Genomic DNA, 72,089 nt, shown 5'->3' on the forward strand with positions numbered 1-72,089 from the left:
TAAGCAGGTTACTTTGTCATAGAAGGAGATCAGGTTGGTCAAGCAGGACCTGCCTTTCATGAATCCATGTTGGCTGGCCCCGATGCCCCGATTGTCCTGCATGTGTCATGTAATGGCACTCAGGATGATCTGTTCCATCACCTTGCCTGGCACCGAGGTCAGGCTGACAGGCCTATAGTTCCCTGGATCATCCTTCCGACCCTTCTTGTAGATGGGCGTTACATTTGCTAATTTCCAGTCAGCTGGAACTTCTCCAGTTAACCAGGACTGACGGTAGATAATAAAGAGTGGTTTGGCAAGTTCATCTGCCAGTTCCTTCATTACTCTGGGGTGAATCCCATCCAGGCCCATAGCCTTTTGGGTGTCCAATTGGCACAGCAGGTCACTAACCCTCTCCTCCTGGATTCTGGGAGGTTCATACAGCCCCCCATTCCTAACTTCAAGCTCAGGGGGCTGAGTCTCCTGAGGACAGCTGGTCCTGACGTTAAAGACCGAGGCAAAGAAGGCATTGAGCACCTCTGCCTTTTCCTCATCCCCTGACACTACACTACCCTCCTCATTCAGCAGGTGGTGGAGGCTCTCCTTGACCCTCCTTTTGCTGTCAATGTATTTGTAGAAACTTTTTTTGTTATCTTTGACCGTAGCAGCCAAATCAAGTTCTAACTGAGTTTTGGTCCTTCTAATCTTCTCCCTACATGACCTGGAAACATTCCTATAGACCTCCCAAATTACCCGACCCTTCTTTCAGAGCAAGTAGACTCTCTTTTTTTCCTTAAGTTCTAGCCTAAATTCTCTGTTTAACCAGGCTGGTCTTTTTCCCCGATGGCTTGTCTTGCTACACACCGGGACAGCCTGCTCCTGAATATTTAGCAATTCCCTTTTGAAGCATGTCTAGCCTTCCTGCACTCCTTTGCCCTTCAGGACCAAATCCCAAGGGACTCTGTCCACCAACCTCTTAAACAGGCTAAAGTCTGCCCGCCATAAATCTAAAGCAGAAGTTCTGCTCTTGCCCCTTCTTGCTTCCCCCACTATCAAGAACTCTAACATTTCGTGGTCACTGTTCCCAAGATGGCCACCAACCCTCACATCTCCCACTAGTCCTTCTCTGTTCACAAACAACAGGTCAAGCAGGGCCCCTCCTCTAGTGGACTCACTAGGGGAGGAATACATTTCCTGTATTTCAGTTGTGCCCATTGGCTCTTGTTCTGTCACTGGGCATCTCTGAGAGGAGTCTGTCTTCTTTACTCCCTCCCAACAGGTATTTATACACATTGATAAGATACCCACTGAGATTTCTCTCCTTGAAGCTGAACAAGGACATGTTCACCTTGGTGTCTACCAGGACCTCTGAAGCCTTCTCTGTAGTGTTCCTTTCCAGCTGGTCAGTCCACAGCATGTACAGGTGCAAGGAGTTGTTCCTCTCCAGAGGCAGGACTTGTCACTTCTCATTATTGAACTTCATAAGATTCCTGTTTGCCCATTTCTCCAGCCTGTTGAGGTCCCTCTGAATGGCAGCACAACCCCCTGGTGTATCAGCTATTACTCCTCTCAGTTTTATATGATCAGCAAATTTGCAATAGGTGTGCTTGGGCCCATCATGCAGATAACTAATGAAGATGTTAAACAGTATTGACCCGAGTACCAACCTCTACTGGCCTCCAGCTAGACTTCATCCTGCTACAATCCTTTATGCCCAGCAGTTCAGTCAGTTTCCTGTCCATCTCACTGTCCGGCTTACCTACCCTGTGCTTCGTCATTTTGTCTTTGAGCATGTTATGTCAGACAGCATTACAAGCCTTGCTAAAGTCAAATGAGCAACACCCACTGCTCTCCCCTCATACTTCATCCTTGTTGAAGCCTATCAGGTTGGTCAGGTGTGTTTTGCCCTTTAAAAATCACAGTCATCTTACTGCCCTTCAAATGTTTGTAAACAAACAAGATTATTTTTTTGTTCACCTTCCCAGGTGAAGCGACCATAACACGCCTGTAGCTTCCCAGATCCTCCTTCTTCCACTTCCGGAAGATAAGAGCAAAATTTGCTTTCTTCCAATTATCAGGAACCTCCTTTGGTCATAGTGACCTTTCCAAGATAATCGAGAGTAGCCTCGCAAAGACATAGGTCAGCTTCCTCAGTCCCCTTTGAGGCATATCATCAGATACCATGGAGTTGTTTGTCTAGTCTGTTTATGTGTTCCTTAATATGGTCTCCACTGAAAGTGAGCTTTTCTTGCTCCAGACTTTATGATAAACTCAGGGACCTGTGACTCCCGAGGGCCATTGTTACCAGGAAAGACTGAGGCAAACAAGGGTTTGAGTACCTTGATATTTTCTATTTCTTTTTAAATCTTGAATGTTAGGTTTTTCTCTCATTTAAGACAATCACATGTTGAGGCTACAGTGCCATCTGCAAACTACCACCCAGGGAACACTTGTTTAAATGTGCCTTCTGTGCATGACACAGTTGTTACAACAGACCAAAGCAGGGAAGCTATTGTTTCTTGCAGTTTTTGTGTGAATGATTTCTGATTTTTAATTATTACTTTTCAGACTGAATATTTTTTCTTAAATTACACTTTGGACATTTGACGGTAATTATGTTTTATATGTTCTAAAGTATTAAATATCCATGAGTCATCTTTAATTAATTTATTAATTGATATTCAGTGGTTAACTGCAAATTTGCCTCTTGATCTATACAGATCTCTTACAATGGGTAGAATTAATGGGGCCAGATGTAAAGACAGTGGCTCTTGCCTAATGTCATTGGTGAGGCAGAGTAAATGGCAAAGTGTATTGGATCTGGAGAGTGTTGTTTATTTAAGAATAAAAATTTGACTTTCACACACTCTCTCATTCTCCTCACACCTGGCCACCCACCCACCTGCAGTGTTATATTTTCTAGATCTTGAATTGCCTTTTCAGCAGGGAGATTGCTGCCAGTCCAGGGAGACTGGAGAGAAAGTTATTAGTGGTGTGCAGCTACTCATAGCTGCCAGTCTTGGGCATTACTGGACAAGGTCTCTGGGCACCTCCTGGCAGGTTTTTCCATGCTCCTCCCTGATCTCCACGATCTTTCTCCACTTCTGTCATCTTTCCTCCAGCCAGGATCTCCACCTTCTTCTTTCTGGGTCTCTGCATTATTGAGATCACTTCTTTTCAGGAATCCAGCACCAGCTCTTCTTTCTGTATCCCCAAGTCCCTGGTTTTCCTATAATCCATGTACAGAAGCAAAATATATGATCAACTTTCTGTGGTTCTGTCTCATGTCTCCTTTCTAAGTGGAGGATTCAGAACATGCCCCTTTTGTTTTGTCCAGGTGTTATCAAAATATTCAACTTAGCCAATACCAGTTGCAGCTAGCAAGTACCAAGTTTCTGCTCAGGACTTCAAGTTCAGTCTGGAGCATTCATCCACACCTACACATACTGCCCAATGTCTGCTGCTTGTTGTCACCTATGACACATAGTCCTTTTCATCTGTGACACCCTATGATCCAGGGTAATTAATTTAGATGTAAGTATCCACATTTCATCATCCCACCTATTCATATGTATGGTGATATTCAGAATAGAGTAAGAGCCTTCAATTTCTTCTGTAAAACAATAAAGAAAATAACAATTAGCTTCGAGTAGGGAAAGTAAAATATATCCTACATGGAAGATTTAGAATCCAAAGTACATTGCGATTTCAGAAACAGTCTGGGCAGAAGAACAATGTCAATAGGCAAAAGAAAGAAATACACAGACAAACAAAAAGGAGGCTTGAAATTGAAATAAAAGTACAATAAACATTAAACTCATGGTCTCAAAAAAATAAAACCAAAATAAGTTATTTATTTAGTCTTACAGAACAATTTCTGAAGTATCTTTTGGAATAAAGAGTTACACTTGGTAGTGAATTGTGGACACTATATACTCTCCAAAACAACCTAACAGGCAGTATGTAAGCACAGTCAGGTAAATTCTGTTAAAAAAAGAGATGAAAGGGTATAACCGGATTTTATTTGATTCCTAGAAATAGTCTATGTAGACTCTTTTTTTTAAAAAGGGTGTTATGCCAGAAAAAACATCTGAGAATTTTGTACCTTGGTCTGTAATGAATTCAATAGTCAGTGACCATTTTTATTAGCGTGTTTTATTAATGGTGGGTTAATGATAATGGTGTGGATATTCAGTGTCTACTTCACTGAGGCATCAGCTCAAGAAATCTCTCAAGAGATAAATGTATTACACAGATATAGAGTTAGCAGATTTTATAATTGTGCTGATTGTTAGTTAAGACCACACATGTACAGCATAAGTGCATGAGTAAATATTTTTATAACTGATAACAGAACCATTTGTAAGACTGTGAAACAGCTGTGAAAGATAAAACAAATGGCTTGAAAATTTAGATCCATTGTATGGAGATGAGAATGAAATTTAGGGCATTTGTTCTGTTCTTTGATTAAATACAGCAAAGAGATTTTATGTTGTGTGGCAGTCCAAAAGATACGCCTACATACCTACTGGATACAAATAATACAGTAGTTCTGCACTATGAATCAAGCACTCTCACAACTTAGCTCAAATGCAGTTCGTTGTTAAGAGATTGATCTGGTCCCTAATGCTCATCCTTTTTAGATGTCTTAGAAAAGATGCAAAGCTGCAGATGCTGGCTCTACAACAAGCCAGCTGTTCAGATAAGAGGTCTGTCTACAGCAAAAGGGAAATCAGCTCAGTGAAATGTGCCTGCCATTTAAGAAAGATTGATAAACCTGTGTGGAAGCAACCTAAGGAGAAGAGGGGCTGTGCAGTTCTCAGATCTGCTTCTCATTCTTTAAATCAGCTTTCTCCAGGAACAGGTAGCCAGGACGAAATACAAATGGGGCAAATATATCAAGAAGAGAAGTCACCCAAACTTCTACACTGCACAAAGCTGTATTTGAACTCAGATTAACTCTTTCTACAGTCAGAGGTTTATATCACATGCATCAGGAGTTATCTAGTATAAATTAATGAAAAGAATTCTCAAAAATATTTGTTATACTTCTCTGCATTTTTAAGGTTAATGCAAAGGTAACAAAGAAGAGTTTTATGAAACATTTCCATATTTTTAAATTTTATTTTTTAGGAAGACTTATAAGATGCTATATTTTTTGTACCTGTGAATTAGTGTATGAATCTTTACTCTCATTTATGAGCAGTTGCATGAGTTTTTCTACTACCTTTCTAGCTTATCTACTTCTGATACTGTATTTTTTGGGTCAGTGTAGTACTAGATCTTCTCTTAATATTTAATTATTTTTGTGAAGCATTGAGGAAAGTAATACTTACATGCTGCCTTTTTACGACTGGAAACAGACTAAGAAAAATGAAAAACTAGCTCCACAAAGATACTTCACTCCTGTAATGCCAAGAACTATGTCATTCTATAAAAAGGCCTAAAATTCCTGTATTCAGAAGAAAAAGCAGAGTCAATAGCTAAATGAATAGAAAGCTATCAGGACAGAAATATGGAAGAAGATAGAAGGTCTGGTGTGAGAACAGACAATCTGGCCAGTGCCATCATCCACAAAACTTCAGTCATGATCTGTCCTTGTGAGTCAGGTGCCTAACCCCTGGTATAGGAGAAAAAAAGTTCAGATGATAGGATATGAACTGTCCCATATCATTACTCAGTGCATTAGCATGGCTACTCCCATGTTCGTCTTGCCAAGAAGTAAGAAAGTGTTTTGAACAGATAAAATTTAGGCTCACAAGAGAAAGTGCAGTCAAGGCACAGGACAGAGACACCTCTAACTCTGTCATATATTTCCTGCATGATCTTGAAGAAGTTATTAAATAGCTTTTCATTATCTCCTCTTTCTTTGAAAAATAACCTTGTCTTGTGTTCACACTCAAGAGTCTGTCAATGCCTTTAATTTGCAAATTTCTTATCAAAATAGGCATTACTGTTGAAATGAAGATTTCAGAATTCGACCACTGAATGGTAAACGCTTCACGGAAGATTTTATTCTGTGTCTATCAGTCTGTGTCATGTGTAAGCACTAGTACAATAGGTCCATGATATGAGTAAGGTAATAATAGGTCTATTTTTCAAAGAAAAAATGCAACTATTTACAGAAAGGTAGATAAGCCTTGCTTTCTGAAATGCCACGCTACATGCAAGGAAAAGTATCCACCTACGTTTTTTCTTGTTCAGATATAAAGATCCTTTTTCTGTGTTTATTATGGATACAATAATTAAAGATTTACAGTTAAGTCCTTCAGTGTTACTCAGACAAAACCTCCTTTGAGTTAATATCTGTTCTCAGTTAACATGCACTTGTGGAAACAGAGCTGAAAATTTTACTGTTATGATGAATTGATGTCAGTACAAAAAAATTTCAGGTTTTATTCCACAATCACTTAATGTAAAGTAATATAACATATTACTAGAATTTCTATTTAGCATTATATTAAAATCTATGAACACATTCAATCAACATACACACTTTCTTTATTTAAACTATTACATAGTAAACTGATGAATTATACTGGATTTGTTAATTTATAACACTTATTTACAGAGACAGAGGTTACATCCAGAGAACTGTTAGTAAAATTACAGTTCATTACTGTGTTATATCAGCATATAAAATTCAATTCCTTTTTACTATATAGATAAAATGGAGAAAATAATGAATAATAAGGAATAAAATGTTGTTCCTTATCTCTCATTTTGGGGTCTGTTTTACCTAACTTTAGCTATCTTAGTCTGATCTTAAATATTTAATCTAGGCCTAGACTCCTCTGTAGTTAAAGGAAATAATATACCTTTGGAGCCTAATTTATCTCAGGTGTCTTAGGATGGGAGAAAGTTTCTTCTGGAAATGCCTTTGTCTTTCCGTCGGCAGCAGTAGGAAACTACAGGAATGGGATCACAGTGGAAGCTGTCTTTGATTAAATATGTGACGTTTTGATTGCTAAAATTAGAGTAGATAAATTATAACTTTACTACCTGAATTATCACAACAAAAATAACTATTTAAGCTGGTATAAAATTTTCTTTAGTGCCCATGTGGGCTTCCACTAGTGAGTAATACTGAAGGAGGACTATAATCAGAACTGTGATATTTCTGTGGAATATATATGGCAAGGGTGGCAAAGGTTTTCTAGGGTTTTGTTACTGTCAGGAGAAATTTTGTCTGTCATGTCACAATCTGAGCAGAAATAAAACCTTAAATAAAACAGTCCCTGAGCGCACAGAAACTGCTATCAATTAGGTGAGCTTGTTAAGCGCTGGTAGATTTCCCTGCATTTTTAAGTGTTTGCCTTTTTTTTGGTCGAAGCACAATAACTTTTGAACAAAGTATCTGAGAGGTCTCCTCTTCAGATATCCAGGTGCATGTTCCTCTCCCACATGGCAGGTGCTTAGGCAGCAGCTGTAGACTCCCCTGATATGAGGGAGGTGGCCACTGAATGGCTTCATTCTTGCCCAGTTACCAGAGTGGCACAGTGACTATGTTAAGCAGGGCAGTCTAAGCAGTAAATGGGTACCAGGCTTTTTGCATGGCAGCAGTCAGGAAGGAGCTGTGAAAAAAACATGAGTGCTATCTCCTTTGTGATACCAGCTAGAAATGACAGCAGTCAAGCATTCATGATGATATATGATAAGTAGGAAGTAATCCTTTCTGCTGCTAAAACAACTTTGAGGAGAAAGTAGAGTAATTGAGATAATGATGTATCCATGGAAGCCTGGTCTGGCCTGACAGCAGCATGGCGAGACACCTTTTTTTTGAGACAAACCCAGTGATCAGAGCCTGACTTCAGTAAGAGAAGACTCTTTTCTCTTTCCTCTTTCCTCTTTCCTCTCCCTTCTCATTCACAGCCACCATCACTCACACAGCCAACTCCCTGAAGACAACTACCCAGATCATCTCCAGCGTATATCAAGGTTACTTACTAGTCAAGAATGCACAGGGCAAATGAGAAGAAGCTCAATATGGGACGTTATGATATATGACACTTGTAAACCTTATGTTGTCTGAAAAGTCATTTATCCTGAGCTTTACTCACTCAATAGTAAACTGTGTTTCTTAAAAATATGCTCATGGATCTACATATATGCTGTCTTGGATCTCGACTATTAAGTAGTCTTATAATGCATAGATTTAATATTACTTATTTTGTACCAATGCCTCGAATCAAGTAATTTCTAGAAGGGAAATAACCATCAAAAAATTATTAAATCAGGAAGAACACTGGAAAACACCTTTGCAGCACTAAAGGGGGTGATGGAGCCAAATAAAAGCCCTTTACATGTGTAGGGAGAGGATGGAGAAAGATGGCTAAGAGGAAAATCAAGCAACAGCTACAGGAAGAATTGTATTCAAACTTGCATGTGACACCGGAAGTTATGAACCTGGAGTAGGGTAGAAACTGGAAATGCATGCAAGTTCCTCCATATAGACTACTTAGTGAATCTAATTAGGTTCAGGGCAAAATAAGGGATACTCGAAATGCCTGTTGAAAGAGAAATACAAGAATTGTGTTGAGCCAAGCAAAGATAAATATGAAATGTTCCTAACCAGATCTCTTGACATGGAGAACAAAATGAAAGGAGGGTGGAACTAAGTATCCAAATCTCCTTCTTTGTGGAAATGGACTGGAGTTTTCAGGGAACCTTTAAAACAGAAAGGGATGGACACACTCGTGAAAAGGACTGGGTTAAACATGTAAAATGTAAAAATGCAAGATTCATGGTTGCATGAAATGGCTCAGCTTTTTAAATAATAATATACCACAGCATACATTAATCTTAGGGTATTCTGCTTCTCTCTTTTTCATGACATGAAGCCAGACTGATGTTCAGCCTACTAGAAATGTTAGTCCTTAAAAAAAAAAGAACCGCCAACCAAAAACCTCACCAAAAAAAGAATAAGCAAAAAAAAAGAAGAAAATTAACTTATTTAAGAATGTATAAGATACATAAGCGTAAACTGAGGTAAAAATTAAATGCAACCCAATTGCAAATAAGTCATGTGTTTAGAAGGAAAATAAAAGGCAGCAAATGAAATGAATAAAATGAAAACTAAGAAAGCTAAGGGCACCAAAAAAGGGAACAGAGAAATAAGCTAATAAAATTATGTGATTTTTACTTACTTATCAAGAAATGGAAATCCAAAAGGTCTTTGCGAACAAATGTTTTAACAGCAGATAAGTAGCAAATCTCTGCTACTGTTGTCTCACTGATTTTTAAAATCTGAAAAGTATTGCCAGCAAAAATATTAAACTGTCAAATGGTTTTATTTACAACTGCTCCCTAGTTATACAGGGCTTAGGATGAATCTTCTTAAAGGAGATGTTTTTGCTGTTTTCCTTCTGATGATCTGATGGCAGAAGATGAACACAACCATATCATGCTCAGCCTCAGGAGGCAATTATAACTCAGATTCAAGGCCTTGTTGCTTTGCTGTCTTCTTGCTCTAGCAGCAGCAAATTAGCCCCAGCCTACAGTAGAATTCAACATCATTGCTGCTCACAACCAGCTCTGTAATTGCTGAGTTTCTGCCTCCCTTAGTTTACTAAGATAACATGAACAAAAGTAGATGCAACACTGACAGCTATGAAAACGGCTGGGCAGCTGTGGTTTTAGTGTAAATGGACTAATCTATTTACAGGTGGTCACGTCTGGAATGCTACACTTTTTTGCTACTCTACTATAACTGAAATTGGGGAGGGGGGTCTTTAGAGTTTTTTCAAAATACTAAGTAGAAGGTGAGAATCACGTATGTTCCTCTAGTTATTCAAATTGATGAAAATATAGAAAACTAGTTTTTAAAAAATGTTGTCTTCCCTGAATATTATTTTAAACACTAATGCTATTTATTTAATCGTACTACACTCCTCTGTTAAGTCTCTTTATGTATTTTCGCCACATAGCCATGGCTATCAAGGATAGGGGGATCATTAGGGGCACTCAGCATGGCTTCACCAACGGGAAGTCATGCTTAAGCAACTTGATAGCCTTTTATGAGGACGTAACCTGCTGGATAGATGATGGTAAAGCTGTGGATGTGGTCTATCTCGATTTCAGTAAAGTGTTGGACACGGTCTCCCACAGCATCCTCGCAGCTAAACTGAGGAAGTGTGGTCTGGATGATCGGGTAGTGAGGTGGATTGTGAACTGGCTGAAGGAAAGAAGCCAGAGAGTGGTGGTCAATGGGACTGAGTCCAGTTGGAGGTCTGTGTCTAGCGGAGTCCCTCAAGGGTCGGTACTGGGACCAGTTCTATTCAATATATTCATTAATGACTTGGCTGAGGGAATAGAGTGCACTGTCAGCAAGTTTGCTGATGACACAAAACTGGGAGGAGTGGCTGACACACCAGAAGGCTGTGCTGCCATTCAGAGAGACCTAGACAGGCTGGAGAGTTGGGTGGGGAGAAATTTAATGAAATATAACAAGGGCAAGTGTAGAGTCCTGCATCTGGGCAAGAACAACCCCATGTATGAGTACAAGTTGGGGACAGACCTGTTGGAGAGCAGCGTAGGGGAAAGGGACCTGGGGGTCCTAGTGGACAGCAGGATGACCATGAGCCAGCAGTGTGCCCTTGTGGCCAAGAAGGCCAATGGCATCCTGGGGTGTATTAGAAGGGGTGTGGTTAGCAGGTCAAGAGAGGTTCTCCACCCCCTCTACTCTGCCCTGGTGAGGCCGCATCTGGAGTATTGTGTCCAGTTCTGGGCCCCTCAGTTCAAGAAGGACAGGGAACTGCTAGAGAGAGTCCAGCGCAGAGCCACGAAGATGATTAAGGGAGTGGAACATCTCCCTTCTGAGGAGAGGCTGAGGGAGCTGGATCTCTTTAGCTTAGAGAAGAGGAGACTGAGGGGTGACCTCATTAATGTTTATAAATATGTAAAGGGCAAGTGTCATGAGGATGGAGCCAGGCTCTTCTCAGTGACATCCCTTGACAGGACAAGGGGCAATGGGTGCAAGCTGGAACACAGGAGGTTCCACTTAAATATGAGGAAAAACTTCTTTACGGTAAGGGTGACCGAACACTGGAACAGGCTGCCCAGAGAGGTTGTGGAGTCTCCTTCTCTGGAGACATTCAAAACCCGCCTGGATGCGTTCCTGTGTGATATGGTCTAGGCAATCCTGCCCCGGCAGGGGGATTGGACTAGATGATCTTTCGAGGTCCCTTCCAATCCCTAACATTCTGTGATTCTGTGATTCTGTGATGGCAGAACAATACATTTTTCTCTCTGTCTTTGTAATGTAGCTTTGTTACTTTAAGGCTTTCAGCGGTTAACGCCTAAATAATTAATTTCTGGAGATTTCTACCCTTCTGTAACTGACATCAGCAGCCTTTTTATTGTCTTCTCAGAAAACAAATCAAACCTTCAGCCGCTGCGCGTCAGTTCTGAAACAAGATGCATTCTCTCTCCATGTCTGCAGGTTGGAGCTGTGATTCAGGTTCAGTTTGACAAATGTGTCAGAAAACACCTTTTATTAGCACATAGAACATACTGTTAAGAACTAATGCAAATTGTTATTCAGCAAGTCAGGAATATCTTTGATCACAGGGTTTTGATTTGAGAAGTGAACATTCAACATTTAATCTAAGAAAATAACACTCTTTTTCCAGGAAAAAAAAAAAAACAAAACCAACAACCCCCCCCCCCCAACTAAAACAGATATTGTTTTGTTTGGGAGAAAAAAAGTATTAAAAGAACATATCTATCTTTTTATTTATAACAGGGATTATAACACAAATTAATGAAGGATCAGTACTTCGAAGAGATACATAAGGAATGTATCATAAGGGACCCAGCTCCCTCAGCCTCTCCTCATAAGGCAGATGTTCCACTCCCTTAATCATCTTCGTGGCTCTGCGCTGGACTCTCTCTAGCAGTTCCCTGTCCTTCTTGAACTGAGGGGCCCAGAACTGGACACAATACTCCAGATGCGGCCTCACCAGGGCAGAATAGAGGGGGAGGAGAACCTCTCTTGACCTGCTAACCACACCCCTTCTAATACACCCCAGGATGCCATTGGCCTTCTTGGCCACAAGGGCACATTGCTGGCTCATGGTCATCCTGCTGTCCACTAGGACCCCCAGGTCCCTTTCCCCTACGCTGCTCTCCAACAGGTCTGTCCCCAACTTGTACTCATACATGGGGTTGTTCTTGCCCAGATGCAGGACTCTACACTTGCCCTTGTTATATTTCATTAAATTTCTCCCCGCCCAACTCTCCAGCCTGTCTAGGTCTCTCTGAATGGCAGCACAGCCTTCTGGTGTGTTAGCCACTCCTCCCAGTTTTGTGTCATCAGCAAACTTGCTGACAGTGCACTCTATTCCCTCAGCCAAGACAGTGCATAAACCATCTGTGTGCTGTCAATAAATATAATAGCAAGCTGTTGGTCACATATAGTTTCCTTCACTCTTTTGTTTTCTTACTGTGCAGTTCCCATTGAGCTCTGATTCTTTCCCACAGGATATTAAGGTCTTTAAATGGCACAAGTACTGTATGAGAAGTTTCCAAATGCCTTGGAACTCAGAACTGTCTCCAGCTGAATAGTCAATTCACATGCAGTTTTCCATTTTCCTCTGTGATGAAAATACACAGATGACCATCCATGTGGGCTTTTGAGGATGACAAGATGACTAAGTAGGTCAGTACTAACTCTGAACTCTATGACACTACGAATAGAGATGCAAATATTGTTATATTCTCATTAACAGCCACATACACAGCAGCAATGGGTATTTATTTCTGTTGCATTTCCTATATTGTATTCAATAAAATCCAACACTTCTTTTCCAAGAAAACTAGAAAAAGCCCAATATTCACCAGAGCCCCAGATGTTACTATTAGACACCAACATTAAGTACTATGCCACAGGGGACAGTACAGAGTTCCTACCCCTCACTGCAAACGGTGTACTATGAAGCATAGAAAACAACACTGGAATGAGAGAAGAAATGGGAAAATTGTGATTTTAAAAATTATTTTTGCATATAAAGCAAACAGCAAATGCAAGGACAATATATGTTACCTACCTAAGATACATGGGTACAAACACATATACTTTCTCTATAAGAAATAGCCATAAGTCACTAATATTAAGGTTAAGGAAAAATTAAAAAGACAATTGCTTGAGGTGCTAGACCTCTTGAACGGTGAAGAGAAGAGACATTTCATTTGACAGCAACATAACAGTCTAAGTCATGAAAACGTAGCAGGGAAGAAAAAAAGGGTTTGTACTTTGGAGTTTACTGAGGACCTCTATAAGTCTAAGAACAGCCTGGAGTCATCCTAGAAACTTCTGCATAAAAAATTGACAGACTACTAATGAGCATATACATTAAGAAAGACAAACTCAGATTACTTCTAAGGATTTTCTGTCAATCTTTATACTATTCCATCATCTATTCTGTAATTACATATATAGTCCATAGAAATAATCAGGAGAGGTTTTATACATTAGCGCCTTTGCTCTTCAAGGTTCATAGAAGCAAAAATAAAAGGAAAGGATACACAACTTTTCTATAAATGCCCCAACTTCTGAATTTCATAAATTTTAGTAATGAAAATGAAAGCAGAGTACATCAGCAGCAGGGTAAGAATCCTTTCAGCACATGGTATAAACTTGTCATTTTCAGTCCAGAGGATCAGAACTAAAGTCATTGAGTAAGAAATCTATCTATAATACACATTCATGTGGGTAAAGAAAATGTATGAGATCTCAGAGTCAGATTTAAGAGATTTATTACAACACTTGCTCTCTGAATCCAGCAGGATCATTTGGAATCTACTGAGAGTTCATTGAATTAATTCTGGATAAGTTGTGGGTTCAGCTTATCCAGAACACATCAACGAAGTGTTCCTGTGTTGGTTGTCTATGCAATGGACGAGTACCTGCACTTCAGCAATGTATGCCCTTTACAGCAAATATGCACCTATCCACAAGATTTCCCAGACATAGGTATGGAAGGTCTAAAACAGTACTATGCTTGTCCTGCATCGCACGGTGTAATTGGGGATTCATAAATACCGTTTTTATCACCTGTTAATGCTACTATGATTAGAACCATCTGACTTTAGGTTTGGTGTTTTTTTTTATATTATATGTATATTTCTTTTTTTCTTCTTCCATTAAGTTTATATCATAAGTAAATACACCTTTATTCAAAAAGTGTTTAAAGTATGTAAATCGGTGTCTTTAGAACAGGGTGAGAAAATAGGCAAAATTTTGCCAAAATCCGCATTTCTTTTCCACAAAATCATGATAAATTTCATCAGTTACACTTTGACCTCAGTAACAGCATCCCACATACAATATAGAATGCCTCATAGTGTTATAATACTGCACAGAAGAAAGCTGAAATAAGAGAACTTTCAGAAAAGTAGAGACCATTTATTTTGTCTTCTGTGTATTACTGGCTGTTTCTTTCATACAAAAAAAATCAAAACAAAACCAAACCACTAAAAAACCCTAACACAAAATCATAATGATAATTAGTTAGAATTAAGCACACAATGGGTTTATAATGGATATAAAAACCAAAATGGTACATTTTATGATAAAATTGAATTTCAGCTTCCAAGGTGAAAGTTTAACAGAATCTTAAAAGGGGTACCTTTTTGTTTGATTGAAAGTTTGTATTTCAAACAGTCACAAAGGGCCCTAATGGTCACTCTTTTCACTTAAAACTCCATTTGTTATGTACATTTCAAGTTCCAGTCCAGTTTTGCCAGATATCTAGGGTGAATACTTAGTGGTGGAAATTAGGCTTCCAGGTTTGGAGATTATAATTGACTTTTTCTCATGTTAAACTTAAATGATATGAAGTTAGTAAAAATGTCAGGGGAGGGGAAGAAATTTGTATATGTTCATGAATAAAACATTTTGATTTTCTATGCTTCACTTGTTATGAACATTGACATGACATTAAGATATTCCAGAATATGTAAACATAAATGGATTATCTTGTACCTGAAATGCATTATATGTTAGTAGACCTTGTTCTGTGTGTACGTTATGAAATTAAGAGATTTTCTAAATGGTCAAATTTTGAGAAAGCCTTGTTCATGTTCCCAAGTCAGACAGAGTGTAGTTATATATAAATGAATCAGAGGAGCTTCCTGTTACAAGCAGATGTCACTTTTTTTCTCTTTCACTATATATGAAATTGGTTTCCATCCAATGGAAACTTTTCAGCACAAGGTAATTTATTGTGTAAATATTGGTTTGTAAGATTTTTGTTTATTCTAAATCATCATAAAAAGAAATATTAATACATTAAACATTTCATAAAGTGGAAGTAATTTTACAAGTCAAGATTCTGCTAAGGGAAAGCAGGAATCAGAAAAATAAATCTGGTGTATAAGTTTCTCCTAACTCTTCTATTTAAATTGACTCCTCAGGCTAAAATATATTGTTCACAGAGGTCACCAAGGGGATAATTCAGATTCCTATTTTTCTTTCTTCCACTCAGGATTTTTCTTCACGTGCAGTCTAATCTTACAGAATTCACTCTGAGTTTTGCCATTAGCTTCAACAAAACCTTTTGTGTCAATTCACCTTTAAGATGATGTTTGAACCTTTGTACTTAGTCTGACATAAAGAAGCCTGCTGAAAATAATGCTATTCTTTTATTTTGATAAACATTTTCCTAACTTCTATCGTATAATTATTTGTACTTTGATCAGGGAAACAAATAAAAATTACTGGTATTGTGCTGCTGGAACTTTTGGTAAACTGTTTTGGTGAGCTACGACAGTTCTGTTAAATCAGACTCAAAGAATCATCAGGACACAACAAAGTCTATTAGTATTCAAAGTCTATGTTAATGCAAATGTTACATGGAAATAAATGAAGACTATTACAGACCTACAGCTTCTGCCATGCAGGATTCAAATTTGGGTTAATGCTTAAAAAATATTCACAATTCTCTACCTAATGGCATGCCACCTTGCAGAAAAAAATATTTTAGAGTTTCTTCTTTCATAATAATTCTATTATAAGCAATGAAAGAAAGGTCAAATTACCTACTTAGTTGATTTTCCCAGTCTTCAAAAGAGTCTTATCATGGCATCTAGAGCCTGTACAAAAAAAAAAAAAAAAAAGAGGATAAAAGCCAGAAGAAATGCTGTCTTAGTTCACGTAGGAAATTATGTCAACTAACATTATCCTTAAACCTGAAAAGCATTGTTAGGACTGACTGAGGAAAAAATCTGTGAAATTGCATGTGAAGAAGATATTTTATAGACATTGTTATGTCTCAAGGTTTCCTCTACAATTATGCCAAGTACAAAAAGCCCTGTGTCAGCTAAAAAAGAAGTTCAGTGTTATCACATTTTTTATTATTTCTGTAATTATTTTTACTGAACTTTGACTTATTTATCTGAAGAAAAATTGTGTTAAAAACCCTATTGTCAGAAGATGGAATCCTACCATGAGGTAGTAATGTACTAGAATGGTTGTTTTATGAATCATTTGCTCAACTAAGAAGTATTATTTACAAATAAATATGTGAATTTTTTTGTTTATCAATTTAGAGCTGGTTTTGTAGCTATGTACTTTGCAAAAAGATTACACAACTAACTTCTACAAAAATTCTTCCTAAGTTTTTGAGGGGAGATACAGTTTTCATTCTGCACCATAAGCCTGCAAGAAAAGAATTCTGACTCTGACCAAATCAAAGCAGGTTCAGTCTTCAGGTTCAAGAAATTACAAAGACTTTGCTGAGAAGAAGCAACATTTAAAATGGAAGCTGGAAGAAAACCGATATGTCTTGAAGAACACTCAGAAGAACATCTGTTAAAAATATAAATATTAGAAATGATTAACAGAAACAGAAGGGGGAAAATGACTTAATGCTGATACATTTCAGAAAGAATTGAAAAAACTAGTCTAAGTTGGCTTTGTTTTGGACAGAAAGTTGGACCAGATGACCTCCAGGGGTCCCCTCCAACCCATACAAACCTGTGATTTTAAATAAGTCAGAAAAAAAAAGAATAAAATTAAAATGTAAAAACTCAAAGAAAAAAAATCTCACAAATAAATTCCAAACCACCCCCCAAGCCCCAAACACAGTAATTTTAGAAGATATTTAGGTGAACTACAATGTATAAACACTGTTATGTCAAACATTTCTGATGTGACAATTAGTTTATACAAAAATGACTTGACAAGAAAATACCTTTATCCTTCTCTAATCTCCAAATACTTTCTCAAAGTGCACAGACTTCTTTCTAATATATTTTTAAGTGTAGATGTGCACATTTAAAGGCTAACTTTAATTCAGTACACGCTTGACAAGTGCTTGATACCCCACTAAATGCTGTTGAAGAACACAACTTTAAAGACAGCAGATTTTAACATCATGACTTGAAAGGGTTTGAAGTACCTGGACTTACAGACAGTGTAGCAGAATTTTTCTGAAGAGAGTCAAAAGAGGAGGGAAGCTGATTTATAATTTCATGAAAGAAGACCATGTCTTCAATGGAACGTGTGGAAAATGTTGGATCTTTCTGGTGTGGCTGGGTATTTTATCTTGTATTCATCCGCTATACAAATTGCGACACCTGGGAGAGACTCAGCACTGATTAAAATATACAGTGTCCTCAGATTTCTAACAGTCTAAAATACAGAACTGGTTAAAAATGAGGGGAGGGAAGAGAAAAGCACAGACCACATGTCAATATTAACCAAGCAAGAAACCATTTTCCCATGTTGTTTCTCTCTTTCCTCAGACATTTTAGGGAAGCCTAAGTTAAAGCTGCAACAGGAAAGGCTAGTTACTGTTTGCTGTTAAAATGAATAAATGAAAGACAGAGAGGAAGGAGAGGAGGGGTGAAGAGTGGAGGGAAATCGGAGGAGGGAAGAGAGAGCGTTATATTCTTGCATTTTTATGTCACTCAGGGTCTTAGTAAATTAATACGTATACCCGAAAGTGCTAAAACCAATTTGCCACATTCTTTTATGATCTTTCAGATGCAATTGTTGTCTTCCATAGTGCAGGACTCCAAAGACTTAATTTAGGTACCTGTATCTCTGTTGACTTAAATAATACTGTATATTGAAATTACATCATTAACTTTAATACACCATTTGTGGAGAAATAAAAAGAGAAGATTAGCAAAAGAAGTATTTAAACAAAATGGGTGAAACTGTAGGAAGTACTGATTCCTACCTTGTTTTATTAACAAAAAAATAAAGAAATAAAAAGGACACCGCAAGCTTGAAAAAGATTGTTCCAATTTATGCATGGAGATGCTCTTCTTAAGAAAAAGAAATTGATATAACTTTGTGTCTGTGACTAGGAATCACTTCAAAAATATGTCAGATTATACCTGAGGTTTGTTAAGTATGATTGAAATCAAGTAATGCACCTAACAAACGAATGGAAGGGACTGAAAACCTGCAAATTCTCAAAAAAATATGTTCAGAAAACCTTATCCACAGTATTTCTATCATCACATCTGTTTATCCACATTTGCAATTGAAATACTCGAGCTACATTTGAAAAACAGAATTTTCTGAAGAGACCTAGAGAGTTAAAAATATGTATGAAAGGAATCACAGAATCACAGAATCACAGAATGTTAGGGATTGGAAGGGACCTCGAAAGATCATCTAGTCCAATCCCCCTGCCGGGGCAGGATTGCCTAGACCATATCACACAGGAACGCGTCCAGGCGGGTTTTGAATGTCTCCAGAGAAGGAGACTCCACAACCTCTCTGGGCAGCCTGTTCCAGTGTTCGGTCACCCTCACCGTAAAGAAGTTTTTCCTCATATTTAAGTGGAACCTCCTGTGTTCCAGCTTGCACCCATTGCCCCTTGTCCTGTCAAGGGATGTCACTGAGAAGAACCTGGCTCCATCCTCATGACACTTGCCCTTTACATATTTATAAACATTAATGAGGTCACCCCTCAGTCTCCTCTTCTCTAAGCTAAAGAGACCCAGCTCCCTCAGCCTCTCCTCAGAAGGGAGATGTTCCACTCCCTTAATCATCTTCGTGGCTCTGCGCTGGACTCTCTCTAGCAGTTCCCTGTCCTTCTTGAACTGAGGGGCCCAGAACTGGACACAATACTCCAGATGCGGCCTCACCAGGGCAGAGTAGAGGGGGAGGAGAACCTCTCTCGACCTGCTGACCACACCCCTTCTAATACACCCCAGGATGCCATTGGCCTTCTTGGCCACAAGGGCACACTGCTGGCTCATGGTCATCCTGTTGTCCACTAGGACCCCCAGGTCCCTTTCCCCTATGCTGCTCTCCAACAGGTCTGTCCCCAACTTGTACTGGTACATGGGGTTGTTCTTGCCCAGATGCAGGACTCTACACTTGCCCTTGTTATATTTCATTAAATTTCTCCCCGCCCAACTCTCCAGCCTGTCCAGGTCCCTCTGAATGGCTGCGCAGCCTTCCGGCGCATCAGCCACTCCTCCCAGTTTTGTGTCATCAGCAAACTTGCTGACAGCACACTCTAATCCCTCATCCAAGTCATTAATGAATATATTGAATAGAACTGGTCCCAGAACCGACCCTTGCGGGACTCCGCTAGACACAGGCCTCCAACTGGACTCTGTCCCATTTACCACCACTGTCTGGCTTCTTTCCTTCAGCCAGTTCACAATCCAATGATTGTGAATGAATCTGCTCAATGACAAAAACTTATCTGCCCACAGACACAATCAGTTGGAGCTGTGGAGAATTGTTCATGATGCCAGCTTCCAAAATCTACTTCGTATCTTATGGCCCATACAGCTATGTATAGAGGTTCCTTAGTATCACCACAGAAATCATACATGTCATTCTCAGCTTCCACAAGGACATTGAGAATATTATAGCTTCACTTTTCTTTCAATAAAATGAAAGATTACCCTTAAGAAAAGTTATGTGTACTTGTTGTCATTCTACAAAGGTAAAACTTTGATTCAGAGGAGTGGAGCCAGTACTCAGAACTGAAGCCATTGATCACAAAATATTAATTATTATGTCGCAAATAGCTAAACAATTAGCTACCTCTACCCTAACGGGATATAATTTTTCAGTACATTGCACATAATGAGCTTCTACAAACAACCAACCCAAACAAAAAGTACTTGGCAAGGAAAGCTATTTTTTTCCTAAATTTTTTGCAGGTGGTGAATAGAGAGCAACGTGAATTGTCAGCCAGCAGAACATCCTTAGTCCTAAGGAAATGGTGGACTACTGGTAAAGATATACATAACTGCAGTGAGCTCTAGCACCACTTCACCTAAAACAAAAAATTACCAAATTCAGACGCGGAGGAGGAGGAACTCAATGTGTCTATGAACAACAATAAATGGTCACTGAGACATATCAAACCACACACTATAAAATGGGAAAGAATTTCTGTTAATCTGACTTCTGCTAAAGTTCACTTCATCGTTCTGTATAATCATGATAACAAAGTAAAACAGTAGCAATTCCTCTAGTAACTAGCAATTCAATTGCTTTTAGTAGTAAGTGGGGAATAAAATAATACTGTTACTGTATTATAACTGTGTTACTTGCCAGACCACATTCAAAACCAGGACACAAATGGGCTTCAATTAAAAAAAAAAAGAAAAGTATTTTTAAGATAAACTAAATTAATTCCTACTTTAACAAAAGAGTTGATATGCTTCTGTGTAAAATATATTCCTGTTTAGCAAGCCTAAAGAAGCATTATTTGTATTTTAAACATGTATGTTTTCATCAAAGAACTAGTAACAACTAAAATACTACTCTGACTGTACAGATGTCTTGTCAGGAACAGTTATTTTTACTGCATAATGCAAAATGGAGATAGGTAGTAACAGAATGGGTAGGTTTAAAGGAAGAAGGATTTAATAGGTTTTGATTGTTCATGTGTGTGTAGCACATCTCAGTGCAGCCCAGGAAGGTTTAATTATGAAAAATTGTCACGGTTTAAAACTGGGCTGGCTATTAAACCTGCGGCAGATGCCCTCTGTTATCCCCCCCCCTCCCCCCAGAGGGAAAGGGAAAGGGAAAAGGGAGAGAGACTTACGGGTTGGAAAATTAAAACAGTTTTAATAAACTATAATAATGAAAAAAAAGTATAATAATAATAATAGAAATAATCAAATATATACAAATATATATACAAAACCAAGATTGAGCTCCCCTGAAGTCAGCCACGTCACCACCGGCACTGCAGGGCAGGCTCCGGGAAGGCCCAGCCTGGGCCTAGCAATGGTCAAGAGCTGGATTCAGGAACGCACGGATCGGGATCAGGGGCAGCAGGAAAACAGACGGAGTCCTCCCTGGACACCGGCCATAGCAGAAGGAGAGCGAGACCCTCGTGATCCCCCCGCTTTATACTGAGAATAACGTGTATGGGATGGAATACCCTCGTTGGTCAATTTTGGGTCACCTGCCCTGTCCGCTCCCCCCTGCAGCTGCGACCCCCCTTCGGCTCTTCACTCGTAAGCAGTGAAGAATTCAGCAGTGACCTTGGTTTCTCTCAAGAACAAGTACAGCAAGAACCTTTCTGCACAACATCCCTACCGGTGCCGCAGTGATAACTACAAACTTTGAGCGTTATCAGTCCTGGAAGCAGACACTGTCTGCAAAAACATGCAGTTAGTTTCAGAAAGTGCAGTTACTTAGAGGAGACTTAGCTGAAAGTAAAAATCACTGAAAGGAAAATCGGCCTGGTTTAGGCCAAACCAGGACAAAAATTAATTCTTGTTGTCAATTACAGACAAATTCTACTAAACAGGTAATATACTCTGATTTGCTATTATTTGTGGGAGGGCTTTTTTCTTTTTTTTTTTTTTGCACAAATTCTGTGCTTTGCTCCTTAAATAAAACATAGTCAGATATCACATTATTATATAAAGATTACATTTAATTTAATATACTTAGGAAAGAATAAAGACATTACCTGTAAAAAGATTTTTTATGTTTGCATTCACTGAAGCTCATTTTCAAAATCTACTTTGTCCATCAATAGTTTACAGAAATGTATGTTTGTTTTCAGATGTGCTCTATTTCTGTAACTTCTTTCACTCTTCATCTGATCTCTGTTGTTTTGATTTTATTCTGTTTCTTTGAACCAAATGAAAACAAGCATAGCTTCATTTCTGAATTTTTTGCATCAAACCACAGATTTTGAGTATTTGCAGGTGAATGTTATCGTAGGTTATTTCTAGTCTGTAAGCATTGTTGTAGTCAGTTTTTCACTAGTTCCATGAACATAAATGTTTTAAGAAAATAAAATAGCCTGAGATACAGCTGTCCTATCATCAGGGAACTCCTTTTGGAAGGGTTAAACTCAGTCTCCACTCTCATTCAAGAAAAACACGGACTTGTCAGAAACTGTGAAGATGACAGTAATCCTTTGAGCACTGTATATTATCTATACAATTTTAGAAATATTTGCATTACTATTCATAGATGTGTGTTTATGAAGAGGCCTTATTACTATTTTCTGGTGAATTTTGCTTCAGAGAAAAAAACTGGAAGAGTTCATTAGCTAACACATCTCATATAGAAGGGATCAGTGATACCAATATAGCACAGTGCGCCAACAGCTTCTTTCTTCCATGTTACCTACCATTTATGTGAAATCCAATTTGGATAATACACTATTGCAAAGAAATCATGTCAACCTGTAATCTTCTATATTCAACGTTGGCAGCTCAAATACAGCATAAATCGGTATGGAATTATGAAGTCCGTTTAATATGTAGTAAAACAGAAAAAGGGTTTCCACCACAAACTAAGATTACCATACGCAAACCAGCACAAACATAAAACAAATACTGATATAGAGACAAGACATCATCAGCTGTGTTAAGATTCCTCAGCTTTCTAGTTTTTGTGGATAATAACTTCATGGACAAATGCTATGATCTACTGGTTGCCCTTTCAAATTTTTCAATGTCTTGGATTGGGGAGAGGGAAAGGAGGAGAAAAAAAAAAGAAAAAAAAAAAAACTAATAAAAATTGTCTAGTCTTGAAAAGGTTCAGTCCCAAATGAAAATTTATTTTGATCAAGAATTTCTGGGAGGTTCCAGAACAGAAGAATTTTAAAAGGGTTAGACACTCTGATGTGATCAGATGTTGTTGTGTCTGCAGTGACAGACATTCAGCAGAAGACAAAATGAAACACTGCATAATGTTCTGAGCTAAGGAAATGGACAGTTAAAAATCAATCTCTATCTCACGTTCCCAGCTCTGAATCTGAAAATGACACCTATTATTCAGATTTACATTTTATCCCAGCTAGAATAAAACCAATAAATCACTGAGCTTTTGGCTGCTCAGATAATTAGAATGCGAGTGGCTGCTATGAGTTGCACTGGGGGGAGATGCTTTCAGAGGGTTAGAGCACAGAGTGGAAAGAATGACAGTGAAAAATGGGCTTGATTTCCATGTTGAGATGAGAGCTGACAACATGCAAATTGCTGAACACAGTAACCTATGCTAAGACCCATCAGCCCCCCTTACTAAATACCCAGACAAGGTAAGTCTGTGTAGTGGAACATCTTTACAGAGCTAATAGCTCAGGTGAACAACCATTTGGTTTAAAGGGGGCAGGAGAGTTTTTAATGGTATATTAAAAAATATTCCCATGTTTCTTTGCCAGAAGTGATTTCATCATTGTCACGATCTTCAACATAACTTACCAGTTGGCTCCTGTGAAAACAGAAACTTTGAAATCTGCTTCATTCTCAGTTATGATTAGTTTAATTCTAATAAATTTCTAGTAATATCTGTGTATCAGATTACCCAGCAGCAAGAAATTCAGCTATACAGACTTGTCAAGAGTATTTGAATGAACACGTGATCCAAATGTTGCTAAATCTGTACTGTATGACTGGTTTAATCCTGTAACAATTTCTTTCAATTCTTAAGCATAAATCACAGGTCTGTCTTATGACAAATGGAACGTGTCAGGACAAGAGGACATAGCCTCAAGCTTCACCAGGGGAGGTTCAGGTTGAACATTAGGAAGCATTTCTTCACAGAAAGGGTCATTAGACATTAGAATGGGCTGCCCAGGGAGGTGGTGGAGTCACCATCTCTGGATGTGTTTAAGAAAAGACTGGACATGACACTTAGTGCCATGGTCTAGTTGACATGGTGGTGTCAGGGCAATGGTTGAACTTGATGATCCCAGAGGTCTCTTCCAACCTGACTGATTTATTCTGTGATTCTGTGTGCGCTTCATGCCTCCTCCCCGTAATTGTCCTGGCTCCCTGTCTGAACTTCATCTTCCATGCTACTTTCCTGCATGAGGCCCCCTTGGGATTCTGACAAAAATGTTAAGATGGAAGAATTAGCTTTATTATTCTGTGTGATTGCATAGTTTATATTTTAAAATTCCAAGAAATGTTCCTAAAAAAAAAAGGAAAAGTAAATATATGTAGATATCAGAGTACTGTTTTTCAACAGCTCTACTCCCTCCTAACCTTTGATGAACTGCCTAAAACTGTATGCAAACAAACCTAAAAATAGGTATATTTTTATTACTACAAACTTGAGAAAACTATCTTAAATACAGCTGATAATTCATCTAGTTGAATTTGTCTTGGAAAGTCCCAACAATGGGATGTCCTTATTGTCACAATAGGGTTATCTTGTTACCTAGATACAATGATTCATTATTATACATTGTTAGTTATATATTTCATCAAGTTGCTTTTTCTCTTGATGCTTTAATTTTTGTTCTTTACTGCATTATGTAAGACCACCTTTTTCTCTTTTTGGAATAAAAAATCTCTGGGAGTGAGTCTGCAGATAAAGCTGTTTATTCTTACCCTATTTCTTTTGGCTTTACAAGGACTAAGGGGAACATCAAAAATGCTCCAATAAGTGTAGCAGGCATATATTCCACTGCAAAAAATACACCAAGTTTCTATTTAGTATTGAACACAATGTGACATCAACATCAGTTTGTTGTATGATAAAAACTATAATTACTTACAAAGCACATCAGATAAAAATCTGCACTAAGGTGAAGACTAAGTGTATAGAACTTTCCAGTCTACCTGAAAAGATCATTAGAAAACTAAAAAAGTTTTATATTTCCCTTCTATTGGGGTATTAAAATATCTCTATAAAAAGGGGGCCGGGGAAGCATCAAATGTGAAGGTTCTGCAACTTGGCTAAGATTATACACACCAAATCTCTTTAGTAGTTATAAATGGATGAGATTATACTAACTGTAAAAGAAGATAATAAAACATAGCTAAGATGTAAGAAACTAAGACAAAGCCACTACAAGAATATGAAATAATACCATTACAGAACTACTTTAAAATCAAGGAATGATAAAATTGAGAAGAGCCCTTAGCTAGGACAGAAAGGGGAACAGGTTGAAATATAGAAGACAATGGGAGGAAGGTAAAACAGGCTGGACAGAAAGAGAGGATGAATTGTGCTGAAACAGGAAATAACAATAGACTTTAAATACCATGCTAAAGGATATTTCAGAACCAGAGCAGAGTAGGTAAATGAAAAGGCTGTCCTTGATATTTCTGATATCTTTACTTGTTTGAGTACAGTCATGATGTGTTCAGTGCTGAGGTACATAAAGGATTACAAAGATTGGAGAAAAGTACGGGGAAAGCTGCTCCACCCCTTGTCTCATTGAAATTTGAGCAGAAGAAATAGAACAGATGAACAACAGAAAAACACTGACAGACATTTGTGTACACTACTGCATGAATGAAAGTTTTCCCTCTCCTTTGTTAGGACCTTTTCTGAAGCGTTAAGATAAGAAAAACAGTATTAAGCATTTCTTTTTTTGTTTCATGGAATTACAAAATAGACTCATGGAATAATCTAGACTGAAGGGGGTTTAAAATGTTATGTAGTTCAACTATCCTCTCAACACTTGGTCATTTTACATCAGGTTGCTCAGGGTCTTATACAGTCAGGTTTTGAATATGGTAAAAGATGCAGATTCCACAGCCTCTCTGGGCAACTGGTTCCAATATTTGATTATCCTCTGTCTTAATTTTTTCCTAACTATCCATCTAGAATTGCCTTTGTTTCAACATGTGTCCATTGCCTATTGTCCTTTCATGTGCACCTCCAAAAAGAGTCTGTGTCCACCTGCACTACACTTTCTTGTTAGGTCATTGTAGACAGCAGTAAGGTCTTGCCTTCACTATTTTTTTTTAGGGCTGAATAGTCTCAGCTCTCTCAGCTTCATCTTGTATGTCATGTCAGACACTCCAGAAATCTTGTTGGCTTTTCAGCATGTCATATGCATTTCTTGAATTGTGAAATCCACAGTTAGTAGACGAATGAGCACTTGTTTGTATACACAATAGGTAATATGACATGAAATCTTAGTCCTCAACAGATTTCCAAAATCAATGCAGTATGCCCAGAATTGAACCAATCTACAAGGAACCTCATTAACTCATAACTGATTACTCATTGACAAAACCAACCATTTCACCCACAAATAAAAGTAGAAATAGCAACATTAGAAGAATATCAAAGGTATTCTGTACTCCTTATTAATTGATAGAATTTAATTTAATTTTCTAATTTAATAAGAGATTTCTTTTCCTTACAGCTAGTTTCTTAATTAGCCTATTTCTGAATACAATAATGAATTTTGGCTTACACATTAACTCCATTGATATGGATATTCTGGGTCACAAATGTAATATATTAATTATTAAGAATCTACATCATACTAAACATGATGAAATTATTAGCACTATTTGTAGTATTACAGCAGGACATAAAGACCCACTTATGATAGTATTACTCCAAATTCAGTATCTAGTAAATCTTAAAAGGCAAACATTCCAGAAGAACAAAGGAGCAAGTAGCAATAGTATACATTTTCTTCTTCAAATACATTTTAATTTTTTTTTTCAGCTTGAAAGTACCTTTTCTCTCAAACTTTACTAGTCAGAAGAAATAAAAATATATGTACTCCATAGCTGTAAATTATAATGTACTCTGAACTGAGTAGTATAAATTGCTGTTAAGCAACTAAGAATCTCTTGTGTTCAGGAATTGAAAATTTAACATATTTCCATAATTGCTGCAAATTAATAAAATTTGGCAGACAACTGCAAACTGCTCATGCAAGAATGTTGTCCTAAAGAAAAAAGAGAGGCTTGAGAAAAATGACAACTTTATTAGTGATGCAATATATGATAATGCATAGACTAGAGGTACAACAAAGTATTTCATCTTATCTATCTTGTTCATCAGTAATGTCTGATAAAGATTAAAAAGATTTGTGTTTATTTTATTTTTGTCTAAACTTCTCAGACTATTTGCTACTTGTTTTAAAACTCTTTATTAACAAAACTCAATTTCAAATTAAGGTGATATTAGCATACTCTTTATGTCATTGGTTATTGTCAGATATTTTTCTTTTGGGAAAGGGGAGTGAATTTATATAAATCAAGCTGAAAGTGTTTATTTTTTCTTCTTTTTTTCCCATCAACCTTCTATGTTACAAAATGAGTTTTTGACCAGGAATTGTCTGTCTCTTACTGATAAAATGATAAGACAAGGCCAGAGACATTACAAGCTACAGAAGTCTAAAAACTAAAAAACAAGTCAGTTGTTTTTACCTATCATCTTAGGTCTGAGCACTAAGATGTCCTAGTGAAGTGGGACAAGAGGATGATGCTATATCACCATCTTTTGACCTTGAATGTGCAAACAAGTAATTTTATATAACATTTAGAATAATTCTTCTGAATATTTCATTCCCCGTTTGTGGGTATGCAAAAAACATGCAATTTCAAGACAGCTTTTGCAACTTCCTCTCTTGTGCAGTCACTATCTCAATTTTAAACGCAGTTGTACTCTGTTTCCTCATAAATAACTCCAAAACCAGAAGTGGGATTGAAGGAAATTTATAATAATTACAAAATTATTCTTTCTCATCTATGTATTAAATTGAAAAAAAAAAACCAAAACAGAAAGGTTTCTATAAAGGAATTCCAAAGTTACCATTTTCTTTGAATACAAGTTCCTTTTTTATATGAAGATGAATTTCCTCACCCCTTTCAGCACAGTGAATGTGCAAGAATCAGAAAAATCCCATTATTGGTACTTGTCGGGTTTCTCTATTATCCCCTCGGGAGCATGCAACACCAGAATTTCCTCCTGCATCCAAATAAGGTGAATCTGAACAGCACTACTCCAGGGTATATATTTTTCTCACATAGAATAAACAAGAAAAAATTCATGGAATTATAATCAATTATTTCGACTACCAATTTCCTTGAGCATGGTTGACCTGAGTGAGCAATTTGCAGTGAATCGTTCTTAGGATTAATTCCCTCCTTCTTTACTTATGGAAAATCCATGAGCTATTCCTAATTTATTTGAATTTATTTCTGTCTAGAATAGAATCCCTCTGAAGTACATGAAAGTGTTTTCACTGAAGACAACAAACTTTCTGTCAGTGGAACTGTACCTGAGAAATATGTACCCGAGTTTTTCAAATCTGTATGGATTGATCACACACAGCCAAAATTCAATCTCCATTATTTTAAGCTTACTAGTAACTTTATGTACATGAATAGTCATATGAAACATACAACTGAACTACTCATATGCACAAAGTTGAGCGTGTGCACAAAAATTTGCAGAACCAGCACTCACAGTCTGGGCCTTGCAACACTGTAACACAGGATTATTTTTCCTCTGGTCCTTTTCAGTCCACTCTCCATCAGGAAAACCATCTTCAATTATTGGAAATACCTTGCTATGCATCATTAGATAAATGCCTTTTTAATAAAGAGAATTCAGGTGTACTGGTAAAATACTATGATTTAATACCTTTAATGTCTCAGCTTCATTAAGCAATGACAGACTGTCATGCTTTTTTCTTACTTATCCTGGTTGAATTGTCAGTCCTTCCCTGTGGCTATTAATGATGACAGATCATTTATTACTCTGTGAGAATACAGATACTTTTCCATCACTGTCTTATACATTTTCCCAATGCCACAGATTGTTTACTTAGAACCCTACATGCTCTCTTGAAAAAAAAGATATATACCTATACCTCTTGCTTGTAACTGAAACACATGCAAGTGCAGAAATAATTAGGGTTTAATTTCCTAATCATGTTTCAGCAATACTTCCTTTTGAAAATATTTCAACATTTGATACATAGTCTACTGATAGACAGCAGTAAACTGAAGTTTCACCTTTTTATTCACATTAAGCTAAGTTCTGTTTGACTTTTCTGCTGAAATTAAAAATGCGAACATGAGAATAAGAGGTCTTATTCGGAGGAATATTATAGAAGGGCAAATGTTCTGTGCTGGCGTACTCCTATTTAGAGAAAAGAAACCTTCACCACATAGTCTGCAATGTTATTTATTAATCTCTATGGATACCATTTCAGTAACGAGCGGCAAATTTGATATATGAAGAAGACAATTTGAATTTGGAGGAAAATTATATGTTTTCTTTACAGTAAGGATACTGCTAGCTTAGAATATCAAAATCTAAACCATCTACCTCATGACAGAGGAATTAGTAACCCATAAACAAAACTGTTGGTGATGTACTGACAGTTAATACTGATTGATTGACTTAGAAAGTTTTTCACTACCATATGAAACTGACATCCCGTAATGTTCAACAGTAATGCATACAATGACTACAGCACCCTTAAAACAGCTCTAAGCAGAGAGCTAGGCTGAATGTGTAAGATTCCTAAAGTTAATGTTTTTAACCTTCTCTGAGTTTTCTCACTCAGAAGAACTGTTAGTGATTTGCATATGATATAGAATACAATATGTCATTCAATAAAGAGAGACAGCCTGTTATACATAAAGCTGGAGTTAATCAAACAAGTATTTCTATACATTTTCTACAACGCAGTGGAGAAGGTGGTAAAATGCACCCTAATTTGATGGCTAAATTTGATTTAGCAAGAATAAGTATACTATTTCCGTTCAGTTGTGGGATTTAGTTTCCGCGATTCAGAATGAGATGTTCGCTCGCTGTGAGTCTAAATATGATGCATACCTAGAAATAATTCAGTGTGTGGCTATATTGATTAGGCTGCCAAGCTGTGCTTTGTTTATTCTTAGTGGTATGAAATTATCCTCACGTGCAATGGTGGCAGCTACTCCTGTCTCCTTCACCTACAGAAGAAAAGGAAAAACCCTGTGCAATGAACTCTGCTTTGAACAACCAGACACTACTTCAAAGTTACTATTGATATCTCCTCCACCCAGTGAAGGGGGATGCGAGGAAAAACGCTCTGTTTGCTACCATTTGTGGCTGTGTCTATTAAGACCACAACTTCTAATGCATGGATAAGAAACCATTCCAGCCCAAAACTTATTCCACCTGCCTGAGAATGATGTGAGGTTGAATATCGCTGAAACCAATTATTATTGTGAACCTTTGAACAAAAGAATGAATTAATTATTCTGTTAGGGAATATCCTCCAAGTCTCTAAACTCTTCAGGGTTTATTTTAAGCATCCCACATCATTGAATTTCACAAAAAAAAATCCATTTCACTTCACTTGTACACAGCTATCCTGAAGCCACCTCCAGAGAAAGTCTGCAATGACCAGAGGGAAGTCCTGATGCCCTGAGCATCAGTACTATATCAGTCTAGTATGTAGCTGGTGCTTTATTTTACTATTAATTAATGAAGCACAACAAATTAATCTCTGTGCCACAACTGCCAAGCTAATTACATACTCTTAATTCCAGCACCTGATGAAATCATTGCTCCCTTGCCTTGTGAAAATAACAACTAATTTACCATGCAGGAGATATAGTTGGAAACATTAATAGACTGATTAACTGTTATGTATGCAGACATGCTACTCCCATGGAATGTATTAGGAATATTACAGTAAATCTACTTTAAAGAATTAGAAACAAAGTCCCACAAAACAGAGGCAGAGTAATATACACTTACAGCCTTTATTTTTCGTTAAATTAATAGACAGCAATGTACTTTTCATGTTCTGAATTTATGTGTCGCAAGTGCTTGGTGAGAAATACGCTTCAGCAGCAAATTTAATTGCCATTTCAAACTGATTTAATTTTCAGAAAACAAGAATAATTTCTGCAATTTCTTATTTGGAAAGACATCTTTCTGCTGAATCTGCACAATGAAAATTACAAGACTTCATATTATCCTATTACATTTCAGAAAAGTAGAAAAATTTTCATTTTCCTTAAACATATAAACATAAACTGTTAAACGTGAAAGTTATTTACAGACACTAACAGATGACATGGTAAAACCTCATTTCCCTATGAAAGCCAGGTAAATTGCTGAGCTTAAGAGTTCAGTGTATTTTAGTAAAACTTCTTGAAGAATTACCTTCATTCTACCATTTAAACCAGAATGTTCTTCTCTTGTTCTGTGAATCTTAAATTCTCTTCTGCAAAGTCAACAGTTCCAAAGAAAGAAAGTGTCCTTGCTTCCTAGACTAATTATTTGGACGTTCAAATTATTTAAAACTGAAAACTATATCCTCAGTCCATATTATTTTTAAAAAATTTTTTTCATTGATAATGATAAAACAATTTCTGAGAACTTTTACCATGCCACTTGATTTGCTTTTACCATTCATTCTTTGAAAAATGCAGAGCAAAATTCTGTCCTTGTCATCTAGACCTTCTGTCAAAACACAATCCGCTAAATCTTCTCTGAGTAACCATTACAGGCACTTGTTCCATAAGGGAAACCAAGCTCAGCTCGCTTTTCATCTCATTGGGTCAGTCTGATTTCAGCACACCATGGTTTTGAATTCACAAGACGCTGAGGGTAAGACTACTCGAATAAATTGTCACTAGGCAAATGAGAACAGCTCATTTCCTTAATGTGTTATCAGGTGCCTCACACATATTTTTAATTCATTGCAAAAATAAGTAACTTAATCATTCTGCTGACAGTTCTCAGTGATGTTGAAATCAACAGTACTGAGATAAGAGCTTGCAAAGGGGTGTTCATCATGTTTCAGTTTACCTCAAAAAATGTTTACACATCTTCACATCACACATTGTGTAAGGAACACAGCTGTTTAACACTGGTTGATTCTGGAATTACAAATCAAAAGGTGTCACTCATAAATGAGTTAGTCCTTTAAGGTGCCTGCTCTTCAGTGGCATTTTGACAATTTCTGATACTACTTATTACCCATTATTAAATAGATCTTCATAAGCCTACAGATATTTCCATGCATGACAGAGCTGGAACTTGTATTGTTTTTGTCATTTCATAGATTTGTACACATTAATGAAGTGATAAAATGAAGTCTTTGCTGCTTCAAGACTCTTTCAACTAAAGTCATGCATGGCCTTGTTTACCACCTTGTCTTTAGTGACTGGTGGCACCATGCAATAAATAGGCACTGAAAACTCACCTGTGTTTACATTTACCCATTAAACATTCATACATACAGAAAAAAACCTAAAAAAAATACTTAAAAAACACCCAAATAACCCCCAACCAAACAAACCAAAAAAAAAAACCAACAACCAAACAAACAAAAAACAAAGAAACCACTGAAATCAGTGGAATCATGATGAGGTCTAAACTTATGACATGGACAATTTCCTGTGACTTTTGGGTATCTATTCATTTACAAACGTATATGTATATGTATATGTATATGTATATGTATATGTATATGTATATGTAGTGACCAGATGTGATAATGTTCCATAACTTCTGTATGTTCCATTGCCAATAGGAAGTGTTTTAGTTGTGGAAGAATAATTAGATTATAACTAAGCAGATTTTGGACTGAATGCTTGTGTGAAAGGAAATAAGAACTTTGCTCATTCTTTCCTTGAACTGTTTTAAGTTTCAGATATTACTTCCTTATTTTTAGGTAGCATTACCTAAAAATATATGTGATTTTAAGTTCTAATTTTAGAGGCAGTTTAGTTGAAAGTCCATGATCCATGAATAAGTATTGAAATTCTGTTAGGAAATTCAAAATAAAGGATAACCTTCAGAATGTACCAGCAAGGTGCATATAATTAATATCTTAGAAACAAAGCACTTAATTTGATTCATTAATTATAACAGTGAAAAATTGCAGCAAGACCTTAAAGTCCTGGGACTCTAATTTCAGGGACATTTTGGTCACCAGTATGGAATTCTTACTGTTGAATATAGATAACATTCTCCAAAGAAAATGGTTGATCTTCTCTAATTGAAATGAGCTTCTAGAAGGAAAGCATAAAAAATTAGGTGAGAGAAAAGCTAACCGGTGTTTCAAACACTAGTATATTTGACGTTTGAACAGTAATCATAAGGTATTTTATTCTTAACTAATACTGATAAGACATCTATTTCCTGTAATATGATTTCAAATTTAAATCATAAGTTAATGCACTGTCATGGCTCAAGACATATATGCAGAAGGGAAAACAGGACAAGAAAGAGCACGTGCCTTGAGTATGACTACATAAGATATCAAGTAATTCTTGTTTTCCAGATTCCATATTGTGCAAATTAAATAATCATATTTTTTTTGTGTTGTTAAATAAATAAGTAATATATCTTTGCCGTTCTCAAATTCCTTATTTCCCAGTATCCAGCTCCTAATTCAGACATTGAAACAGCAAATTAATTGATTAATGTTTTATCTCTAAATATGGCCTTTCTTTCAGAGGATGGAGGAATTAAAAGAGTGCCAGTTAAAAACACTTTGATGTCCAGTCCTGCTTGGCATAAGGCAATTTCTGGGACATGCTGAACATCCTCACCGGAAGCAAATGTTTTTGAGATATTACAATACCCGAAAGATCAGAATATGATGCATTAAATAATTAAAGATTAAATATGAAAAAAAAAAATCTTTACTCTGTCCTAATTCTTCAGGTTTTTTTCTGAAATATTTATTAAGTGCCTAAAATTGTTTTCCAGTGTCTGATTTTTTTTCTGAAGGTAATTTCTTTTATTATCTAGAAATAGTATTTTATATTCTTTTCACCATGTTGTCACAGCAAGTGCCTACAATACCTGAGAAATATGAGACTGTCTAGATGTGAAGTGTGAGGTGAAATTTAAGACCCTACTTCAACCTACTTATCATTCAATTATTTGATCATCAGAATTCTAAGCCCAAGCAGACTGAAAATTTTCTGAGATGTCTGAATGCTACCTCACAAGATACAGATTTTCCCAAGCCTGAGGTGAGAAGCATTTAACAAGCTGTGATTTAGAGGCAGGAGGGAATACCTAAAGAGGTCCAGTTTCTATGAATGCTAAAATGTGTTCCTCATCTTCCATTAATGGAAGGAGTTAGAATGATTTTCAAGAAAAAAAAAACAAAACAAAAAGCAAGTGAGTGCCTTGCAATTTTGTAGCAGATAATTTCCTATTACTCATTCTGCTTTCTTTCTATTCTCTTTCTGCTTCTGACCTCCTTTCTTTATCCTCTGTGACTAGTGACATTTTGACATTCCTTTAAATCCCATCTACATTATACAAAATGACCATATTGGAGGTAGAAAGCAGCAGAGCTATAGCTCCAACACGACTAAAACATGGTTTGATCTTATGAGCTCTGTGTTAATCAATGCTAGTCAAGTAACATCAAGCAATGCTTTAAAAGTGTTGGAGCACTTCTATTTCATAAATGTCCCAAATCTCTCAGTTTACAAAGATATAAAGTGCACATTGCTGACTTTCTTTTTGCAGTCAGAGCAGATGCTTCTTGCAGTAGAAAAGGAAACAACTGCAGTACTGTAATTAATGCAAGAATTTCTTTTTCCTGGTGAAAAACATAGAGTCCCTCAGAACTACTGTACCCAAGTGCAGCAAAAATCTGCCAGGTGCAGAGCATACCAAATGCTTTCAGGATATAGTTTTAGATTGAAGATATATTAACAGCTATATGGCTAGGTTCATTTACATGTCTTAGGTAGTCATCCCTATATAATCTTCCTTATAATTCCAATGATACTGATGGTCTTTAAGAACTGAAAATAAATAACAATGTCTCCAGTGCTGGAATTCAATCCCTTCTAATTCTGTCGCAACTGTTTTTCCTTTATTTATACAAGTTGTAAGTAGTACTGCACACTGCATAACTGCTTCCTAAGAAGTTCTTGCCCTGCCATGAAGGGTAAAACAAGCTTGTGACCCAGAACTGTGTATTCTGAACGAATGCAAAGACTTTCTAGCCAAGCTGAAATGAGAATCAAAACAAATGATACTCAGTGTCATGATTTTGACAACTGTGACTATATTTCCTTGGACTCATTTTTTTTTCTTTGAAACCACAGCATTTTGTGTGTAGTGTGAGCTCCACTTGACTTACTTCAAAGTTGTAAAGTTGCTGTCTAGCTGAGAGCACACACTGAGTCGTTTAATGAGGATGGAAGCCAGTAAGAGCACTTAAGATATTCCAGTGCTGTGCGGTATATGAGATATCTTTCTTCAGACGATCTGTTTTTAGAGCATATAACAAACTTTTGTAAAAAACCTGAAAGCATCTATCCAATTACTTGCAAATGGAAGAGCTATTAATTATAGTAGGTTTTGTGTTGTGTTTTTTTTTTTTTACTTCTTAAATTAAACAATTGGCAAAATTGGTTGCAAATGCATGTGGTGACTGGAAGCTTAAAATTATATCCCTCCATAAACTCTTAATTTACATAAACTTTTCCTTGTCTAAGGCCTTAACTATCAGGTTATTTCCAACCCAATCTGGCTGGACTGGGAATAACTTCATCTGGGGATGGGTTGGGAAGACCTCATCTTCCACTTTTGTCTAGGAAGGTGAAAGGATCAAGTATAAAAAACCTCACTTTAAAAACTAAACAGATCTTTCTTGCATTCTAAAGAAAGCTGCCATCTTCTGTACTAGTGGTCAGATATTTTCTGCCTTTCACTCACCCTTTCCTCCTTGCTAGGTTGTAGCTTCTCACCTCATGTATTATCAAGACTATCCAAAGGGCTGGTATTATTCTGATGGACAGAATTAATAAAAAATAGCTCTCTCTTTGCAATCCATCTTGGCAGTATCCCTGCTGTTCTACTCAGAATCATATTCTGCGTGTCTGGATAGTAATATCTAAATTACTGTTCGACCCTCACAGAATCCAAAGAGTATTCTTTCCTCTTGGATATGTCTCTTACTCTACCAGGAGCTAAATCAGAATGTTTTACAATAAGAGTTTTCTTTCCTCTCTACTGGCTGGTGAGTGTAAAGGAGAAAAAGGATGATTTTTTCTTATTCCTTAGCCACAATTAGAAGTAAGTCAACTGGTCACAACATATCTTTAAAGGAAAGAACGGTTTCCCCTTCCTCTAGCTAAATTTATCATTTACTGGAAATACATTTGGCCTGTGACATCAAATTATTCTTTCCCATTTCAGCTGTTTCTGGCATGGCTGATAAAACATTAGTAGTTCATTTTTCTTTTCCCAAAAAGGGAATAGAGTCCTGAAAGTCACAGAAAAAAGAAAGAGAAAGCTGATGAAGTCCTGTTACTGGTTAGAAATATGACCCGCTTCACTCTAGAGCTGTATAGAAGCACATTGGCCAGAGAGCTGGTTGTTGTTGTTTTTTGGTTTTGTTTGAGTTTTTTTAAATTATTGTTATTTTACTGAAATGATTGGCTATAAAAAAAGTTAACAAGAACAACATGACTGTTCACATTTCACACAAGTTTCCTTTCTATAGACCAAGGGAACTCACCAATGCAGTCATGTCCCCATCTTTGCAAATATAAAGACTATAATGTAGTAGTTGAAGTGATGGATTGAACTGGACAGCAAAATTGAAGGTTAAGTCTTGGGAAGATTTTAAAGTCCAAATGAGGTTGCATGACAACAGATTAAAAAAAAAATAAATTATGTTTTCTACAGGCTGTGATGCCAAATCTTACTCTGTGGAAAGCAAGACAGTGATGGTAAGAAACCAGATTTAAATAACAAAAAAATATATTCCTTGAATGATATAATCTTCTGAGGAAATTACACTAGCAAACAATGTTTTTGCAGCACTTCAATTTCTTTAACAGATGAAAATGTAGTTCCTGTTTTTTTTGGTTGTCGGAGGGAAACAGATGACATAAATGAGATGCATTTTGTTTGACACTGACCTTTCGCCGGACAACATAGGGCATCCATCTGTCAGCCTGTTCTTAAATCCTTGTATCACAGCTGAATCATACAAGTATAATCCCATAAATATTTCATAACTCTTTGCAAGGAAGAAATGTCAGGTTTGAATTAAAATGCATCCAGATAACACCAGGAAATATTATGATATGGAAGTACACCCAGTTACAATACGAGAAAAAACATGCAAATAGTTTGGTGTTTCCCAGAAACAGACTGTCAGCAAAACCTTTTTTTTTCAACTGAATGCATGCAGTTTATTTCCATTCCTAACCTTTTTCTGAACTCTCTGCTCATGACAGCAAGAGACTTATTAGACTCCTGGAATGACAGTACATACCTAAATTTGTTTAATCTTATTTCTCCAGAGTGTTTGCTTTTATTCTACCATGTTGTAGGGGTGGATGGAAGGATCAACCAGAAGGTGCTTCTTCAGTAAAGGCCACAAACAATAATATTTATTGCAAATAACATCAAAATATCTTCCTCCTCTTTCCTGCTACTGTCAAATGACCAGTATTCTTCTGTCACTTCTTCCTGTGTGCTCTTGCCAGTTTTCTTTCCCTTGGCTCTGTTTTGTGATTTCTGAGTTGGGAGTAGGCTAGTAGGCAGAGGGGTTTCCTTTTTTGATGCCAAGAACGTTTAAAGCACATCTACAAAAACAGATCTTTACAGTTGCATGCTAGCTTCACCAGCACTGAGACAGTGGGTATAACCCAGTCCCAAGCTCTCTCTCAGGCACAGAAGCAAAACTAAATACAAGTATATTTTTTTCTCATTGAAACTGGTGGATATCCTCTCAGCTCTGGGTATATGCAGACCTAGTATGTAGCTATGTAAATATACCATTCCTTAATCATTTTAGTAGAGCTTTTCTTCACCTGTTTTACTTAGAGTTCATTTTTTTCTTGATTATGGACAGTCCAGATGTGACAAAAGCAGTGCCTTGAACACTGGCTAGTACTTATCAGTCTCTTCCAGAAACCCTTTTCTCTGGAATCAAAAGTGAGTTTTTTGTAGCTGCATTACATTGATGTCTCATGTGGGGTTTTTTTTTGTGATGGACTTGTCCAGTTTTGCCTTTCTCTTCCTCAATCATTTTCAGCAGATGAACTCTCAGGTTATAACAAAAAATTGTATTACAAATATACCATCTTGTACTTTTAATGGCTGCATTTTTCCCAATTTTAGAATTCCAGTTCTCAAGGTCACCTGTTTTTTCTGATCCTCCTGAGTTAATAATCCTCCTTGAATTTCTCATCAGTACGTTTTATTACTATGTACTTTTCAAGTCATAGTCAGTTTTTAAAATATAATATGAATTAAGAAAACAGAATGGTCCTTAAGTAACCTATCATTTGTTTCTTCTTTCAATGTTATTTGCTACTCCTTCCCCTTTGACCAGTTCCTAAAGTAGTTTACTATTTTTGTGCTAATCTCCTTTTTTTTCATCCTAAGTTATTTTCTCAATAACACCATATCAAATACTTTAATGAAGTATTTTAGTGAACTCCAGGAAGATTATAACATTTCCCTTTTCTAAAAATCGTTCACTTTAACAAAGGAAGACATCAGTTTATTTCAGTGCAGTCTATATAAGTCCATGATGTATTTAAGCTCATTTTCCATTTACAGAAATGTCTTTTGCTGTTCTTTATTTTAGTCTTATTCCAGCGTCCTTTTTCATATTTATATATCCTTGAGATCATGCTGCTGTGTTTTGTCTCAGTTTTTCCCTTCCTTCTCCTTCCCCTCTCTTTTTATTCAAAAGAAATTCTGCACTCACTGCTTCCAGTTGCGAAGTATCACCCTACAGTTGATGACAGATTTATTAAAAATAACTGCTCTCAGGCCTGAGCTTTCATTTGTCAGCTCTGGTGCAGAGTTTGTTGGGGCTCCCCACCCTCAGTGTGTTAAGCAATGTAAGCTTCGTTTCCACCTCTGCTGTTATTTTTGTTTCCTTGCCCCTGTTCTCATGAACCTTCCTGCCTTTCTCCCACATTCAGTATCATCACCTTTATCAGAAAATGAGATGAAGAATTAATTCCATTTGGGAGCCACCTTTATCTTTTATCTGTATTCAAGTCTCCCTCTATTTTCTCTTTTTTATTTATATAGTTAAAGAATCTTTTGTTATTTTTTGTTATATTCTTTGGATACCATGATGAAAAAAGTATAGACATATGAAAGAGATTAGAGGGATTAGAGACACAGGCAGATTTCTTGGTGTCAGAAATGTGATTATGTTCATTTCTTCTCCCTGGTGCTAGTAAAAATGATCATACTCTCAGAGAGGAAAGAAAGGTTTTTCTGAAGCCTTAATTTAGCACTGGATGTGAACACAGGATGTGATTAAATAAAGCTGTGCGAAATACAAAACCTTGGGCTCATGTGAAGTGAACAGTCAGCTCAGCACAAACAGCATAAGCTTCAGGATAATTACTTTTCTGCAGAAAAGCATCTGCTCATTTTGAAGCAGGTGGGGGTGATGCTGCAAATGATGTTAAGCATTAAAAGCTGCTATCAGCTGACATTTCATAATGTAGCCTTCTACCTCAGGCAGCTTTCCTTCCCTTCATGCCAACATCTCTTTTCTTCCACAAAAGATCTTGTCAAGGTATTTCTCATTTAAATTCATCTTTAATTAATGTCCATATTCTTCCCTTTCCTCTCATCTGTTCCTAGACATACTTGAAATGTACTGAATGCCCTTGAGTTATATTACTTCACCCCAAATGGTTCTTGACCCAACTGCCTTGCAAGTATTGGTGTTTCTCAGTTATTAAAAAAAATTGTAAAACATCTAAGTGTACTGGGGCTAACAATTTTTGAGAGGATTTTGAAATGCTATTATCAAAAGTCATTCTTTCCACCAATATGACTATACTAGCAAGGGAAAAACAGAGTGACTAGTCATGGGCAGGATATACGCAGTACAGGATAAAAACTGAGATCTGTATTCTTAAGTGAGTTTATACATTGTTGTGTTGTTTAAGGTGAAGACAACACAATAGCATTGCTAAAGGAAAATTCTGAATACCAAAATTATAACACTGCAGCTCTTGAGGTCTGCACTATTTTAATTTGTGTGTAATAAATAAAAAAAATAACCAGACATTGTAATATTATAAACCACTTTCAAGCACCATGTTTACTACATGCAAGGACATTTCTGTTGTTCATTAATTATCATTTCAGGCTTCATTTCACAAAATGAGGTCATATCAGGAACTGACTGACCTTTTCTACTATAGCAGCTAGGACAAAATTTAACTAAACTACATGGGGTAATATGAGATACCCAGACATGATAACCCAGAATTAAGCTAGGTGCAGTTTATTTTCTTTCAGACAGCAAAAAGGCAATATGAAGTTTAAAGGACAGTAGGAAAAAGAAAGAGAGAAAGAGACATTCTAAGTCATATTTTTAAAATACTCTTGATTTTTCTTCTTCAGAAAAAAAAAAAACCTGAAAAGAAATTTTTCTGTTTTGTCTCTAGGCAAAGAAATCCTCTGAGTATACGGTTTTCTCTGGAGGAGAAAAAGGATGGGAAACAGATTCTCCTGTTAATCATCTGGGGTAGATTAGGGAGGCTGCATGAGTTTTTGTGTATAATTCCTATTTACTATCTTTGAATCATCTCACTGTTGGTGCTACTTCATCATCTTGGACATTTTGCACTTCAGATAATCTCCAAACATAAAGACCCCATGTGATATTGCAAGAACTGTAAAAGAGAACTTGCAGAACACTGCTCTGTAAGTGGAAAACTGAAGTGTTTCCAAAACAAAAGTCTCCCTTGAAATCTTTTCGCTTATCCTTGTAAGGAAGATGAGACAATTAAAAAGTGAGCAAAGTCCTACTATTGGAAAGGTTATATCCTAAATTAATGGTTATATAGCATATCTATAGCAGTAACTCCTAAGTCAAAAATCTAGAATATGAATTCATATGGATGTATAGTACCTATCAGATGAATAAATATATTATAACTATGATGGTCTTTCATTAGTTTCTATATCATGACTAATATGTAAGAATTAAATTATTATGCACAAAGAAGAAGAACAATTAATTTCTATTTTGAGGAATTATTTCAAAGTTGTTTAAGGATTCATTTTGACAATAGGAAAGGCCTTACTGCTGTCTTCATTTATGCTGAGTGCTGTAGCTATGAATATACTGTAAATCTAATGCTTTAATGTTCATGTATTTTAGACCATTTTAAAGCCAAGAAACTTTTATCACAGAATCACATAATCACAGAATGTCTAGGGTTGGAAGGGACCTCTGGAGATCTAGTCCAACCCCCTGCCAAAGCAAGTTCCCCTAGAGCATGTTGCACAGGTCGTGTCCAGGCGGGTTTTGAATATCTCCAGAGAAGGAGACTCCACAACCTCGCTGGGCACCTTGTTCCAGTGCTCTGTCACCCTCAAAGTGAAGAAGTTTTTTCTCATATTGAGGTGGAACTTCCCATGTTTCAGTTTGTGCCCATTGTCCCTTGTCCTGTCACTAGGCACCACTGAGAAGAGTCTGGCCCTATCCTCTTGACATCCGCCCCTAAGGTATTTGTAAGTATTGATAAGATCCCCCCTCAGTCTTCTCTTCTGCAGACTAAACAGACCCAGCTCCCTCAGCCTCTCCCCATAAGAGAGATGTTCCAGTCCTCTGATCATCTTTGTAGCCCTCCACTGGACTCTCTCCAGTAGTTTCTTAACTTTCTTGAACTGGGGACCCAGAACTGCACACAGTACTCCAGATGTGGCCTCACTAGGAGAGTGTAGAGGGGGAGGATAACCTCCCTCGACCTGCTGGCCATGCTCTTCCTAATGCACCCCAGGACAACATTGACTTTCTTGGCCACAAGGGCACATTGTTGGCTCATGGTGAACTTGTTGTCTACCAGAACTCCCAGGTCTTTCTGCACAGAGCTGCTTTCCAGCAGCTGAACCCCCAGCCTGTACTGGTGCATGGAGTTATTCCTCCCTAGGTACAGGACCCTACACTTGCCTTTGTTAAACTTTATTATGTTCCTCTGCGCCCAACTCTCTAGCCTGTCACTCATATTAGCCTGCCCCTTAATTCTTACCCATAGGCTCTCGACTCATTCTTTATCCACCCCTAGGCAGAGCTCGATACATTCCAGTTGTTCTCTCACATAAAGGGCAACTCCACCTCCACACCTTGCTGGCCTGTCCTTCCTAAAAAGTACATACCCATCCATGACAGCATTCCAGTCATGCGAGCTATCCCACCATGTCTCTGTAATTGTAATGAGATCACAGCCCTATGACCGCACATAGATCTCTCATTCTTCCTGTTTATTCCCCATGTTTCATGCACTGGTGTATAGGCATTTCAGAGAGGTAGTCAAGCATGAAACTTTCCCAGAACAGGTGCAAGAGGATCCACCATATCTATACACACCCTTGAGGAGGTTGGTCTTTTGATTCCAACTTGGGAGGCAGCTGTGGAACAGTTTCTCGCTGTTCTGATTGGCCTGGCTTATTCCTCCGTTGGAAGTGATAGCATGAGCATTACCACTCTGGACCCCACCCCCTGAGCCCTTCACTTTAAAGCCCTCCTCACCAAGCTGGCCAGCTTGCTGCCAAAGATTCTCTTGCCTCTTCTTTATATATAAACACAGAAGTATTTTCATCAATTAGATGACTGCACAATCTCTGTTCATTAAAAAGTGTTATAGAAGCTGTTCTGCAGTAGTTCAATAAAGTGTTTGAGTGTTTATTCTAAGAAGAAAAAGAAAAAAAAGTAGTATCTCTGTAGCAGTGACTCACTAAACGGCCCTGAAGGGCTACTGTAAGCAATGAAATTCACCTAAGATGTCAGTGCTAGAATTAATCTGTAAAGTTATCCTTACGAAGCTATTCGAGGAAAGTTGATATACTAGGCATTTCAGCTCATTAATTTGCTCTTCTGTTGTCACAATGAACACTACAGATTCCTCTTTTACGTGCTGGTAATTTTCCTCTGTTTTTCTTACAGTCTAGTGAAGTACTAGAAGATTTTAAAATCTGCCCACTTTAACTGATGATCAAATAGAATTTATCTCACGGTTGACTTTCTAGAGGAATCTACCTTGGAAAACACTGTCTCTGAGACGTCATTATTTTTTAGTGTTGACATCACGTTCACAGATGCCGAGCCTGAATCAGTGGTTTTAAAGATTTCTTCAGTTTTGGATGTACAAAATAAATATCCAGCAGGGTTCCCTTTATGAACTTGGTGTTCATCAGCCAGTATAAAGAGTGCTTCCTATTCTGGTCACCTTCTGTGGACATCTTAATTACAGTATCTGAGTCCCATAGATTGAAAACTGCTGTCCTGGATCAGCATCCCTTTTCCCTAAGCACTGTGTAGAATAGACCAGAGAGGCGTTCTTGCCCCAGGACATTCATAGTCTACCTCCTGCTGAAAAAAAAGAGACAGTTTTTTAGCTTTTATGAGACCGAGCAGACTTGATCTCACTCTCTGTCATTAAAACATGAATTAGGCTTTGATTCTGCAAGTCTTTATATGATGTGCAGCAGAATATAAACATGTGAACAAGGCCAATGCTGGGCACAAATATCACGTAGCAAATGCTGTTCATATTTTATACTACGCTTTCTCTTGAGTGAGAGGATGTGCTAAGCCAGAAACCCTATAGTGACCTAATATCTGACATCATTTGAACACATTGGATATGCTGATCCAATATCTTGCTGATAGCTCTACTCTTTAACATTAGGACTGCTAACTAGAAGTGCCGAGCAAAAATTCTCTAAAGAAAACTAGAGCTGCTGAACAAGTATCACCACAAGGTCTTGATTTGCCACCAGTCCAGGAAAACCAGACGTGCTCAGTTGTAGAGGTTTGGTTAAGTGAGAAGGGGCACGATCTTGTGCCACTGAGCAGTCTGAGCAACCCAGGCTTTGAGCAAGGGTTAAGCCCAGAGCTAGCGACCTTAGACTCCCCTTGCACGGTGCAAAACAAAGAACCCCGTGGTGCCTGCTTCGGCGGGAGGCAAAACTACATCCGGGGGGGGGGGGGGGCGGTCACGGCTCTGAATATGTAAACCTATGGACCAATCACAGGTGCGATCGGGGCGTGTGATTAACATATGCATAGTCTATATAACCACTGCTTTCTTTGTTAATAAACGAGAAGCTTCCATACTCACATTGAGATGACGTAGCTTACTCCGGACCGTTCCCCAGCACCTGCGAGCACGCCCCCCCGGTTTTCCCCTTACTACAACTGGTAGCAGAGGATGGTTCCCTACGGCGTGCTCTCTCCGAGACTGCGGTAAGCAGCGAAAAGGAGGTGTTGGGAAAAAGACGGCTGGGAGCAGTGCTGTTCGGGTCAAAAAGGGCAGAGCAGACACTGGAAGAGTTGGCCACTCAGCTCCCAGAGTTCAGGTGCTGTTCAGGACCAAGAAAGGACAGAGCAGACACTGGAAAAGGGGCAGCCATGGAGATAGAGGCTGCAGCCGTGCTGCTTGCAGATATTCTCTCTAAGAGAGGGAGCGAGACAGCGGAGAAACAGCTAATTAAGCTGATAAAGTTGGGCCAGCGCTGGGGACATTTTAAAGACACAGCGCTTGTATTTTCCGTGGAGGAATGGAGAGAAATGGGAGACATTATGTGGGAAAAGACTGTTGAGAGGGACCCCGAGGAAGAAGAAATTAAGGAGGTGCGTGAACTCTGGCAAAACGTGATAGAGACTTTAAAAACTATGAGGGCAGAAAGGGAGGTCACCCGCGCGGCTGCTGACATGCGGCCGGCGCTGCCGGAGCCCACCCCCCCTGCTAAAACAGAAAAACCTGGTGTTCTGGCTCATTTCTTCGGGTTACCGGCAGTTAAGGGCATGTCAGCAAACATAAAGCCAACCGTTGCTGAGGTCCGTACGGCGGTAGAAGCGGCAAACTCCTGGGAGAAATGGCGCAGTAAGAATTTACAGGAGGAGGTTGCAAACAAAGAACCACGTGGCGCTCCTAGGACCGCGTGGCAAGGGGAGCGGAAACAGGAGGGGGAGGGGTGGTCAGCCCCTCCAGACCCTGTGTGGCTGGCCGGCGGAGAGGCGGGTGGGCTCATCCCCTCCGCGCCGCCAGAGTACCCGCCCTTCCTGCCTTGGCCCTGTCAATCAAGATCGCCAAGCGCCGTTGCGAAAGTGGTCTAGCCGCTAGGTTTCCCGGTTTTCACCCCGGTGGCCCGGGTTCGATTCCCGGTGTGGAAACCACGTGATTGGAAAATTCTTTAACAAACAAAAGCTGCAGTTACACAGTATGGAGTAAAATCAGACGCTACATAAGTGTATTTGCAATACCAAATATACAGGTTTAGTACTTTTTTTGACTGTTAGTGAACGTTTTACGTGTGTAAGGTTTTGGTTGAGATGTTAAATGGTGGAGGAGTACTGTGGATGTGAATGTGGGAAGAAATTTTAGTCATGTGTAATTGGTTATAGGGCCTAAGTTTCAGTAATTAACTTTTTGCTGATTTATTTAACAATGCCTTGTTGCTTTGTATGCATTAACGTTTGGGTGTGAAGATTGTGTGTATATCCAACAGGGAGCCACAGTATTTAAATTGACCAACCTAATGTTACAACTGATTTGAGGTGGCCTATGACTGAAGAGCGACTGCAGATTACTAAGGGACTGGTAGAGGAACAGTTAAAAGCAGGACATATCAAACCCTCAGTTAGTCCTTGGAATACACCCATTTTTGTCATCCCTAAGAAAAGTGGAAAGTGGAGATTATTACATGATTTACGGAAAATTAATGAGCAAATGCAAGCAATGGGAGCATTGCAACCAGGTATTCCGTCACCTAACATGTTACCAGCAGGACGGCATATATTGATTGTAGACTTGAAGGACTGTTTTTTCACCATATCTTTACATCCTCAGGACACCATGAGGTTTGCCTTTTCTATTCCTGTTATCATCAAAGCGGAACCAGCTCAGCGGTATGAATGGGTAGTTCTACCGCAGGGCATGAAAAATTCACCTACGTTATGTCAGCTTTATGTGGCATGGGCACTGAAACCATTGCGCCAGCTATGGCCACAGACTATCATCTATCATTATATGGATGATATTTTGTTGTGTCAGGCCGATCCTTTTTGAGAAGAAAGTCTCCACAAACTAACAACAACGTTGGCAGAGAAAGGTCTCGTGATTGCACCAGAAAAGATTCAACGAACTGATCCTTGGAAATACTTAGGATGGACAATTTCGGATGCTCAAATCCGGCCTCAAAAGGTGGAGCTACATACAGATTTGAAGAACTTGAAGGATGTACAAACACTTCTCGGAGATATTCAGTGGGTCCGTAACTGTGTCGGTATCTCGAATACCGAGATCGCCCCCCTCACCGAACTGCTGCGACGATCACACCCTGCTGACACCATACAGCTGTCTGAGACTCAACAAAGCGCGTTGTGGTCAATCATCACCAAATTACAAACTGCATGGTCATCGCGACACATTCGTGAACTACCTGTGTCTCTGCTTGTAATTAATAGTGAAAATATGGTTTGTGGTGTCATTTGTCAGTGGCAAAACAAAAAAGGGGAACTCCCCCAGGGCTATAACCAATGCCACTACAAATGCCACAATAAAGATGAAGCTTTTTGGGTGTTAGAATAACAGAAAATGAGGTAAAATCTATTGTTCAAGCATGTCCGAGGTGTGGGGCTCGGGGACCAGGCATTGGTATTGGTGTAAACCCGAAGGGTTTGGCAGCACTTGAGCTATGGCAGATGGATGTAACACATATTCCAGAGTTTGGGAGACAAAAATATGTACATGTCACAGTAGATACTTTCTCGAGGTTAATCTGGGCATCTGCAATGTCCGGAGAAAAGGCACAACAGGTTTGTAAATATTTGTTGGCGTGTTTTGCCATTATGGGGGTGCCAGAACAGATCAAAACAGATAATGGGCCAGCATACACCAGCCAAAAGTTTCGTGTATTTTTAACACGCTGGGGAGTGAAACATGTTACTGGTATACCACACTCCCCGACAGGTCAAGGGATCATCGAACGCACCCATAGAACCATAAAGGAATATTTAAGGAGACAGAAGGAGGTAGATACTGATCCAACATCGCGGTTGCATAAAGTGTTGTTTACTTTGAATTTTCTGTGTTTAACAGGGGACCGAGACGAAACACTGGTTGTTGTACATCACCAGCAGTTGAAATTTAATAATAACACCATTATACCTCAGTTACAGGTGATTTATCGGGAACCTGCTACAGGGGAGTGGAAAGGACCGGTGCCAGTGATCCTTAGTGGCCGGGGATATATGTGCGTGGCCACCGACCAGGGACCACTTTGGGTGCCGAGCCGATCAGTAAAACCACACCTCCCCGAGAAATCGGATGGGTGATGGAACTGGTAAAAATGGTTCTTACAGGAGTTCTTGTGATTGCAGTTATCTTGTTAATGTTACCATGTTTATTTTCTTGTTTGCAGAAAGCGTTAATGAAACTTGTGAATCAGGCCTGGCTTGCTCACAAACAAGAAGGGGGAATTGTAGAGGTTTGGTTAAGTGAGAAGGGACACGATATTGTGCCACTGAGCAGTCTGAGCAACCCAGGCTTTGAGCAAGGGTTAAGCCCAGAGCTAGCGACCTTAGACTCCCCTTGCACGGTGCAAAACAAAGAACCCCGTGGTGCCTGCTTCGGCGGGAGGCAAAACTACATCCGGGGGGGGGGGCGGCGGTCACGGCTCTGAATATGTAAACCTATGGACCAATCACAAGTGCGATCGGGGCGTGTGATTAACATATGCATAGTCTATATAACCACTGCTTTCTTTGTTAATAAACGAGAAGCTTCCATACTCACATTGAGATGACGTAGCTTACTCCGGACCGTTCCCCAGCACCTGTGAGCACGCCCCCCCGGTTTTCCCCGTACTACACTCAGTCAGTGACCTGAAAAAGTCTTGTGATAGCCAATCATCTGAGGATGAGCAAATAAACAAGTCTTCTGCCTCAAAGCTGACATGAACTAGCGTAGGCCTTATTAACATCCCTCAAAGACCCAGCAGTTTACCGTAAATGCTTAACTTCCTCCCTAATTCTTCTTCATCTGGATAAATAATGGAGATATACAACTGCTAAACAGAATAAAAATAAAGAGGACAGTATGATTCCGTCACTCCTCTGTCATCCTGAAAAGGGCCAAGTAGTTCTCTGCACATTTTCTGCTTCCACTAAATAATAAAAGATCTGAATCTAAACCAGTAACTATTTCTAGATTTCAGCCTTAAGTCAGATGGACTCCAAGAGTGCCACAGGAAAGTACACTTGCTTTTAGACCCTGTAGACTTTATATAGGAGTTCACATAAGAAAACTTTCTAAGTGAGCCTCTACGTGAGAGAACAAGTTGATAGCTGACACAATGACATCCACAAGTCTCGTCCAGATGTTCTGGGACTGGGTGAGTGGATCTGGACTTACAGGAGAGGAGACGAGCAGCTCTCCTTTACAAGGTCCATGAGCAGCCTCACAGCCTACAAAACTGTCAGGCAGACAGAGCCAGAGGAGCTCCCACCAGTATTTTCTGTATTTCAGTTGTTCCCTGGGAAGAAGAAATAACTAAAGAACCAATGAATTTTCCCCATATTACTCCAGTAGATGTCAAGACTGTCACGACGTGTAGAAACTACAAGGATATTTCAGATGACTTGTGTCTCCTGCCTGCTCTCCAGTCTTTCAAGTTACCCTGTGAGAAAAAGCTTTGGACATCCTTATATATCTGATCATTGCTGCTTATGTGTTTTTCAGTGACTGCAGAAAAAACACGTGTCACAGTTGAGCAGGTCCAGGTAGTTGAAGTCCAGATGCCTGGACTAGTATTATAGCAGGGATAATATGGCTTTTAGTACAAGGAAAGAAATAGTGTTCCTGTTCCAACCTACTTTTGCTATTTTCTCACACCTTCTGTCATATTTGCATCTTCATGCCAGGCCATTTCAACTCTTTCCGTGATCTTTTCACTTCATAACATAGCACTGCCCTCAGAATTGGTAAACATACCACTGGAAGGGGCAAACAGATGAATAGCACATGGTACTGAAAGTCCAACATGCAAAGGCAAAATTAGACATAGTGGATGCTATTCCTGGCTCACCTGCTCTTTGAAGACTATTGCTAACAACAGGGGAAAAGCTCAACAAGCCTAACGAAGGAAAAATAAATCAGAAAAGATCCGTGATTAAGTCTAGGGCAAGGAAACTGTAAAATTTGAGAAAAGGATGGAGGAGTCAGTCTGTTTTTAAGAGTGGTCTCTCACAGAAGCGTTAATTTGTCTGGATTCCAATGTTAGCCAAAGCCCTGACAAAAGTGAGCACAGCACAAAAAAAGACTTTTCTAACTTATGGTGCCTAGAGGAACACTGAAACTCCCATAAGATATCCCAAGATTTGTGGGCATGCGTGTGCCATCAGAACAGTACTAAACCATTCACCAGTATGGGGTGGATGACAAGGATGCTTCAAACTGCATACTCAATGGGATTTTCTGGGTATAGGGTTCACATGCACAGGGGAGAGCAAAGACTTCCAAGTCCAAGACTGAGAGTGGTGTGGGGAAGAGGACCTGTCCTTTGCTCAGTCACACACCTTAACATGAGCTGACAGCAACCGTGGGAAGACAGAAGCTGCTGGCAGCAATTTTTTGAATCATTTTACTTCCACCAGATTGAACAGTTTACTGTCTAGTTCAAATGGACTGAAATATCTCCTGACTCTGGGGACACATCTCATGCCTCTTCATGTGGTAGTAAACTGCCTTCTGCTTTGGCTGAATCCAGACCAGCAGGTCCATGCTGGTTTAACTGGGAACAGAATAATTGCCTATAAATCAAAGGAAAGCCAGATGCAATATCCAACAAGAAATTTTACCAGCTACAGAGAAGAGATTTCCTAAGAAGCTAGAATTAGAAATGTTTATCCACACAAACATATGAGAAATTATTTCTGTGTTGCGGTCTGCAGATAATTTGTGGATGGCTAAAAGGATTCTTTATAAATTATTAATACTAGACAATGCACTCTGTCTTTTGTATTGCATTAAAAATTTACACATCTAGTACATTGTACAAGCAAAATCTTATCTCCCTTTCCTGCAAAGAGGCTATTGTCTACATGCTTGTTTGAAAGGTAGGTATTATAAGACACACAAATCACCTCTTGTCCAATGTTTTTCAGTGTATGAGCTTTGATATGGGCACTAAGGTCTTTCTTACAAACAGTACATAGTACAAATAGATAGTGATAAATATATGTTATTAGAAACAAATTTAATTAAAAATCTACTAAATCAGAGCCCTAATGCAGAAACATAGGCATAAACAAGACAATCCATTACACTACCACAAACTCATACCCATAAAACATCCTTGACAAGTCTGTAATTTAGTACAATTTTCTGTCAACGATTTGTGAATCATTAACCTATGTGATAGCTCATTTATTAACTTTAGCAAACCTGAAATGGTTTAAATATACTTTCAGCAAACATTATCAGGTACTGTATTCCTCCTTTGAAAGGATTTTTTTAAGATCATATTTTATTTTATTTAGCAGATTAATCTTTCTTTTTACTTTCTATTTTGCCTTCTACCTTTTTACCTACTTACAGTTTTTTATATTAATTAACATTGGGGAGGGGCATTTATTTAATTACCTTATATTGTTTATAAAGAAAGGTTATGATATACTTTATTGTTGTTGTTGAATCTTATTTTACATATCAGGTCTTCAATATTTAACAGTCTCGGACAGATTCTTATCTCACTCACTATAAGTGAAAAAATTAGTTACATCTGTGCTCCGCTTTAGTTATTATCTATTTAAGTATTAATTTGGGCCATACTTGTGGTCTTCCAACTCACACTGGGAAGCCAGCTGTGGAAGAGACATCAGTATGAGATTATCTGTGTAAAAATAATTAATTGCTTGACATGGGAACAAAATACTCACAGTCTGACCCATATTCAGCACACAGAGTTGCTGAAATCGATGGGGACAATTTGAGGCACAAAGTAGCACTTAGTAGGACTTACGTTCAGCAGCATGAATTGGCAGAGCTCCACTGATTTCAATGGAGCTATTGCCAGATTACCCCAAGTGAAGATCTAGACCAGTGAGTAAAAGGGTGACAGAAGTAAATGCTTTACATTAGATTATTGTCACTGGAGCTTTTAAAATGAATCTTGCTTGGTTCTTGTGACAGATCAAAGATTTCAAAGAGAGTCGGCACACAGCTGCTGCAAAGGTAAGTTCTCTGGCTGAGCGCCAGATCAGGGTGTTCAAGGGGGTTCCCAGAGCCAGGGAAACTCAAGGAAGAGCAGAGAGCCCACCCAGGAGCCAGCAGATCTTGCGAGAGAGGCTAATGTGGCTTGGGCATTGCATGAACAACTGCAGGAGATTTAAAAGGCCCTAGGGAGCGCTAGTGACCTGGAGCGCTGCAACCAGGGCATGCAAGCAGGGATCGGGACGGTGCACAGAGAGGGTGCAACAGTTTGGCAGCAGTTTGTGCAGAATCATAGAATCATAGAATCGTTTGTTTGGAAAGAACCTTTAAGATCATCATGTCCGACCATTAACCTAACACTACCAAGTCCACAAGGGCATGTGAGAAGGGCTGTTTCACCCTGCTTGTAGGTCCACAGCCCAGGGAAGTGCTCTAGTCTCTGCCAGGACGGTGTCAAGGTCCGCCACAAGTGGCATCTTGCAAATTTTTGTCAAGGTCCGCCACAAGTGGCACCTTGGCAAAATAAGATTTTACTCAATGGTTCAATCCCCAGGAGAGAAATAAAGACACAAAAAAGGTCAGGTATCAAATCAAAGTCAGGTACACTTTATTGATAAGGCTTGTATATATGCGATAAAGGAAAAAGAAATTGACTAAAGAGGAAGGAAAAAGCAAGAGTTCAGGATAGATTAGCAAGAGATAGTCACCACCATGGATCCAACAGAGTCCCATTGGTCCTCTGTCTTCAGTTCTTCGGTGGTGGGGTCACATCGCGGCTAGTCTCCATGGTCTTTTTTATTTTAGGTGTCTTGGAGGTAAGGGTCACCGCCTAGCTCTTGATCATACCGTTCTTATACAGTTCAAGTCCCAAAATCTCTGCCCGATTCCAAGAAACTTCATGCATATGCATGGTGGGCATGATACTATATGAGGGTAGGCATGGTCTGGTTTGGCACATGCTCTGCATATCCCGGGTGGTTGCAGGGGGACTATTTCAGGGGTAGTAGCAGATGAGACCCTCCCCAAGGTCGACGACCTAGCACCCTGCACATGCGCAAATAGCTGTTTATAGGTATTAAAACCACAGTAGGTGCAGTGGAAAAGTACCTCTGCAGGGCCAGAAACTGTTGTCTCGTTCTTGCTTGTGGTTAGAACACCTACTACAGAGTCACAGAATGTTAGGGGTTGGAAGGGACCTCGAAAGATCATCTAGTCCAATCCCGCTGCTGGAGCAGGATTACCTACATCATATCACACACGAACGCATCCAGGCGCGTTTTGAATGTCTCCAGAGAAGGAGACTCCACAACCTCTCTGGGCAGCCTGTTCCAGTGTTCAGTCACCCTCACCGTAAAGAAGTTTTTCCTCATATTTATGTGGAACCTCCTGTGTTCCAGCTTGCACCCATTGCCCCTTGTCCTGTCAAGGGATGTCACTGAGAAGAACCTGGCTCCATCCTCATGACACTTGCCCTTTACATATTTATAAACATTAATGAGGTCACCCCTCAGTCTCCTCTTCTCCAAGCTAAAGAGACCCAGCTCCCTCAGCCTCTCCTCAGAAGGGAGATGTTCCACTCCCTTAATCATCTTCGTGGCTCTGTGCTGGACTCTCTCTAGCAGTTCCCTGTCCTTCTAGAACTGAGGGGCCCAGAACTGGACACAATACTCCAGATGCGGCCTCACCAGGGCAGAGTAGAGGGGGAGGAGAACCTCTCTTGACCTGCTAACCACACCCCTTCTAATACACCCCAGGATGCCATTGGCCTTCTTGGCCACAAGGGCACATTGCTGGCTCATGGTCATCCTGCTGTCCACTAGGACCCCCAGGTCCCTTTCCCCTACGCTGCTCTCCAACAGGTCTGCCCCCAACTTGTACTGGTACATGGGGTTGTTCTTGCCCAGATGCAGGACTCTACACTTGCCCTTGTTATATTTCATTAAATTTCTCCCCACCCAACTCTCCAGCCTGTCTAGGTCTCTCTGAATGGCAGCACAGCCTTCTCGTGTGTCAGCCACTCCTCCCAGTTTTGTGTCATCAGTGAACTTGCCGACAGTGCACTCTATTCCCTCATCCAAGTCATTAATGAATATATTGAATAGTACTGGTCCCAGTACCGACCCTTGAGGGACTCCGCTAGACAAAGGCCTCCAACTGGACTCAGTCCCATTGACCACCACTGTCTGGCTTCTTTCCTTCAGCCAGTTCACAATCCACCTCACTACCCGATCATCCAGACCACACTTCCTCAATTTAGCTGCGAGGATACTGTGGGAGACTGTGTCAAACGCTTTACTGAAATCAAGATAGACCACATCTGTTGCCGCTTGTCTGCGGCAAGCTCCGTTCGGTTGCTGGCTGGCCTGAGGCTATTCGCACCCCAGGGCCATTGAGCACTGACACCAATGTGAGGATGCAAGAAATGGTGTTTATTTAACTGCGTAACAGCCTTATATAGTCGTCTTGTCCCGTACGAACTCGCGTGATACTTGCACTTCCTGCTTCTTTTGCCACACCTACCTTTCCGTTACAACGCGAGATTTTCCGGTCACCGTACCCTAATCTACCTACTTTTCCCCCTCCCCATGCTTCAAGTCATGCGAAGTAAAGTGTATTGCTGATTCTGGTGCCTTGCGTCAAAGCGTAAGCGTAACTAGCGGCTACAACATCCTAAAATAGGAAAACCAAAACATGTTAGGAGAATAACTCTAACAACAACAGCAACAACTATTATGAGTTTGTCCCAAGAAAACCAAGACTTTAGCCATCCCCAGACACTAGCTCCGATATCAGCTAGCCATTGCCATTTAACTGGATCCTCCTTAGCTATTTCTACCAAGCTATCCACTGCCTTCTGGAGGATTACATTACGTTCCTGGATCTGTTAAAGCTAACGTAAAGACTCCTGCAGCACCTTTCCAGACAGGGAAAAACAAGAACTCCCCTGCATAACAGTTCTCACCGGTTATTACCTTGCCATCATCCAGTTCCACTCTCAATGTCCCTAAGTCCCTCTTCCTTCATCGAGACAATCAACTGCCTCGTCTCTCAGGTTTCAGGAAGATGCCCATGGGTTCTAGAGTGCCAAATATGCACCACCCATATGGCTCTCTTGGGTAGAAACATTTGTGAACAGTACCATTACATAATAATAATACTAACGGGTGCTGCAGACAAAAAGGGAGTATCCCTTATATCTATTTCATCCACAACGAGGGAACTATTTACAGTAGTGTTCCGCCCTGGCTGGAAAAGTTCCCCCCAGAGCTTTGATCCTCGACAGTATCGTGTCTGGTTATGTACCCGAGCCCAGGTTCTCCAGTAAGATTCCCCTGCAACTCCTGAGATGCAAAGTAAAAGCAAGCTAATCATGAGCGCTTTGTTCAAAGCTTTTGTTTCACTCAGCAACGGTCGCCGTTCCTCATCTTTCTTAGCGCCCCGCTGCTTTACCAGACTCTCTGTGCTGCCGGGACACCTCCTTTCCAAAGGTAGATGCTGATGTTGCTTCGGCTTCCCCCACAGGTACTCCTGCAAAACATAAAGCTCGGACAGCGTACATATTACTTCTGGTTAGGATTTTGTTTTAAATCAGGGCATAAACAGCGTGTAGGGACCCACTGTATAACATCATCCCGTTTGATGGCGGCATACCCCCTCCCGTTATGCAGCAGCTCCCAACCTGTTTCCCACTCCGCTGTCCCAGGGAACCGAACCTTGACTGGGGGGCCCACTTCTGGCACCCCTGGACCCCAATGTCGCTCAATTGGGGCACGCTCTTGGTCTCCCCGGGCAAAATGATTTAAAGAATAAAGAGCGCGATGTAAAATGTGAGATTGGTAGTTGACAGGAATTACGTCTGGGAATCCTTCCCCCTCCCCAAGAATCTTAATTCTGTGTTTTAGTGTCTGATTAGCACGCTCTACAATGGCCTGCCCGGTAGAATTATACGGAATGCCGTGTTTGAGCGTGATACCCCACTGCTGACACCACTGACGTGTGGTATGAGCAATAAAACAGGGGCCATTATCAGTTTTGATCTCGACAGGTAGGCCTAGCCAAGCGATTTCAAGATTCCAATGTAGCTGAATGGAGCGTGCTGTTTGTTTCCGATGCGGGGTGGCCACAATCATCACACTGTAAGTATCCACTGTGACTGCCAGCCATGGTTGAGGCCTGAGCCAAGGACATGGGGTGAAGTCTGATTGCCATATGCCGTTAGGCTTCAGTCCACGGGGGTTGACCCCAGCACTCCATAATGGTGAATGCTGACAGTACGGGCAGGTCGCAACGACCTCTCGAGCCTGCGTGAGAGGGATGCCACAGCATTTTGCGAGCGCTCGTGCTCCGATATGCAGAAAGCCGTGGAGATCTTTGGCTTCAGATAGTGTCCATATCTTATTCGCTGCTTTGTCCGCCATCACTTTGCCTTCCGTAAAGGGGCCTGGATAGCGTTGATGTCCGTTAACGTGGATGATTGAACATGTTTGTTGACGCTGCTGTAGCGCATCCTCTAGCATACAGGCTATGGCTGAACCAGTGTACCCTGCAGTAGTCATTTTTTGTGCCAATTTCCAAACGAAAATGGAGTCTGTGACGATGTTAATGTGTTGATTGGGTTCCATCTGCACTGCCAATGACACTGCCTTAGCTTCTAGGTGTTGCACGCTTGAATTGCTGTCCGTGTATGTGACCTTCCTCCATTGTTTTTCTGAGACCCATACCACAGCGGCTGTACTAGTACGCGAAGATGCATCGGTGAAATAGGTGGTCCCAGGCTTTGGAGTTGAAAGCACTCGAATCCTGATCGTGGGTTGGCAGGTCTGGAGATGCTGGAGCAAGGGGTGTGACTGGCCAGGGATTATCCTTCCATGATATGTGTGCAGAGCTAGCTTAATTTCGTCATCAGTTACAACTAAGGTATCCCACACCTTTCCTTTGAACGGCACATGAATCTCCTCTGGATCACGTCCAAAGTGTCGAACAGCAGCCATTCTAACCTTTTGGAGTAGCAACGCGGTGGCTCTAATGTATGTCATGTACGCGGTCGTCATTTGGTTAGAGAAAAGCCACAATAAGACTTGAGGACATCATCCTAGCTGTTGTGTGAGGGCTCCCGTTGCCCCCTCTGAACCCAACATGACCAGGGCAACAATAGGTTCTTTGGGATCCCATCTGCTGAGGCTTGCCGTGGCCAGAAGCTTCTCAATTTGTCTCAGGCTCTCTTCTCCCGCTTTTGACATTGTTCTTGGTTCCCATAGGTGTTTCCCTTTTAACAGCTCGTAAAACGGCACCATGACCTCTGGAGGGATCCCGATGATCGGTCGCATCCATTGCAGGGCTCCGACTAACTTCTGCACATCATGCAGGGTGGAAATTTTTGGATTTAACTGGATGTTCATAGGACGTACCATGTTCCTTGTTATACAGGTGCCCAGGTAGGAAACGTCATCTCCTCTTTGAGTTTTTGCGTCTGCGATGAAAAGGCCGACACTCTGGAGTGATGCTTTTACTTCTTCCTCCATTTTTTCCACTTGGGGTGTTTCTGGGGCTGCCAGCAGGATGTCGTCCATGTAATGAATAATCACTGCTTCAGGAAAGTGTGCGCGCACCGGTGAGAGCACTTGGGCCACCACATATTGGCAGATTGTTGGTGAGTTCTTCATGCCTTGAGGAAGGACCTTCCATTGATAGTGTGTAGCTGGCTCCTCCAAATTCATAGTTGGGACAGAGAATGCAAACCTGTGCCGGTCCTTAGGATGTAATGGGATGGAGAAGAAACAATCTTGAATATCCATTACCACAATTGGCCATCCCCTAGGGATTGCTGAGGAAAGGGGCAGGCCAGGTTGCAGTGCCCCCATGTCACACATCTGTTGGTTCACTGCTCGTAGGTCATGCAAAAGATGAAATTTACCAGACTTCTTTTTTATAACAAATATGGGTGTGTTTCAAGGGCTAAAGCTCTCCTCAAGGTGGCCTTGCTCTAACTCTCGTTGTATTATTTGCTGCGCAGCTGTAAGCTTTTCCTTGTTTAATGGCCACTGCTCCACCCAGACAGGATCATTGTTTTTCCATTGCAGCGGTATCGGTGAAACTGCTGGGGCAGTGGCCCTTAGGATAAATTTGTTACCTCTTTTCCTTGATGTTGGAAGCCGGGAGCAACATTGGTGATTTGCATCCCCAGGGCAGCAAGCACATCGCGGCCTATCAGGGACTCTGACAGATCTGTTACATAAGGTTGTGAGATGGCTTGTAGTCTGCGCCCATCAGGTTCATACAGGGTGAATCGAATGAGTTCCTTACTTTTATACGTGGAGGTGGTGCCTCCCACCCCGGCTATGTAGCCGGCGCCTTCCAACTGCCACTGCGGCGGCCATATATGGAAGGATACAACAGAAACATCTGCTCCGGAATCAAGCAACATATTCAAAGCTATAGATCCTGCCTCGGGGTGTTCGATTATTTCCATGCAAACTTGGGTGATTGGTCGTTGTTTAAAATCTAGTGCCAGGGCCACTGATGGCCCCCTATTTGGTCCTGCTTGCCCGGAGGGCTGTATGAAGGGATTCTGGGGGCAAAAACTGGGTTCTGCGGGAAGGCTGGCCCCTGGGTCTGGCCTCCCCGCCTCCCGTTTCCCTGGGTTTTTCTACAATCTCGGGCCATATGTCCTGTTCTTCCACATGCCCAACACTGCCCCGGTGCATTTCTGGTCTCATATCCTCTTTTAGTAGGACAGTACATCTTTATGTGACCTTTTCCTCCACAGTTGTAACATCTGCCTCTAGACTGGTTATCACGGGGAAAGGCTGCTGCAACTTGCAACAGTGTCTGGACAGTTGTGTCAGAAACTCGGGACTGACGTTCTAATACAAACCTAATTATTTGTGCCAAATTGGATCCTTTAGGTAAATGCTGTAATATATCTCTCACAGAGTCATTACTCTGTTGCTTTATGCACTCTATCATTACAGCAGTGTGAGCCTCCTCTGGCAAATCAGAGTCCTCTATTGCCCTTTGTAGCCGATCACAAAACACCTCAAATTACTCCGCATTTGCCTGCTTGATTTTTGTCCAGGGAGGCTCCGATTTCACCACCCTAGCCACTTCCTCATAAGCAATTCTTGAGGCCTCTGTTGTAGCAGTTATTTCTCTAGGCCACAAGCCTCCTGCCTGCTTTTGTGGTGTTAACATGTTCGCAGCTTTCCCCACAAGCCTGTCATAAGTGGTTCCTGCAAGTGGATGGTCTTCACTGGCGGCTGCAGCGGCAGCTAATCGGTAACACCTTGTCTGCCAGGCCTCCTTCCAGATTACCCATGAGCTTGGGGTCAGTACAGATTGTGCTAGCTGTCGTATATCTGTGGGCAACAGGCCCTGAGCATGTATGCTATCTAACAGTATCCGTGTGGAGGGATGTTTCAGCCCATGATCTTTTATGGCTTGCAACAGCGACTGCACTATCTTGGGTTCCAAGGGGACCCATTCTGCAACGCCCCCTGCCTGCACGCGGACGGGAAAAACAGCAGTCATGCGTTGTAGCTGAATCCCTTCCAAAGCACAGTTTTCTGCAATGATCCTCCAATTAGTCAATGGGATCTTTGGTGCCTCCCCGGTCTCTTTTCTGTCCCCTGCTTTCTCTACTCGCTGCAACACCTGTTTTTGGTGCAGAACCTCCCTCTTTATTTCCTCTAACGCCTCCATGAGTTGGTCGACTACCTCCAGGTGCGGTCGCGTCGGTTGTGGCGGTTCCCCCCCCCCTCAAACGTCCGCTGTACCGAGGCGGGGCTCCACGCTTGTTGCAAGCGGGTGGTGAGCTCCTCTACCTCCTGCCCCCCCCCTTGTTCCGGGATGGCCGGGAGGGGCAGGGTTTCTAAGTTCTGTTGCCTTTTATGGTCAGAAGGTGGGTTGGGGCAAGTCTTAGGCCGCGCCCCTGAGGCTTGCGACCGACCCTCCCCCGCTTCCTCCGGCGCCATCTTTATGTATGTCCCGGGGAGCCAGTCTAATGGGTTGGTCACTACCACTGGTTCCGCGGGGGGGTTACCCGCTGGTGCTGTGTACTGAGGGGGCTGAACCGCGGGGTCCCGATCATGCATCTCACCCCAGGGATACAACGGCGTCGGCTTATTCACCGGCCACGCCTGTACCCCATCCTCCGGGGGGGCCAGCGGCTGAGCATTCTTCTCACCCCAGGCATACATTGGAGCCGAGGGCTCGGGACGCTGATCCCCCTCCCCACGCCCACCCCCTGGCCCGGCTTCCTCCCCCTCCTTCTCCCGAGGTAAGGGCTCCGTTTGTGTGTCGCGATCATTCACGTCCCGCGAACGTGTATCCAGCCCTGGTTCCCCATATAAGCACGCCCGAGCTGCATTCCATGCCGCCCGGTCCTCCCGCGCAGCCCGTAGCAGCCGCAAGATAACTCCCCATGTTTTTAATTCTTTGGCAGAACCCGCTGCCATACCTCGCTCAGCGAGCTTCATTGAGCACCGCTCCCAGGCACTCGGCTGTAAACAATCAGCCGGTTCTGCTACCGCCCCCTCTTTAATGAGGCGATCCACACACTGGACTACGTCTTTCGATTTCACAGAAATCTTAAACTCCTCGCCCAGTAACGAAATCACCTTTATCAAGGTTTCCACGGCTCGCGAACCCACTCCGACCGCCTGCGGTCCGCCAGCCCAGCAATCACGTCGGGGTCACCACTTGTTGCCGCTTGTCTGCAGCAAGCTCCGTTCGGTTGCTGGCTGGCCTGAGGCGATTCGCACCCCAGGGCCATTGAGCACTGACACCAATGTGAGGATGCAAGAAATGGCGTCTATTTAACTGCGTAACAGCCTTATATAGTCGTCTTGTCCCGTACGAACTCGCGTGATACTTGCACTTCCTGCTTCTTTCGCCACACCTACCTTTCCATTACAACGCGGGATTTTCCGGTCGCCGTACCCTAATCTACCTACACACATCCACTGCTTTACCATCACCTGTCCACCAGATTATGTCCTCATAAAAGGCTATCAAATTGGTTAAGCATGACTTCCCCTTGGTGAAGCCATGTTGACTGCCCGTAATGATCCTCCTGTCCTTGATGTGCCTAGAGTCAGCACCAAGGACAAGTTGTTCCATTACCTTTCCAGGGATGGAGGTGAGGCTGACCAGTCTATAGTTACACGGGTCCTCCTTCTTGCCCTTTTTGAAGACTGGAGTGACATTCGCTTTCCTCCAGTCCTCAGGCACCTCTCCCATTGCCCACGACTTAGCAAAGATGATGGAGAGTGGCCTAGCAATGACTTCCGCCAGCTCCCTCAGCACCCGCGGGTGCATCCCATCATGGCCCATGGATTTATGGATGTCCAGATTGCTTAATTGGTCCCTGACCCAGCCCTCATCTACCAAGACAGATTCCTCCTCTATCGTGACTTCTTCTGGGGCCTCAGGGGTCCGGGGTTCCTCAGGACAGCCTCCAGCAGTATAGACAGAGGCAAAGGCGGCATTCAGTAACTCCGCCTTCTTTTTATCCTCTGTCTCCAGGGCCCCCACCTCATTCATCAGTGGGCCTACATTGCCTCTAGTGTTGGTTTTACCTGCAATGTATTTGAAGAAGCCCTGCTGCAACATTTGCAGCAAAGCCCACATCCTACTTACCAAGAAATGTTTAAGGCAAATGTTCACTAATCTGTCCGTCACAGACGGTGGGCACTCACTTCAGAGTTAAAACCAGTGTTTCTACAGAGAAAGTCCCTGAGATTTCTGATACTTCTATCCAGAAGGAACTGGTAAGGAAGGAGACTTCAGTACAGACAGTAGGTTACAATGAGTGCCCAGACCCTTCTCCTGGAGAAAAGGTAAGCATCTGTAAAAGATGTGCACATGTTGATGATCTGTTGCATTAGGTGGCCGAGTTGCAGGAAACAGTTAAAAGGCTATGAAGTATTAGAGGGGCAAAGACAGAAATAGATAGGTGGTTTCAGAACCATTGTCCTGTGGCGGACACCACAGACAATGAGGCACCTTGGACCTTGGTGACCCACGAAAGCACGACTCTGCTTTAGTACGCACCCTCCAGCATTACAACCAAAATCAGATACGAAGCTTTAACAGCTGTAGACACTCACAAGCAAGGTCTGCAAGGAGAAACTGTACCAGCAGCACACAGCACATACTACAAGAAGAAATGACGAGTGCTCGTAGCGGGTGAGTCTCTGTTGAGGGGCACTGAGATACCCCTCTGCTGGCCTGACAGGGAGTCAGAAGAGGTATGATGCCTTCTCGGTGTTAAGGTCCAAGATATTGCTGAGAGGGTGCCACAACTTGTCAAGAGCACAGACTACTATCCATTGCTACTCTTTCTTGTGGGTATGAATGACACCACAAGACAGAACCTGGGCAGAATCAAGGAAAACTACAAATCCCTGGGTGTGAAAGTGAAAAGTATTGGTGCCCAAGTCATCTTTTCTTCCATTTCTCCAGTTAGAGGAAAGAGTGCAGCCAGAAAGAGACATATAATGCAAATCAGATTCAGGCTTCGTGGCTGGTGCCATCATGAGTGTTTTGGCTTCTATGACAATGAGACACTCTTCATTGACTCTAGCCTGCTAGGGAGGGATGGGATCCACGTGTCTAGAAAAGGCAAGGGAATCTTTGGCAGCAGACTGGCCAACTTTATGAGGCAGGATTTAAACTGAAGGACTCGGGGTGGGGGGGTGTCTAAAGTGGTAACACTTATGCCTTTGCAACCAACTGAGGAATAACATCAGGCCAAGTAGAGCAGCAACAAATGTTCCTTAGCTACCTCCCAAGGTGCGAACCAGAAGACCAACCACCTCAAGTGCATGTATACCAATGCACGCAGCCTAAGGAACAAACAGGAGTAACTGGAGCTCTGCACTCAGTCATAAAGTAATGATATCATAGGAATAACTGAAACATGGTGGAACAACTTATGTGACTGGAGGATTGCATTGGATGGCTATAGCTCTTTCATAAAGGCAGGCAGGGAAGAAGGGGTGGAGGAGTCACGCTCTATGCTAAGGAGAACCTTGAATGTGTGGAAGTCAACTGCAGCGATCGTGGAAGCGCTATCGAATGCATCTGTGTCAAGATCAGAGAGTTTGTCTGCAAGGGGGATCTTACAGTAGGCATCTGCTACGCACCTGCAAACCAAGACAATAAGGCCAACGAAGCAATACTTGGGTCACTTAAGCAAGCTTCGGGTCAACAGAACCTGATTCTTATGGGTGACTTCAACTACCCAGACATTTGTTGGAAGAACAATACAGCAGCTCACATGTCATCCATCAAGTTTCTGGAATGCATAGAGGACTGCTTCCTCATACAAACATTAGATGTGCCAACCAGGAATGAGGCACTGTTGGACTTGCTCCTCACAAACCAAGAAAACCCTCTATCAACTAGCTATGTTAAGATCCACCTTAGTGTGAACACAAGAATGAAGGCAGAAGATGGCACACAAGATACTACTGCTTCCAGCCTGGGAAGGTATAGTGGAGCACATCTGAACTGTGCTGTAGGACTAAGGAAAAAAGCTCTGCCTTTTAGGCTGTAAACACTTTCAGGCAACAACTGCCTTGTGTGTGCTGTATTTAGCAAGTCCAATTTCAGCTGATATTTTGAAAATGCTGAGCATTTGACCCTGTTTATTTAGTGCAATGCAGCACAGAGATCTTTGAGCTAATACTGGTAGGAGTCAAAGCCACGTGATGCCAGAGAGGTGCAGCTAGACAGAAACACTAACTTGTGTTCTGGAAACAGTGTAAGCTGTGCTAACACAGGGCTGCAACCAGGCTTCTGAGCAACAGCACTGGGCTGACCCGGCTACACACTTTTTTGTGTAGCAGATATGTTCTTATCAGTTTGGGGAAATCTACATGTTTTCTCCCTTCTTGTTCAAGTCAGACATATCTATGTCTTCTGTTACTGCTTCTGGGATGCTGTGCTCTAATGAATATGTCATAAAACTTTGCCTAGCATGCTACTGTTTAGCTGGATATCTTCTGAAATAATGTATTCTATTGACTGCCATCAAAATGGGAGTTCTTGTACTTACATGGCTTTGTGGTACCAGGATGTGATCCTTCGTAAGATGACAGATATAAAAAAGTTACAGTGAAGCACGTGTTGTACAGCTGGAACAGCGAAACATCATAACAAAATTTTTATTCTCCGTGATGTTCAGTGTAGGCATTCCATTTCTCTTCACTGAATTGCTGCCTGCATCAAGCTCTCCACTCTCTACAATTTCTCTTGTCTATCTTTCTCAACTGCAATTCACTGGACACTCATTGTCAAAGACCAAGGAAACTGCCTTTGAATTATATTAAATTTAGCATCTTTATCAGGTGGCATGATATAAAATTGGCAAATATAAACAAGGTACTTGACAGAATTCACTTCTTCACTTGAGAAAGGTACACAAACAATGACTGTAATTTCAAAGCTCTTGTTAAGTAGATAAACCTTGGCATAAACTCAAAATACTGGAGAAAACAGCCCTTCATTCTTCATCAGACATTCATCAGCATTGCATTCAACAAAAATGCTTCTGTGGTGGCTTTTTTACACTCAAAACCATTTCCATGCTGTTTGTGATAATCCTAATTATTCATAAGGGTACAGATCGCATCTTAATTGTATTGTAATACAAAGGAGATAATTTTATTTGAATGGAATAATTCATTCAATTAAACAGAAAATAATGACTCTTAGGGGTCACTTGGCCTCCTGACCTCTCATGTTCAAGGGTAAAGTTATGTTAAGAATGCTTAGCTGAGAGAAGTTTCTTCTTTGGGGGACTTCCATCTTGCATCCAAGCCCTGAGAACAATCTAAACAAAAGTCAATAAATACCATAAGGCAACTACTAGCAGTTTTCAGGAGTTTTTTGATGTTATTTTGAACACGATGAATGGTGGAGAGGTGTGTGTGTATGCTCTGCATGGTCTGATGCAAGACATAATTAAATGTGTGTATATGTGTGTTTGTCAGTGTGTAAAAACTGATTTTCCACTGGGTCTATTTAAATACTGCTTTAATAAAGAATGTACCTTTTTTCTTATCATGCCATCAACTTTCCCATGACAGAGGGGTGCGTTTCTCTTTTTCCAACAATTGCCAAACTTTCATATATAATTTAAAAGTATCCTGGAAAGATGAAGATAGACGTATGGAAAAAACAGAAAATATTAACTTCTACAGTGCTAATCAACATATATTGCATAACTATAAAGTAGTCGCAGGTGTAGCAAGTTCATATATAGATCTTTATTTGCCTAGCACACTCTAACCATTCTTCAGTTAAAAGCCAGTTCTTAGATGGTGAGGTGAGACATTCTCTTCTCTTTTAGCTGACTTTACTAGTGCAGAGACTATCACACAAGTGATGTAATCAAGTGAGTCACTTCAAAGAACAACAACAAAAAAGCTGCTATCTTTCATATGTTTGCTCTAATTGCTAAGTCACTGGACAAAAAAAGTATAACAAATATCAAAGGGAAATCTGAATTTAATAGTACATAAATTTAAGACAAAATGTGAAAATAGTAAATTGCAACAATGTTGTAAAATGTGTGAAGGTGGTAGAAAATGCAAGCCTAGGGAAAAATATCTCTGATAGCCAACATGTCTTTCTCCAGTCAGAAGTCAGTGTTAACTTTCCTGATATTTCTGCAGTGACATCTCTACCTACAGTGGAAAAAATGAATGAGTAGCTGAGAACAGCTCAGAATAGCTGAGATTCCTGCTTCTTATTATTACCTACAGCAGATTTTCCTTACCTTTTAAAAGATAAAGAATCTTTTAGTTTTAATATAATTTTTATTTCTTATTAAGACGGCACTTACACTATAAAAAAATTTAGGTAGGGCACAATAACTTTTTGTTGCAAATGACTGAATTCTTATAAACTTATGGTAAGGAATCCTGTGAAACACTAGGACTACTAGTTTCACAGTCACGCCACTATCAGATATGACAAATGCATCTGTAAAATAATGTCAAAGACTATCAAAGCCAAAGAATCTGACAAAGCAACCATCTATTGTCTGCCAACTTAAACAATGTAACAACAAAACTTAATCTTCAGCACAAAGAAGAAGTTTGAAAACATCTATTCACATTTTATTGAGGTGTTTTATTGTTTATGTGGTATTATAGTAGAACTGTCACAATGAGGTAATAGAAAATATTTCAAACATCTTCTCTAAATAAGCCTGGTATGAATTTTTCTATGCCATTCCTGTAGTGATAAAATGATATTTTATTGTATTGTTCTGCACATGAGATCTAACTCAGATATTTTATATTTGAAAAATGGTAAGAATATTTTGCCAAGTAATCAGGAAAAAAAAAGTTGTTTTTTTCATATTGTGGGCATTTTCTAGTGTTTTAGTGAAATACTTTTTTTCCAGTTGTTCAAAGATATTAGAAGATAAGAAAGTCTCAAAAGAAAAAAAAAAGAAAAAGAAATCTAAGTTTAAATAACATCTAATGGAAGAATTGTTACCATGCTCTAAGAACCACCTTTAGTTAATTACAGTTGAGTTACAGAAAAGAAATCTTTTATCATAACCAAATTGCAGAACATGTTTGGAAGAAAAAAATACTGGTCAGTATTCAAAATTATTCACTCGTTAACTAAATTCTACTAATATACTACTGCTGTTATCAGTCAGTGAATTAGACATTGCTGTGGCAGGAGGTAGAGGGACAGCATGTTCTCTCTTCTGTCACATGGTGGGAGAATAAGTTCTTCAAGATGGTGTTAATGCATCAAGAGAGGAGATACATGGCTCCTCTTTGGCCACTCATTAAGCACATCTTTGGAATCCACAGCCTTAAATAGTAAGGATAATGGGAAATCATATTCATTTAACTGTTCTTTCTGAAGTATTTAATAGACATGAAACATTTTTACCTATGGATCCACATTACTTGATAGAGACCTGTGGCATAATAATTATGAATATGATAGGAAATCACTAGGAAAATGAGAGATTCCTAAAAATGTAATGTATAGACCACTCTGTAGACAGTAACCTTGTCACTGTGTAGAACCTACCCATGGTTTGCTGGTTTGAGGGTGGGTTTTTTTTTAATTTTGTTTTGTTTTTTAATCCAAGAGCTTTGAACAATGCTATGTAACAGAATTATTATTTTTTTAATTTACTAACCTTTACTTATGTATAGTGACGTAGAATAGGGGATATTCACAGTTCTAAAACAATAGTGGTCCACTTCTGCAGCTCAGAAATGCTTTTCCTCCTTGGTGTTTAAAAGCTAATGAGCTATTTCCAATAGTCATGAAATGGAGTTAGAACCAGTGCTATAACCAAAGTTACGAAACAGTCTTATTGATTTGATAGCAGAAACAGTGGAAGCCAATAAAAGTGTACAACAACTTGTCTTTCCTGGTAATGGCTCATTTAATGAAGCCAAACCAAGAATAACACTCGTGCCAGACACATCCATCCCACTGATAATCCCCAGCAGTGCTCTATCTACAATTTTGGATTTAAGTTTCTGGGGAAAAAAAAATCATGCTAGTCAGTCTGCAATGCTTTATTGCAAGATATAAATGGTGCCTGCATAGGAGAGGCATCACTATGTGAATGCAAATGATTCTGTTTCTTTTGTCCTCAGTAGTCAGATAATTTTAGAAAAACTTTAAGTTGCTTTAAAAAATAATCCCTGAAACAGAGTATTTAAAATATATTGACAATGTCTTATGGCTGTAGAAAGACTCATTCTCTCTCATACTGTTTGTAAAACAGATATGGCACTTAGGGCCATGGTCTAGTTGACACGATGATGTTAGGTCAAAGGTTGGACTCGATGATCCCAGAGGTCTCTTCCAGCCTAGTTGATTCTGTGATTCTGTAATACAGATTGATACCTGCACAGGAGTATGTGAGGAAGCTGTTTATACATCTCATCAGCATTCTTTCAGTAATCCACACTGCTATTGGACATCTGCAATCTAAACATATACAGTGTGCATTTCGGAAAACCATCCTGGTCTCACCCTCTGGAAAAAAAAATTGCTTTTTTTTTACCATGAATAACCTACTTTAAGACACATGTTGCTGGCCCTCTCCTGTGGCTCAGTTCTGCTTTTGCAGAATCTTTAGCGATGAGCTTGTACCAGTCATAGTGTGTGTCTATCATTCCTTCCTGCCAGGAGAGGGGTTACTTCACCCAAACTAACAGAAGCCGAGTACTTATACCATATATGTGTGAACTAGTCCCAAAGAGACATCAAAATGAAATAAGCACTGGCACACCTGACTCTCTAGGGAAGCAATTCCACTTGAAAGTAGCTCCCTCAGTGCCTAATGTGTAAAGTCATTATTTGAAAAACTTTAGTTTTCTAGCTCTCAGCCAGAGGGCTCTTTGAGGACACACACACACTTAAAAAAAAAAAAAAAAAAAAAAAAAAAAAGGCTTCTTCAGTTTCCTCGAAATGTTATGTATTTTCATGTATTTTGAACATGACAGTAATCTAGGTTGTGTTTCTTCTTTTTCAGAAGATTCAGAAAGCTGCACAGGAAAAGGTCACTATCAAAAGAGAGGGAAACAGTGTATATATGGGAACAGGCCTAACTCTTCATGAACAATGAATGTTTGAATCCTTCGCATTCAACCTGCTTATTGAGGACACAGGGCTTCTTCTCCTAGTCCGGTACTGTGTTTGTATAAGCAGGTAAGCATCTGTTCAGAGAAAGCTTTGATAACTTGATTTCCCATGCCTCTAAAACTCAATAATCCTTGAAATTTAGATCTTGTTAACGAAAGTTAAGGAAACGCTACTTTATGAGTGCTAAGAATTCTTATTTAGAGAATATTTCTACTTTCTGTTAAATATTAGCTGTAGATACTACAACAGATAACAAAATAAAAGCTATTGATATTGCCACCTGTTTTCTAAAAACTGAGGTCTCAAGTCTGTGTAGGGGATTTTTGAGTTTTCCATGATATTCCCCAAATGAACAGAATCCCATTTGATTGAAAAGAGAAAGTAAAAACTTTCAAAATATTTTTCTATTTTCCTGCTTTCTAAATGTGGCAGTTCTGAATTTATAGTACAGTTTGTATTAAAAAACTCAATTTTTCTTACTTTTTTGCTTTAAGGATCCCCAAAATAGGGAAACATGAAGATAAAGAATAAACAAATTTAATCATTAATTAAACAGTGTTCAGATTTCATTTATCCAGAGTTAATGCCTTGTTTTCCAATTACTTCCATGCAAGTTTTCCATCACTGTCACACAACAAAGCATAACTCTTAAAATGACTGTGTGTAAACTCACAGCAAGACCTCAGTGGAGCATACATGGGAAAAAAATGCAGCAGGTCTAACCTTATTAAAGGGCAGTAGAACATTATTATTCCTTCAAACTGGAACAAAATATTTATCAGCAGCCTCAAATGTCATCTTATCTTTCAGTGTTTGCAAATTGTTTTCTCCACGGCAGTGTAATTACACAGACACAGGTTTTTGTATTTCAGATTAAGTCACAATTCTTCTGAAGATGTTTTAGCACTGTTCTTTTACAGTCAGAACTGTAGTGTTAAATTAAAGGAAAGATTCCTTTAAACTCCTCACAAGCTTTTTCCCTGAGATTTAATCATCTCTTGTATTCTGTATGCCAGAAAATACTTGTCTAGTCTGAGACCTGGGAATGATAAAAATAAGAACAAGAGTTGGATGTTGTATTTGATTTCTGTAGGTGCTGAATGTGTTCCACACATAGTGGAAGGCTCTAGCAGTCTGTGAACAGCATATTTCCTGAGATCTACTGCAGCCATGCTAGTCATTAAATAGATGAATAAAGGTATCGAACAAATGTTAGAAATAGAAAAGGCGTACCTGGAGGTGATTGTTGACTGTTCCAGCAAGTGAAACATTCTGAGATTTAAAAAGAAAAAACAAATCAAGAAGAAACAAAGAACTTCTGAAGATTTTTAAAGAAAAAGAAGCCACAGAAAAACAATTTAAAAGGTGCCGCAGTGCAGGGGCACTTGCAGAGCTACATAACATAAGGTAGAAGTACTTTCTCGGAGTCATCACATATTTGACCTCTTGGAGGTACACAGGTTGAACAGATGAATATTACTTTGTATGTAAAGAACCATCACAGAAATATTTATGTTTAAGGACTTCTCACTTTTTGACAGATTTTGATCCCCATGACAAATTGTATAATCTCTTTTTAAACACTTTTTTCTGTGTCCTTTTGTATATTTCAATGATGGATTTCCTCACTTTCTTTGAAAACTAACTTACAAGTTACCAAATCTCAACTTTGCTAGATATAGCTGATCACTGTACAAGATATCGAGGTATTACTTTTATAACAAGTATATATATATATACATTGTTCCCTGTGGTCTGGGAAATGAAACATAAATGTACTTCATATATCAACAAAGTATTATTGTGGGCTTTATATGTAAATATACATTTATTTATTTATACATATATTCATATATGCACACATGCAGAGTCAGTGTTTTGCTTAATAGTTTGAAGGAGTCAGTTTAGTTTAGTTTAGAATCATAGAATCATAGAACCATTTTGGTTGGAAAAGACTTTTAAGATCATCAAGTCCAACCACCAACCTAGCACTGTCAAGTCCACCTCTAAACCATGTCGCTAGGTACCACATCTACACGTCTTTTGAACACCTCCAGGGATGGTGACTCAACCACTTCCCTGGGCAGCCTGTTCCAATGCTTGACAACCCTTTTGGTGAAGAAATTTTTCCTAATATCCAATGTAAACCTTCCCTGGTGCAACTTGAGGCTGTTTTCTCTCATACTGTCATTTGTTACTTGGGAGAAGAGACCAACACCTGCCTTGCTACAAGCTTTTTTCAGGTAGTTGTAGAGAGCAATAAGGTCTCCCCTCAGCCTCCTTTTCTCCAGACTAAACAACCCCGGTTCCCTCTGCTGCTCCTCATAAGACTTGTGCTCTAGACCCTTTACAAGCTTCGTTGCACTTCTTTGGACTCTCTCTAGCACCTCAATGTCTTTCTTGTAGTGAGGGGCCCAAAACTGAACACAGTATTTGGGGTGCGGCCACACCAGTGCCAAGTACAGGGGGACGATCACTTCCCTAGTCCTGCTGGCCACATTATTTCTGACACAAGCCAGGATGCTGTTGGCTTTCTTGGCCACCTGGGCACACTGCTGGCTCATATTCAGATGGCTGTCGACCAACACTCTCAGGTCCTATTCTGCCCGGCAGCTTTCCAGTCACTCTTCCCCCAGCTTGTAGCATTGCATGGGGTAGTTGTGACCCAAGTGTAGGACCCAACACTTAGCCTTGTTGAACCTCATACATCGATCCAGCCTGTTGAGACCCCTCTGCAGAGCCTTCCTACCCTCAAGCAGATCAACACTCCTGCCCAACTTGGTATCATCTGCAAACTTACTGAGGGTGCACTCTATCCCTGTGTCCAGATCATTGGTAAAGATATTAAAGAGAACTGGCCGCGATACTGAGATGGAACTGGCCCCAATACTGGGCCCTGGGAAATTCAAGATGGGGGATAACCAGAAGTAGTCTCATTCCTCTCTGCTTGTTCTCCATCTGGGTCTATTAGTCTCAGAATCTTGGCTGCAGAGTCACCCCAGGTCAGTCTGAAGGACACAAGGTACCTACCTTTTTCCTGGACCCTCACCCAGACTATTCTGTAGATGAGTGCCTTGGAAAGACTCTTAGAAAGTAGGAAAGAGGTATTTGGATCTTCTCAGGGTGAACGAGGCTTGGGTCCTCATATCTACTGTGTCTTACCTACTTCAATAAAGAAGGTTGTTTTATTTCAGGAAGGACAGCAGTCTGCCCACCAACTCATTACCATGCTTTTCTTCAGGAGGAGATTTCAGAGTGGATGAAAATGCTTCCCTGGAAACCCTCACTCTAACTACTCTGCTTTTCTTTGGGAAAGACTCAGGAAGGCATCTTTGCACCAGTTCTGGTTTTCAGACTCAGCTAAATAGAGACACTACGCAAACACCCTAGGATACCTCGGTGTTTACCACAAGATCAAGATTCTGGTGAGGATCAAGTGTGGGAGCTCAAGTCTGCGAAGAGCAGATGGTTTCATTTCTCCCAGTTTTGTCATTTCACCTAGACTCCCTAATAGATCATGGTGAGAAGGGGAACTTCCAGAATGCAGTTTATCTCACTCTCACGTAAACCAGCAAAATAGTTTTGATAAAATATTAAAGAATGCACATTTATTACTATAGATAGCAAAGGGACCCTAGAGTGACTAGCTAAGATTTTGACACCTAGCACGAGGATGGGTGGACTCTGGAGGCCCTAAAATTTTCCTGTTGCTGTGGCTGGCTTTTAAGATATGTCAAATTTTGCTTGAGCTAGACAATACTTTTTAAGCCTTTGTGACCTGCTGGCTTTGTGTTCTACTTCTACAGTACTTGTCAGTATTATTGAAGCTGATAAGAGCCTGCTGAAAACCCTGTTATAATTCATATCAAAACTGTATTTTTATTGGGAAAATACATTTTAGTATCTTTTATATAACAATAAAGTATAATTAAATCCTTCAGGAAACATTTAGAAGCCAAATAATATAAATCTTTTATAACATAAATCCTGGACAACTAATTCCTTTGGGCTATATCATTCACACAAAACTTTCTGTTCCAAATTAAACTATCCTTCGTCAGTATTAATTAGATAGCAACTTCACTCAAGAATACACT

Source organism: Nyctibius grandis, chromosome 2 (genome assembly GCF_013368605.1).
Source record: "Nyctibius grandis isolate bNycGra1 chromosome 2, bNycGra1.pri, whole genome shotgun sequence".
Classification (NCBI taxonomy): domain Eukaryota; kingdom Metazoa; phylum Chordata; class Aves; order Nyctibiiformes; family Nyctibiidae; genus Nyctibius; species Nyctibius grandis.